At 46.4% G+C, this 72,089-nt stretch overlaps 1 protein-coding gene across 1 annotated transcript; it reads left to right on the top strand.

The window, feature by feature from the left end:
• Positions 1 to 21,072: 21,072 nt before the first annotated feature.
• On the top strand, positions 21,073 to 46,086 carry LOC125426198 (tumor protein D54-like). The gene is given in 3 exon segments (XM_048484454.1): positions 21,073 to 21,118; positions 21,308 to 21,497; positions 45,462 to 46,086. Coding segments are annotated over 3 exon segments (861 nt in total).
• The last annotated feature ends 26,003 nt before the right edge of the window (positions 46,087 to 72,089 follow it).

Genomic DNA, 72,089 nt, shown 5'->3' on the forward strand with positions numbered 1-72,089 from the left:
GGAGGAGGAGGAGTTTGCATTTATACCCTGCTTTTCTCAAATGGCAAGGAGTTTCAAAGCAGCTTACAAACTCCTTCCCTTCTTCTCCCCACAACAGACACTTTGTGAGGTAAGTGGGACTGAGATTCTGAGAGAACTGTAACTGGCCCAAGGTCACCCAGCAGGCTTCATGTGAAGGAGTGGAGAAACAAACCTGGTTCACCAGATTATAGTCTGCCGCTCATTGTGGAGTCGTGGCAAGGACGTAGGTAAGGGGGGGGTTCTTGGGTTCAGACCCCCCCCCCATTCATGTCCGAAGCTCTGCCCACCCATTTGTGGGTGAGTCTCTTACTGATACCACCCAGGTTTTGTGAAGTTTGGTCCAGGGGGTGCAAATCTATGGACTCCCAAAGGAGGTGCCCCATCCCCCATTGCTTCCAATGGGAGCTAATAGGAGATGGGGCTACACATTTGAGGGTCCGTAACTTTGGACCCCCTGAACCAAACTTCACCAAACCTGGGTGGTATCATTAGGAGAGTCTCCTAAAGATACCCTAAAATTTTGGTGCTGCTAGCTTAACAATTGCACCCCTGACATCAGGCACCCCCCCCCCCCAATTTCCCCAGATTCTCCTTTTAAATCCACCCCCTTCGGCATGGATTTAAAGGGAGAATCTGAGGTCCTCAGTTTAGAAGAAGAAGAGTTTGGATTTATATCCTCCCTTTCTCTCCTGTAGGAGACTCAAAGGGGCTTACAATCTCCTTGACCTTCCCCCCTCACAACAAACACCCTGTGAGGTGGGTGGGGCTGAGAGAGCTCCGGAAAGCTGTGACTAGGCCAAGGTCACCCAGCTGGCGTGTGTGGGAGTACACAGGCTAATCTGAATTCCCCAGATAAGCCTCCACAGCTCAAGTGGCAGAGCAGGGAATCAAACCCGGTTTCTCCAGATTAGAATGCACCTGCTCTTAACCACTACGCCACATTGAAAGTGATGCTGTTTCATGGTGGGTGATAGTCCACCCCAAAACAGCATCGCTTTCAATGTTGTTTAACTAGGGACCCCAGATTCTCCTTTTAAGGTGGATTTAAAAGGAGAATTTGGCTCTCTAGTTTAAACACCATTGAAAGTGATGTTGTTTGGGGGTGGATTCCAGCATCACAGCGGCTGCCCGGGGGGGGGGGGGGGGGGGGGGGGGGGGGGGGGGGACGGGACTGGATGGAAAAGATTTTGCACCGGGCTCCATTTTCCCAGAGGGGAGGGCAGAAGGAACCCAGCTGATGGGGGGCAGGGGAGGGCAGCGCGGGGGAGTCTGCCGTCCCCGGCCTTGGAGAGCTGCTTTTATAAGCGCTAGGCCGGGGGTGGGGCTTGGGGAGGCGAGACCATGCCCTAGGGGCAGGTGGGGGTGTGGCCCCACCTTACCCCCCCCCCTAAAAAAGTCTATACCTACGTCCTTGAGTCGTGGGGAAACAAACCTGGTTCTCCAGATAAGAGTCCACCTGCTCTTAACCACTACACCCTGCTGGCTGGTGTTGTTGAGTTACATCTGGCTCATGGTGATTCTATTCATTGGGCATCATAGGCAAGAGACTGGCAGGGGTGGTTTGCCATTGCCTTCCTCTGCATAGCCGCTTCACTCTTCCTTGGCTGTCTGCCATCCATGGCTGACCCTTCTCAGCTTTCAAATTCTGATGCGCCTCGGCTAAGTTGAGCTTACTCAGGCTACTATTGGTGAGAAAAGTGGGGTATAAATGAAGTAAATGAATCTTCTTATAGTAGCAGCTGTGGCGTAGGAGGTTAAGAGCTCGTGTATCTAATCTGGAGGAACCGGGTTTGATTCCCAGCTCTGCCGCTTGAGTTGTGGAGGCTTATCTGGGGAATTCAGATTAGCCTGTTCACTCCCACACACGCCAGCTGGGTGACCTTGGGCTAGTCACAGCTTCTCGGAGCTCTCTCAGCCCCACCCACCTCACAGGGTGTTTGTTGTGAGGGGGGAAGGGCAAGGAGATTGTAAGCCCCTTTGAGTCCCCTGCAGGAGAGAAAGGGGGGATATAAATCCAACTCTTCATCATCATCATCATCATCATCATCATCATCATCATTATTATTATTATTATTATTGTTGTTGTTGTTGTTGTTGTTGTTGTTATTATTATTATTATTATTATACACATAACAACACAGCACAAGTGTCTGGAATTCATCTCTGAATATCGAGTCCTTCCCAAGGACCTAGGATATTAGAGGTATTTGCTTAGAATGTGTGCAGTTCCTAGAAGTGCTGCTTTCTGCAGCATGTGGACTGATGTTCTGTCCAAGTTTAGGCTTTCCAGATGTTTTTCAAGATTTCTTGGGATTCCTCCTAGAGCACCGACTACTAGTGGGATTACTGTTGCTCTTTTTTGCCACAATCGTTCAACTTCAATTTGTAGGTCCTTGTATTTTGTGATCTTTTCCAGCTCTTTGTCCTCTACCCTGCTGTCAACTGGCACAGCAACATCTATGATCCAAACATGTTTTTTCTCTATCACTGTTATGTCTGGGGTGTTGTGTGCCAGGTGTCTGTCTGTATTCTAAAGTCCCAGAGTATTTTTGCTTCTTCATTTTCTGTGGTCTTCTCTGGCTTGTGCTCGTACCAGGTCTTGCTACAGGGCAGGCCGTACTTTTTGCAAAGGTTCCAGTGCACCATTGCTGCTAGCCTATTGTGACGTTCAAGATAGTCAGTTTGGGCTATTTTCTTACAACAGCAGATGATGTGCTCCACAGTTTCATCACCCTCTTTGCAGAGACAGCACTTTGAGTCATTGTAAGACTTTTCGATTTGTGTCTTTATTGCATTTGTCCGTAATGCTTGCTCCTGGGCAGCAAAAATCAGGCCTTCAGTTTCCTTCTTTAGAGTTCCCCTTCTGAGCCACTCCCATGTTTTCTTGCTGTCAACCTTCCCTTCAATGTTCTTAAAGTACTGCCCATGGAGTGGCTTGTTTAGCCACTGCTCCTTTCGTGTTTTAAACTGTTGGACTCTATACTCTTTTGATTCTTATTCTTATTCTTATTATTGATTCTTATTATTTTGATTCTTATTATTTTGATTCTTATTATTGATTTTGATTCTTATTTGATTTTGATTCTTCTTATTCTTATTCTTATTCTTATTCTTATTCTTATTCTTATTATTATTAAAAAGCTCACCACTCAGTGCCCAATTTAAATGTATCCAAGAAACCCAAAAATGTTTGTGGTTGCAGAAGTAATTGCTGTACATTTCTCAGTACCCAAACATCCAGAGCCTGAAAACCACAGGTGGTGGAATGTTTCTTTCAGTGGATTCTCCTCTTCCTTCTTGCATACTGAATAACTCACATCAGTACCGTTTCTTCATAGAGCTATAATATTTATGTTCAGATCTGAAACAATAGAACTATAATATTTATGTTCAGTTCTGAAACAATAGAACTATAATATTTACGTTGAAGTCTGAAAGAAACAAAACACCGCCTATGTTTCGAACCTAAGATGTGAAAAGAACTGCATGAATTTTGATGCATTTAAAAAGAAAATATGTACAGTCAACCATTTCTAACATTGTATTTTGGGTTATTTTTCTACCCCAAGAATGTATGTGTTCTCTATGGCTGATTCTGCAGAGGGCAAATGTGATGGGTGTAGGACGCTATATAACCCTTTTTTTTGGGGGGGGGGGGACTTTGTACAGATCCTGCCCTCAAAACAAGTCCGCTCTGTGTGCTGCAAAGCACAGGAATCCAGGCAGGCAGGCAGACTGGGAGCTAGAGCAAGCACTGGAAGATCCAGCAGGAAGTGCGCTCATTGCACAGAGGCAAAATCAGGCCGAAGGCAGGGTTTATACAGAGAGGCTTGATTGCTGCAGCAGAGACCCTGCAAGGAATTAATCTTCTTCCTTCGACTCTGTAGCTGCTGCTGCTGCTGCTGTCTCCGCCTCCTTTGCACAGCTGGCTCATCACAGGGTTCGTTGGAAGACTGTGCAGGTTCTCTCAGCTGTGTGGAATCAGGTGAGGAAGGGCTGGTAGCTGGCTCTGCTTCCTGAACTTCCTTACAAGCAGCCTGCGCTGGCTGGACAGTGTGGCCAGCTTCTGCTGCTTCCTCGTGAGGAGCCACTTCTGAGTGCCCGGCGTTAGCAGGTTTTTTATCTGAGTCCTCTGAATCCAGGTAACTGCCCACAGGATGGCCATGACATTCTGCTTTATTTCGCCCAACCTGTTTTGTTTTTAAATCACTAAACAAGCAATCCTTTTGAAAAATCCTGAGTTGGAGCTTCTTCTGAGAGAACAACCACGCAGGAGGTGCTTTGTTTGCCCTCCACAGTGAAGGAGAAGCCGCCTGCCATTGCCCGGCTGTTGCAGGGAGGCCCCTTTTCAGGGGTGGGATCCAAACATTTTAGTAACAGGTTCCTATGGTGGTGCGATTCAAACTGTGGCGTAGCGCCAATGGGGCTGGGCAGGGCACGACGGGGGCGTGGCTGGGCATTCCAGGGGTGGGGCATTCCTGGGTGGGGCTGTGGCAAGGACGCAGCCACTGCGCCGGTCCTTGGGTGGGAAACGAATGCATGCAGGCGCAGGCTGCCACGCACGCCGGTGCACCTCCTGCTAGACTGCTTCAAGTTCTGCGCGCTACTGCTGAGAGGAGGGGCGTAAATAAGGCAAAAATCAAGTGGCAAAACCACCAATTAGTAACCCCCTCTCAGCACACACAAATAATTAGTAACCTACTCTCGGGAACCTGTGAGAACCTGCTGGATCCCACCTCTGCCCCTTTTCCTTTGAAAAAAATTGCGAGTTGCATCTGCATAGCTGCACAGGTGCAGCCGGCCATGTCATGGGACAGTCAGCATGGCTATGTGGGGGGGGGGGGGCTTCATCTCTGCATGCCTGTGTAGCTACGCATATGTTGCAGGAGATTTTTAAAAAGAGAAGAGTCTTTGTGCGAAGGCACAACAGGAACCTGGACTGCTTTCATGGGCTTTACTCGCTGCCTGCACAGAATACATGTGAATGGGTAAACCGGAAAATGGGTTCCATTATCATGATTGCAACCAGTTATCCATTTGCTGTCCAGAATGCAAGTGATCACAAAGAATCATCGAGTTGTTAGAAGGGGCTGCTTCTCCACCAAACACTTTAAAAGCCTCTCTGTTCTTTGTGAAAAACATTTGGGTGTTTGTCCCATTATGGTAAACAGACAAGGAGTAAAAAGCACTCCCCAAGTCAAAATCTGGTGTTTTATGCCCCAAGTGCTTACAGAAAAAAAACCGGTAAGTGATGAATGCTTTCATTTGGGGGAGAATCCCCCCCCCCCGATGTTTAGGTGACTATGTCCTTTGCAGTAAAAGTTGAATGGTCATTTATCTATGCATTCTGCTTCCAAAAACTTGGTGTCGTTTTTTTAATTAATTTTTTTTTCAAATCTTTATTGAAAGTTTCCCATACATATATAAAATAATATATCACTTTCACATTCACTCTTACATCAGAGTTATGCAACATACAATAAAGAGGAACTGCAAATTACGTTAATATAACTCAATGTTACTCCTTTGTTTCTAGTTCTCTTCCACCTTTCCCTCCCCAGCTATCCCCCCTTTCCCTTGACTTCCCCTCTCCCCTCTTATCTATATGATAATTCGTCTTTTAAATGACTAATTTCTCTGTTTCCAGTATTATAATCTTACCCTTGCTACCTATTTTAATTTATTATTTACATGTTATACTTTGTATGTATCAGAAACAGTGGTAATTTGCTTAGCTCGCTAAGCCTTCTACTTTAATATTTTACTGGAGTTATTATGATATCATATATTCTAGATTGATACATTGTCCAGGGTTGCCAGATTTCTTCATACTTCTCCGATGGTATATTCTTAACCTGAAAGGAAAGTCTATCCATTATATATAGAGTCTGTACTTTTGCACACTTGGTGTAGTTTTTAAGCCAACGTGGCGTAGTGTTAAAACTGGTGGACTCTAATCTGGAGAACTGGCTTGATTCCCCCACTCCTCTTCATGAGCAATGGACTCTGATCAGCTGAACCAGGTTTGTTTCCCCACTCCTACACATGAAGCCTGCTGGGCGACCTTGAGCCAGTCACTGTTCTCGCAGAACTCTCTGAGTCCCACCCAGTTCTAAAGTTTATTGTTGTGGGGAGAGGAAGGGAATGAGTTTGTAAGTAGCTTTGCAATTTTTCTCTTCAGAAGCACAACCAGGGTAAGGAAAATACCCGAGGTTGTGTTTACTTATATCTTATTAAACCACGTGCAATAGGATGTAATTCCTTGTAGGAACTAGAAATACTAATTATTATTATTTAGAATTTACTTATAACAACATTGTCTTCCCTTTCTATAAAATTGGGTCCTCAAGGTAGTGAGCAATTAAAAAACATTAAAAACCAGCATTAAAAACAATACATTGGTACATACACACATATAAAAATATGGAGGAGGGACATACACCTTCCTTCTTCTCCCCACAACAGACACCTTGTAAGGTAAGTGGGGCTGGGGGAGTTCTGAGAGAACCGTGGCTGGCCCAAGGTCACTCAGCATATGTGGGAGTGGGGAATCAAACCCAGTTCTCCAGATTAGAGTCCCCTGCTCTTAACCACTATACCACGCTGGCACTCTCTCGACTAGCTGGACCAATGACCTGCGTAGGTATAAGGCTGATTCATACGTTCTCCAGTTTTGTAAAAACAGAATTTTTAGTCACATTAGGGTTCTTAGGTCCCCCCTGTCTGTTGGCGGGGGGGGGGGGGCAGGGTTACTAATCTGAATTAGGGAACTCCTCGACATTTGGGGGTGGAGCCTGGGGGAGGACAGGGATCTCTGTGGGGTACAGTGGCATAGAGCCCACCCTCCAAAGCATCCTTTTTCTCCAGAGGAACCGATCTCTGTTGTCTGGAGATGAGCTATAATTCCAAGGGATCTCTAAGTTCCAACTGGCATCCCTAAGTCACATGATTTTACAGCTATCCTTGGTCCCACAGACATATCTCCTTTTCCTCTAGCTAAATTCTCAACATGCTATTTGCCGGAGTTATTGTGATTTCCCGAGTAGCAGCAATTTAGCAGGAGACATTTCCAGTGGTTCCTCATCTGCCCTATGGAGGCTCTCTGGAGGGATCACAGACCTTTTCCAGGGAAGTGATGGACCGCCCATGTGACCTTCTATGTTAATGAAGTGCTGCCTTCAGATGTGAGGCCCTGCAATTATTTCCAGCAATATCATAGCACGAGAGACAGTTGGATGATGCATGTAACTAATGATCAGTTAGATGCCTCCAGTTCGCCAAGTAATTAAAAGCCAATTTAAAAGGGAATGAAATAATAAATAGCCTAGCTGAAGATGAGATTAACTAGGCTGTAATACAAGAAGAACGGGCTAGCAAGTAAAGGTTCAAGTCTCTTGTGGCTGGCAGAAAGTATTTGCCAGGAGAGGGCTGAGGAATTTCCTACCTTTACTCAGCAGTGTTGATGGAGCACCAGCTCCTGATCAGCGCACTATGCCTGAGGGAACATGTGTTGTTCCATCTATGCAGGATAATGCTGCAGAGAAATGTTCTGCTCCTTTAATAGAGGTTTAATGAGATGTGATTTACCAGGTGATGTTATTCACTTCCATTCCACAAGAAGCCTCAACTGTCCACCTACACGCATTATGCGTCTATGAAAAGGACGAGGCATCTTTCTCCATGCCAGATCCAAGTGTCATCCATCCCATAGATTAAATTTCTATACTGCACTGTTAATTTTCCAAATAGTTTTGAGGCAATTTGCAATCTGTTACTCGGTTACTCTGCACAATCTGTAACTAGGGTCTGAGCACTGTTAAGCTTGCCAGCCCCCAACAGGGATGAGGGAATCCCCCACTCTGGGGCCCCTCCCCCTGGTACCAGTCAGCTGGCTAGCAGGGGACTTGCCCAAATAATGATGCTTAATGATGATTTAACTTACCCAAATAATAATGACTGCCTTGCTTGTGATGTGATGATGTCACTTCCAGTGTTTGCCGGAGGTGACATCACACTTGGGTGCTGTGTGGTTTCCGGGCTGTATGGCTGTGTTCTAGCAGCATTCTCTCCTGACGTTTCGCCTGCATCTGTGGCTGGCATCTTCAGAGGATCATCTGAAGATGCCAGCCACAAAACCAGAAAGCGCGTCTGTTCTTTTGAAGCTCCAACCTGTCCCTAACCATGAAAGCCTTCGACAATACATTGACATCACACTGTCACTGATGACACTGATGAAACAGCCCCCTTTTTGTTCCTGGTAAGTTCCCCCACCTTCCTCTGATTGTCAGAGGTACCTGGATAACTTAATTATCATTATTTGGGCTCCAGGGCAAACCTGGAACATGGGTCCACACAATCCCATCCATTACATATTTACAATCTCAAGACTCATTTATGAAACTACACCATGAAACTACACCTCCTGCAGCTCAGCCTTCTTAAATTCTTTTTGTGAGGTATAACATCTATTCTGAAGTTGAGGCCCCAAAGGATCAGCGACTATATTGGTTGAAAAATCACCAACCCTAAATTAAGAAGAGCTTTAACACTGGCCAGATTCAATCTAATGCCTTCTATGCTGCTCTATGGCAGATATCAACAAATTGATAAACAGAGGAGGCTATGTCCATGCAATATGGGTCAGGTGGAGACACTCGATCATACCCTCTTTCATTGTGTAAGGTTTGCAAAAATCAGAATGTCGCAATCTGCACTTATCCCATTTCTGTATAACAATCTAACCGATACTCTTAAGATACCTATGCTTTTGAACAACATGGATCCCACAGTGTGCGAGAATGTAGCAAAATTTCTGCTAACGATAATAGACGTAAGTCTAGATGAATACCAATCAAGCGTCTATGTATTATGACCACATATAGCCAGCAGTAATTTTTCTAGCTTCTGTCAGCATCCGAGGACGTTTAAGTGAGTCAACTTAGCTGAAGGAATGTCCTATAGTTACAGAAGGACCATGTATATATTTTAGTATTTAGTATTTTAGTACCAGTGTCTATAATTGTGAGCAATAATGGGCAAATTTTGTATGCTTATTTTGTATGTTTATTTTATGCCAATAAAGGCTTGTTACTATATTGGTTGAAGGTATTCTTGTGTCTAAGTTTAATTTTAACTCTAATGAACCATGGCGCTGGTTCACACTGATTATAAGGGTACTTTGTCCTTCTTATCCCTCCCTCCCAGAGAAGCACAAATCTTTTTGTCTCTCACACTAAAAGTTCTAGCTTGGTGGCACAAATTGCTCTCTTTTTAGACACGGGCCTTTTCCACACAAATTGTTTACAACGTATCTTGCCACCAAAAGCTACTTCGGTTCTAGAAACATTTTCCTTTCCTTTTCCCTCTGTTGTTTTCCCCAGTAATTTTACTGCAATTTTAAAATCTGTTCTGCTTCCCTTGTACACGTGATCATGTTGAAATGGTCTTTATTTCTCCACCCAACCAAACATCTAACCCCTATCAATGCCCCCACGTAGTTTCACAGCCTCCACTTTAGCCAATTTCTCCCCCCTCATCCTCTGTTTTCAAATGGAATTTTTAATTTTTCTCTCTCTTTGTCATATTGAACTGGTGGGGTAACATTAGGGAAGAAATACATTGGGAAAGAAACTAGCACAGTTTGTCAATTTCATGTAGAACTTGTGACCTTAACATCCAGGCAGAGATACAAACTAGCATGGTCGATTGGATCATCTTTGTCAATTTCACATACTACAGTGTAAAAGTTAGGGCATTCTTTACAAGAAACGTGCCCTCTTACATTTTCCCAACTATTGCAATTCACATTTATTAAAGTTTTGATAAATTCACAAGTTTAGGAAACATTATATTTTACTCTTCATTTTGATCATCTATCATGTTTCCCCAAATATAAGACAGTGTCTTATATTAATTTTTGCTCCCCAAGATGCGCTATGTCTTATTTTTAGGGGATGTCTAATTTTTCTGGTGTTCTGTTCAACTGACATGCTTCCAAACAAAAACTTTGCTACGTCTTACTTTCGGGGGATGCTTTATATTTAGCACTTCAGCAAAACCTCTACTACGCCTTATTTTCAGGGGATGTCTTATTTTCGGGGAAACAGGATAATAGCATATATCTACAATACCTTCTTACTCAGACCCAGTAATCATCTATTTATGAGTTTCTAATTCTACCGTTTACTTCTCTTATCCTAAGTTTATGTAAGTTAATAATATATTCCATTCATTTTGAAATTCCGTAATTGGTCTGTTATGCACCAAAGTGTTAATTTCGCCATTGTTGCCTATATTGTTAGTTTAGTTATCTATTCATTCAAGTCAAGCATTTTGTCCGCTTTCCATTTTGAGGCATGTTCCACTCTGGCAGCAGTCACCATATATTTAAATAGTTCATTGTAACTTTTTGGCATGTTGCTTGGCAGCATATTTAATAACACATTTTTTTCAGGTCTACTACTAATTTGATTTTGAATATCTCCTGCATCTCACTATGAATCATTATCCAATATGTTCTTGCTTTCTTACACGCCCACCGCATGTGATAAAATGCTGCATCTGTATTTTGTCAGCTCCAGCATTTGCTATTATAATCTTTGTTACTGCCATATCTTTTGATATAATATACCGTCTATAAAACATTTGGTACCAGTTTTCTCTTACCATCTAACGTTCCACAAATTTACAGCCCAATCCAGAGCTGTCACATGGGTGGGGATGGCGCCACTCCAGTGCCGCTCTGACCACTCCAAACAGGAAGTCCAAAAAGTAAAAAAAAGAGAAGAAACTCACCTCAACACCCCCATAGGGGACAGTGAAAATATGCTGTGAAAATCACAAGGTATGTCTGAGCCCCTCTCCACCAGTGCAAGGGGCTAAACAGGAAATGGAGCTAACTAAGGTCAGCTCCACCCCAAGGACTGTGTCTCCAAGTCCCCAGCACGTCAGCATAGCTTGGAGAAGTGGGGAAGTGCTGATGGAGAGCTGGGCACCACAGCCTGGCGTTCCAGGGCCCTGCAGTGGCCAGGTGTCCGCAGATTTGCCCTTCTGCTGGGGTAAGTGTCCTGGGGAGGGCATTTCCACCAGCATAAACCCATGATGCCTCTAGAGAGGGATTTGGCCAGTGGTGGGATCCAAAAATTTTAGTAACAGGTTCCCATGGTGGTGGGATTCAAACTGTGGCGTAGCGCCAATGGCGCCGGGCGGGGCACGACAGGGATGTGGCTGGGCATTCCGGGGGCAGGGCATTCCTGGGCGGGGCTGTGGCAAGGATGCAGCCGCTGCGCCGGTCCTTGGGCGGGAAACGAATGCACGCAGGCGCAGGCTCCCACGCATGCCGGTGTACCTCTGTCTAGACTGCTTCAAGTTCTGTGTGCTACTGCTGAGAGGAGGGGCATAACTAAGGTAAAAATCACGTGGCAAAATCACCAATTAGTAACCCCCTCTCGGCACACACAAATAATTAGTAACCTACTCTCAGGAACCTGTGAGAACCTGCTGGATCCCACCTCTGGATTTGGCCCTCCCTCTGGATTGGGCTGCCCTTTTCTTTAGTCCATAACATTTCCCATTGATTTATACTTATATTCTCTCCAAAAGTTTGTGTCCATTTTATCATACAATCTTTCACTTGCTCTGTTTCAGTATCATATTGAAGGAACAGATTGTAATTTTTTTTCCTAAAAGGGGTTTCATATCTCCTGTAATTAATTAGTTTTTTTCCTCCTCCTTTTGTTACTTGTTCTTTAAATTTCAAAATCATTGCATTGTACAGTAGCCCTGAAATATTCTTTTAGGGAAACGGTATTCTGGAAATCATTTGTAATTCTGGCAGAAATCCAGGCCCAGCCTTGAGGTTGGTAACCATTCATGGGACAAGATTGTGCAAAAACCTACGGTAATCTAATTGTCACTATACATCGGGGTGGCCAACCTAGGGTGCTCCAGATGTTCATGGACTATGATTCCCATCAGCCCCTGCCAGCATGGTCAATTGGCTATGTTGGCAGGGGCTGATGGGAATTGTAGTCCATGAAGATCTGACACACTGTAAGTTGGCCACCCCTACTATACAACCTGTTTTGGAAGCATTTTAAGCCAGATGAAGTAACAAACACCATTGTGTTTCCTAGGGAGAAAGGAGCCATGTTGAGAGCCTTTGGGGGCGATATTGCCCCTTTTTGCCCCTTTGCAATTTCAAGGGGCTCATGATAAGGGAACTACAGGATGTAGGGCCAAGTGCTTTACCCGATTCCAGCAGATGCCTACTGGCTACTGCATTGTTCTGACATTCAGACTTTTTACAATCTTCTGTGCTGATGTGATACCACTGAATGAACAACAAATACTGTCAATTTGGGCTGGCATAAGCAGAGATCTAACAGTGGATGGTGGCCATTTTAGCTGGATCATATAGACGCCTGCGAAGGCCAGGATCATAATTCTGTTTCGAAGCATGCTTATTATGAGGTGTAGATAAGTAATGAAACACATTGGGGGTTTGTAGCTGCAAGTGTTACTTCATTCTTACATGTTCTGTTCCCGGGGATCGTTTAGAATTTCTTTGTAAGAGGCGAAAATCAATTTGTTGCACTCATGGTTGTTGTTTTTTTTGTAAACCTCACCCAAGAGCTGGAGTTAAATGATCTGGAAAATACAGTTTGTTCCTTGCCAAGTGTCACAACAATGTCAAGCAGCAGCAGGACTCCTTGCAAATGTTATTAGGACAAACAGGTGTCAAGGCTGCGTGGGCTTGTTTGAGGAGGTGGACACGCTTCTCTTCTGTAGATTGGAGCACCCCTGAAATTTAAAAGTCAAACAGATGCAATTCTGGAGGAAAAATTACATAGGAAAACAAAGGCCCGCCTTCTCAAAATTTCCATCAGGGAACTGGCAGATGTTTCATCCTGAGCAAGGACGTTTCCTTATGTTTGGTCTATCAAGAGCAGTGTAGTTTACTGTGATTGGTCATGCCTCTCCAGGATCTTAGGCTAAAGTCTTTCACTGCTGCCTGGGAGTTTTCACTGTTGTTTTGGGGTACTGAACGTGTATGCAAAGCAGATCTTTGCCCCAGAAACAGTACCTGCTGTTTTGACATTCCCGGCTCATGGAACATTTATTTATTTGTTTGTTTGTTTGTTTGTTTGTATGTTTATGTTTATGTTTATGTTTATGTTTATGTTTATGTTTATGTTTATGTTTATGTTTATGTTTATTATTACTATTACTATTACTATTACTATTACTATTACTATTATTATTAATTTGACTTTTATACCGCCCACCCCCAGAGAGCTCTTTATTTAAATTTATATGTCGCCCTTTCCTTTGTGGGCTCCGGGCGGCCTCCAACATTTAAAATACAGTCAACATGAAATCACGGATATAAATTATAGGGACAAAGGTTCCAACTGGATATTAGAGGAAAAAATTACAGTAAGAGTTGGGCAATAGTGGAATCAGCTGTCTAGGGAGGTGGTGAGCTCCCCGACACTGGCAGTCTTTTGAACAAACAAATGCTGTAGGCTGTAGGCTGAGATGCTGTAGGGTGATCCTGCAATGAGCAGGGGGTTGGACAAGATGGTCTCCATGGCCCCTTCCAACTCTATGATTCTAGAAAAATAACAATTAAAAACACAGATGCCAACTAAAATCAGTTTCTATTAAAATAACCCTGCCATTTTCAACAGTGTATGTGTGTGTGTGTGTGTGGGGGGAGGGTAGTGACTTCCTTGCCCAAACGTGGATAGTTCAGGCTAACTAGCCCAAACTTGTCAGATCTTGGAAGATGAGCCGGGCCAACCTTGGTCACTATTTGGATGGGAAGCCACTGATGAATTCCAGGGTCACTCCTCAGAGACAGACAATGGTAAACTACCTCTGAGTGTCTCTTGCCCTGAAAACCCTGCAGGGTTGCCAAAAGATAGCTGTGACTTGATGGCAAAAAAAAAAGTATGAAAGAGGTTAGTGATATTGCTATCATCAGTGTGCATGACAACTGGCATAACCACCACCACCAGTGATGTCCATCCCATGTTCTGGTTCTCCTCTCTGAGTCAAGAAGTGCTCTAGTATCTTGAGTCACTAGCTGGCAATTCTGAATTCTTTGGAAATGATGTATTTGTAGTTGTCTTCAAGTTGCCAGAGGGGGCGGGGCTCAGCAGTGGTGGGCAGCCCCAACGGGCACCACGGCCACCTGCTGCTGAGCCCCACCCTCCACCTCCCTGCATGGAGGTGGGCTCAGTGGCGAGTGGCTGGGGTGCATGCCATTTTGAACCTGGGGGCACCTGGCACCCCCCCACACATGACAGAAAGGCATGTGCCCGGGGACATGGGTGACCCCATGTCCCTATATGCCATACGACTCTGTGTACAGGTATGTGTGTGTGATAAGTACATTCTAGGGGTATGATATTTTGGATGGCTTTAGCCTTGGGAAGCATTGATGCTGCTAGGAAGTTGGACTATAGCTTTCTGTAGCTATACTGAAGGGGTCTATCAGTTGGAAGTCTTCAAAGGGTGGTTTCCTGAGGCCTCAAGTCTTAATAATGAATTGACTTTCAGGGCCTAGGCAAGTCCAAGCTTACCAGATTTCAAAAGATAAGCAAGGCTGGCCCTGGCTAGTACTTGGATGGGAGACCACCAAGCAAATTCAAGGTGGCTATGCAGAGGCAGACAGTGGCAAACCACCTCTGAACGTCTCTTACCATCATATCTTCGAGACCGCATCACCCCATACGTCCCTCCACGGCCTCTTCGATCAGGAGAGGCCAATCTACTGGTGGTCCCTGGCCCCTCGGCGATACGGCTGGCCTCCACACGGGCCAGAGCATTTACGGCTCTGGCCCCGGCCTGGTGGAACGCTCTCCCTCCAGCTGTCCGGGCCCTGCGGGACCTCGCTGAGTTCCGCAGGGCCTGTAAGACAGAGTTGTTCCGCCGGGCCTTTGGAGGAACCAGCCGTTGAAGGTGCCCCCCCCTTCTTTGGCCCTGACATCTGGGCCAACTGTCATCCCAGACTCGCCATTCCTCCCTTTTGGAGGGGGAGGGAATTTCTAGATTTGGAACGTTGGACGCCACTGCTCCCCCCTTTTGAGGGAGGGGTGGGAGTTATAGTAGTAGACTGCTGAACACCATTTATTTTATTGTAACTGATTATATTTACTAGATATGTTTTACGGTTTCGCTGCTTTTAAATGTTTTAATTGATTATGTTGTTCTTTTGTGTTGTACACCGCCCAGAGCCCTTCGGAGAAGGGGCGGTATAAAAATCCAATAAATAAATAAATAAATAAATAAAAATTACCTTGAAAACCCTACTGGATTGCCATATGTTGGCTAAATAAATGGCTAAATGGTCATACCTTCATGACCGTCTCCCCCCATATGTCCCGGGTAGGCCTCTGCGGTCGGCAGAGGCAAATTTACTGGTGGCCCCGGCCCCTCCATGATGCGGCTGGCCTCTACCCAGGCCAGGGCTTTTACGGCCCTGGCCCCTGTCTGGTGGAACACTCTTCCATCAGAGGTGCGGGCCCTGCGGGATCTTGGTGAATTCTGCAGGGCCTGTAAAACAGTTCTGTTCCACCGGGCCTTTGGTGAGGCCAGCCACGGATTCCCCCTCTAGGATGCCCTTGTGTTGCGTGCCATCATTGGCACGCCTGATATACTATCTAATCAGTACTGTCCCCTCCCGGCCTTGGGATCGGGCGCCATATATTATTGCTGCTGCTGTTTTTTATGGTTATAGACTTGTAAATTGTTTTAAATTTGTTTTAAAATTGTTGTTTTTAGCCTGCTGTGTTTAATGTTATTATGTATTGTTGTTGCAGGCCTGCTGTACGCCGCCTAGTGCCCTTTGGGGATGGGCGGTTTAAAATCTAATAAAAAATTAAAATTAAATTAAATTAAATTAAATAAATGGCTATAGATGGCTAAATAAAAATAGTAAGAAAGGGAACCATGATATTATTTTCATCAGAGTACATGGGAACTAGAAGGGTGCTGAGTGGATATATGCATATATTATGGAAACTCTTCAGTGATATGCATATGCAAATCCTTTTAATTATATGCTTATTTAACCTTCCTCTTGCTGCAACTGATGACTGAGCCATACAAATTGGCTGGAGTAGCAAAATCCTAGCTGCCCTTTTTGAAGCAGGCCAGTTTGAACCCGGCTGCAGAATGATAAATGTAGGCCATAGATTTGGTGGAGAACGCCTCAATTTCAAAAGCTATCTCTGCAAATCAAGGCCAGATTCTTCCTTTGGTGCTCTCAATTCAAGCTGATATTTTGCCTCCTTCAGCCCCAGGTCTGCATCGCTGCTAACAATGGACTCACGAAGCCCTGCAAGGCCCCTCTGGCTTATCCAGGGTAGGTTTTATTTAAAATCTAAACACACAAATCTCTACTCCGCGTCGGCTGCAAAATAACTCCTTTTCCCCCAAAGGAAAGTCCTTCTGTGTACAGCAGTAACATCTCCTGAGCCATATAAACAACTTCATTTAACCAAGCTCCGGTTAAATCAGGGCCTGTCAATGAGAATTGCCTTAGTGGGGAAGCAATGAAGAGCAATATAGCAAATTCCACTTACAGGGACTGGGTGTATTTGAAGTATTGGTAATCAGCTGGTCCAAGTACAAAGTGGGCAGCCCCATCCACAATCCTGGCACGTAGCTGTGGCTGCCCCCGGCTACTGCCCCCCAAGAGACTTCCTGGTGGCGTGGGGAGGTTGACAAGCCCCCCTGGTGCTGAGAAGCCTCAATAGGGCACACCACACTTAAGTGTGGACTGCAGCCCACTGGCATGCCACTGGCAAAGGCCAGGAGGGAGCTGATTAATGTTGGCTCCTCCCTCAGGCCCGCCCCCAGCATGCCCCTGCTATGCCGGTGGTGGTGGAGCGCTGGCTTGGCATTCAGCAGTATGTTCCAGCACCGGGGGTACCAGTGGGATCACCCCTTCACTGGGTAAGTGCCCCGGGGAGGGCCAAGCTGCTCCCTGAACAGAATTCTCCCCCCCTCATCTTAATCTGCATGTTTTGTGTACTATATTTTAAAAGTAAAGTTATCTGCATCCTGATGACAACCCAGCCTATAACTCTGGACTAGCTGGGTGAGGGGGCGCATATAGAAGATAAATAACATTGAATCCTCTCTTATATTTGGACAAAACTCTATGGTAGGAGCCATTTCCAGTGTGCACCAGAAGTGACATCACAACGTTGCTGATGATGGGGAACTAGGCTTCCGTTTCCTGCTAGTGAGTTCCCCTGCAGCTGGATGAACTGTGTCGGGGGGAGGGGCTGCAAAGCAGGAAGTCCTCCCATTCCTGGCAGGAGTCCAGGAAGACCAGGCCCCACCTCTGTTTGCTCCCGAGGTTGCTGCCTGTGATTTTGGAACCCTACTTTGTACCTGTTTTGTATTCTTTGATGAGTCAGGCTGAACACACATCTTTTTTTTAAAACCCAGGCTTTGAATTAGAAGTTCCGTCTTATCAGCTTTTAAATGATTTGCTTCTTTTTCATGAGTCATTTTTATGCTGCTTATGTCCAGCTTCCAAATCATCTTGAGCGGCAGCCCCATTCCTAAAACTACACAGTTTAAGTATTTGCGCTTAAACAGATAACAGTGAGCAGTCTGTTCTACTCCGTGTCATAATTTGTGGCCCTTCTGTGCTCCGTTTATGTCACTTCAGAGAATAAATGCATTTTGAAATCTGTCTTTGTTCCTGCCAGTCTGTGGAATCTTTGCTAATTGTTTTCCATTTCTCCTATCCTCTGTTTAACTGAAATCCCCATTTATTTATTTAAACATTTATATCATATGCCCTTCCATCTTTTATATCATGGCCTTCCATTATAACAAGTCCTCCAGGGTGGTCGACATGGAATATATATTACACCTAACAGGCTAACTTGTTTCTTCTAATGAACTCCATTCCTGAACACGATTCATAATTATTTTGTGGAAAAGGTTTCAGAGACCGAATTTTGAGAGATAATTGGCACCTTTATCCTTCCTTGATGGCATCACTAGCAGCCTCCCCCTCATCTTCACACCAACCTGGTGAAATACATTGGACTGAAAGAGATGACCAGGTCATACATTCAAATTTGTGAGAGGGGTTATACCTTAATTATTTAAATGTAACCGTACTGGTGCTGTGCTCGCAGCAATGTGGTTGGGTGGAACTTCAGATTTCTAGTTTAAGCCATAAATTAACAATCATTGGTATGAATATGATGTGAATCAATAAGCAGTATTTATAAGATGATTAGAATGATGAGATTTTAGATTATGGCACCATTCAGATGCCCTGAAGAAAATTTAGTTGTGGATTTTCTGGGTTGTATGGCCGTGTTCCAGTAGTATTTTCTCCTGACATTTCGCCTGCATCTGTGGCTGGCATCTTCAGGGGACACTGGGGCTCTGGAGCACGAGTAGATCAGCCCCGCTCCCCAGAATGCGGCTGGAACGCCCCCACCATACAAGGCTGAGTGACACCAGTTGATTCCCCATTATCCACTAGGGTAAGTGTCCAGGGGAGGGCATTTCTGCTGGTGTAAGCCCACGCCACCTCCAGAGGGGGATTCAGACCCTCCTCTGGATTGAACTGCCAGTCTATTAACTCCCTTACCCCACACCCTGCAATATAAGGGAACAAAAGTAAAACATCAGGGGACTGACCTCTCCCCCTTTCAACCTGACACCCCAGAGGACTGGTTTGAATGCCTCCCCAATCTTTAGATGTCTCAGGGGGCTGGCCAATCCGAAGAATAACAAGCATTATCCTGTCAACCCCTGTAGACTCTAATTCAATGTCTGATGAACCAGGCCTATTTAGATGACCTGCTCAGAAATAACAAGAGAAGCTTCCAAGCCAAAGGTAACTTTCCAAGGCAATTTGAAAGAAACCTGTAAAAATTCCTGCTTGGCCCCACGGTCATCAGCTGGTCCCATACTGCTTCCCAGGGAGGAATGGGTGGGAAGCTTGAACTGGGAAGGGTCTATCTATTGTTGGGGAAATTAACATGTAATTAAGCATTCAACTGTAGGCTGGAATGAACCAAAGAGAGGCCATTAAATCTCTTTGCTGATTAAGGTGACTTAACAGTAGCCACCTAGTTGCAGTAAGATCCTGTGTGCTTAGCTTGTTCAAACATTAATGAATTACCTGATCAAAGTGTAGTGGAAATTACCAAATTAATGGGAATGTAAGCTTTAACTGTCACTCTCTACATAATTAGAAGGGGCTTCTTTACATAACTGTACACTTGTTGGTATCAGGCTGTATAACACACAGGCAATTGATAACCCATCGACACTCTGTTTTGAGGTCCTTAATCCATTCTTAATTATATCTGGCTGCCTATCTGCCTGCCTATCTGCCTATTTGCCTGCCTATCTGCCTATCTGCCTATCTATCTAACTGCCTATCTGCCTATCTATCTGCCTATCTGCCTATCTGTCTGTCTGTCTGTCCGTCCGTCCGTCCGCCCGCCCGCCCGCCTGCCCGCCCGCCCATCCATCTACACGTCTGTCCGTCCGTCTGCCCGCCCATCCGTCCGCCTGCCCATCCATCCACCCACCCGCCCGCCCATCTGTCCGCCAGCCCGCCCGCCCGCCCGTCTGTCCGCCCGTCCGCCCGTCCGCCTGCCTATCCGCCCACCTGCCCGCCTGGGAGACACGCAGGGGGACGATCCAGACAGGAAGGGTGTCCGGACACGCAGGGGGCATCCGGACATGATGGGTGTCTAGACACGTGGGGTGGCTGTCCGGACATGCAGGGGGCATCCAGACAGGAAGGGTGTCCGGACACCCTTCCTGTCTGGATCATCCCCCTGCGTGTCTGGACGCCTCCCTGCGTGTCTGGACGCCTCCCGCCCGCCCATCTGTCCGCCAGCCCGCCCGCCCGCCCGCCCGTCTGTCCGCCCGTCCGCCCGCCCGCCTATCCGCCCACCTGCCCGCCTGTCCGCCCGCCCACCCGCCTGTCCACCCGCCCGTCTGGGGAGGCGTCCAGACACGCAGGGGGACGATCCAGACAGGAAGGGTGTCCGGACACGCAGGGGGCATCCAGACAGGAAGGGTGTCCGGACACGCAGGGGGCGTTGGGACATGAAGGGTGTCTAGACACGCAGGGTGGCCGTCCGAACATTCAGGGGGCGTCCAGAAACACTGGGTGACTGTCCGGAAGCGCAGGGAGCGTCCGGACACGCAGGGAGTTCTCCGGACATGCAGGGGGGCCATCCAGACAGGAAGGGTGTCCAGACACACAAGGGGGCCGTCCGGACATGCAGGGGGAGTCCGGACACGCAGGGAGTTGTCCAGACACGCAGGTGGGTGTCTGGACACGCAGGGGGGTGTCTGGACATGGAGGGTGGCCGTCCGGAAATGCAGAGGGCGTCTGGACACGCAGGGGGACCGTCCAGACACGCAGGGGGCGTCTGGACACGCAGGGAGTTGTCCAGACACACAGTGTGGCCGTCCGGACATGCAGGAGGGTGTCCGTATACGCAGGGTGGCCGTCCGGACACGCAAGGAGGTGTGCGGACACGCAGGAGGGCGTCCGGAAACGCAGGGGGTGTCCGGACACGATGGGGGCGTCCGGACACGCAGGTGTGCCGTCCGGACATGCAGTGGGGGGTCCGGACACGCAGGGAGTTGTCCGGACACACAGGTGGGCGTTCGGACACGCAGTGGGCGTCCACACATGCAGGGTGGCCGTCTGCACAGGCAGGGGGCGTCCGGACATGCAGGGGGCATCCGGACATGCAGGGGCGCCGTCTGGACAGGAAGGGTGTCCGGACACGCTGGGGGCGTCCGGAAATGAAGGATGTCTAGACATGCAGGGTGGCCATCCGGACACGCAGGGGGCGTCCGGAATCGCATGGGGGCCGTCCAGACAGGAGGATGTCCGGACATGGAGGGTGTCCTGACACGCAGGGTGGCCGTCCAGATAGGCAGGGGGCATCCAGACACGCAGGGGCGTCCTCACATGCAGGGGCGCCATCCGGACTGGAAGGGTGTCTGGACACGCAGGATGGTCGTCTGGACATGGACGGTGACCGGACACTCAGGGAGGTGTCCGGACACACAGGGGGTCCGTCCGGACACACAGGAGGGTGTCAGGACATGGAGGGTGTCCGGACACACAGGGTTGCCGTCCGGACATGCAGGAGGGTGTCCGGACATGGAGGGTGACCGGACACGCAGGGAGGCGTCCGGACACACAGGGGGCTGTCCAGACACGCAGGGGGCATCCAGACAGGAAGGGTGTCCGGACACACAGTGGGGCCGTTCGTCCGCCCGCCCGCCAGCCCGTCCGCCTGCCGGCCGTCTGTCAGCCCGTCCGCCCGCCTGCCCATCCGTCTGCACGTCCGTCCGCCCGCCTGCCCATCCGTCCACCCGCCCGCCCATCTGTCCGCCAGCCAGCCAGCCAGCCCGCCCGCCCGGCCGCCCGTCCGCCAGCCCGCCCGCCCGTAGGTCCGCCCGCCTGTCCGCCCGCCCGCCCGTCTGGGGAGGCGTCCGGACATGCAGGGGGGCCGTCCGGACACGAAGGGTGGCTGTCCGGACACGCAGGGGGCGTCTGGACACGCAGGGGCGCCATCCGGACTGGAAGGGTGTCTGGACATGCAGGGGCCGTCCGGACATGAAGGGTGTCTTAACGTGAAGGGTGGCTGTCCAGACATGCAGAGGGCGTCCAGACACGCAGGGAGTTGTCCAGACACGCAGGGGAACCGTCCAGACATGCAGGGGGCGTCCGGACACGCAGGGAGTTCTCCGGACACGCAGGGGGGCCGTCCGGACAGGAAGGGGGGCAAATGCTTCCAGCTATTGACTGTATCATTCACCCATTCTGCCAGATAAAATGAGTTCATATGCTCACAGATCTTGTTATTTAAGAGGAAAGAACAGCTCATTCTTCATATGTCTGTATTCCATCTAGCGATGTGCAGAAACCATCACTAGTATGTTGAAATGTGCTCTTCCACAATTATCTCTAATGCAACAAATCCAGCCTCCTCCCTATCGCAAGGATCCCACCTTTCAAACACAGCTTTCAAAGAGTTCTGCTCGTACCAGCTGCACTAAATCTTTTCGCTTCTACACACCAAGGATTAAGCTTTTAGCTGTCATGCAACATTAAAATAAGAAGGCATCTACAAGGCTGACATAGATTTGACAAAAAATTAATGATTTGTATATCACTTTAATGCTTCCAATCTGCATTTCATGTATGCTAATTAGACCGTAATGGGGCTGTTTGGAGAAGAGAACTGTCATCGCGCCGCTGTGCAGGTTTCTGGAAGGGGAGATAGAGCCGCCTTCTCCCAGTTGGCTCTTTGCTTGTTTGCGGTAACCTGGCAGATCTGTGAGTCTGTGTGCCCCTCCTCCCCTCTTTACACAATGGTTTTGAGGATGGGGGGCTTCAATCTATCAGGGTTATAATGGCATATCTCAAACAACTAGTGCCTGAGCTCCACAATACCGTCCTAGTGGGGAGAGAGAGTACAGTAGCTACATCTAAATGATTGATTCGTGGACTTTTTAAGCTGTCGTAGTATATCTCACACAGCAGCTGTCAGCTTCTCAGATACATGAAGTTGTATTTATGCAGCGCATTACGGGGTGGGGGGGGGGAAGAACTCTAACTCTTTTATTTATGGACAAGGGAGGCTGTAAAACTTGGAAAACAACGAGGATGAAGCGTTCAAACCGGGGTATATTTTATTGTCTTATTGAAAAGCCTAGTCTATCTGGCTGCTGCAGGAAAATATAACATCTGTGCCTTAAGGGCTGGCCTTCCCCACAGGAATGAGGATGCGTGTTAAGACAAAGCCATGCTCAGAACAGAGAGAGCGAACAGGAAGTGGTTTGTCTAACCATAACATTGTAGGGCACTTCCTCTTTAGCAAACTTTAGAGCATAGGCGTCAAACTCGCGGCCCTCCAGATGTTATGGACTACAGCTTCCATCATCCCCTGCCAGCATGATGCTGGCAGGGGATGTCGAGGAACTCATAGTCCGCCTTTATCATCTGGAAGAAGAACGCTTAATTATTCCACCTTGCTTTACAGAAACAAAAGCAGGCCAAATCTCAGAAGTAGTGTGCACAAAGTGTGCACTCTTACAACGAACTGTGGGTCTGAGTTTACAAATCATGGCTTGGTCACACTGTGGTTAGTTCTGATGTAATTCTGTAATTTGCCTTGGCCTGATCTAGATGTGCGGCTACCAGCTTTCAGGTGGTGACTGAAGTAAGGAAATCTGGTAGGGCTAGTGACTGTAGCAGCCTTATCTTAGTAATATCAGGCTTATGCAGAGGAAGACAGTTTTATGTAAATTTGGTTTGTGTTTTCTCCCCAAATAAACATTAATATTTGTTCTAATTAAGACTTAAGTTTTTGCTCCCAGGAGAACAACTTGGTGAGGGCTACAGTACTTGGGGTCCTACCCAGTGGTGGGATCCAAAAATTTTAGTAACAGGTTCCCATGGTGGTTGGATTCAAACAGTGGTGTAGTGCCAGTGGGGCTGGGCGGGGCATTCTGGGGGCGTGGCCAGGCATTCCGGGGGCAGGGCATTCCTGGGCAGGGCTGTGGCAAGGATGCAGCCGCTGCGCCAGTCCTTGGGTGAGAAGCGAATGCATGCAGGCGCAGGCTGCCACGCCGCGCCCGGTGCACCTCCTGCTAGACTGCTTCAGAAGTTCTGTATTGCTACTGCTGAGAGGAGGGGCGTAACTAAAGGGCCGAAAATCCGCGTGGCAAAATCGCAGTGAAGTAACCCCCTCTCGGCACACACAAATAATTAGTAATTTACTCTTGGGAACCTGTGAGAACCTGCTGGATCCCACCTCTGGTCCTACCAGGTTGATCTTCAAACAGATCTGCACTGGCTACCCATCTGTTTTTGGGCACAGTTCCAAGGACTTATTCTGACCTTTGAGGCCCTAAATGACTACGGGCCATGGAACCTGAAGTACTATTTCCTCCCATATTGTCCAGCCCACCAGTTAAGATCTGCCTCTCCAGCTCTGCTCTCCGTGGCACACTTTCAGAAGTGGAACAGGTGGTGACTAGAGACAGGACATGTCTGTGGTGGTTCCTCCTTAGGGCTGCCAACCTCCAGGTAGGTCCTGGAGATCACTCAGAATTAAAACTGATCTCCCTACAGTGATTGGTTCTCCTGGAGAAAATGGCTGCTTTCAAAGGTGTATTCTATGGCGTTATACCCCACTGAAGTATACCCTCCCCAAGTTATGTCTTCCTCAGGCTCTACCCTCAAAATCTCCAAGTATTTCCCAACCTGGAGCTGGCAACTCTGCCTGGAGAGTTAAACCAGGCCAGCCAGGTTAGTACTTGCTTGAGGGACCACCAAGGGTTTCCAGGGTTGCTACACTGAGGCAGCTAATGGCAAACCACCTCTGTTTGTCTCTTGCCTTGAAAACCCTACAGAATCTCCAGACTTGACAGCTCTTTCCACCCCAGTCTGCCTTGAGTCTCAAAAAGGAAAAGGAAAAACATTCTAAAGGAAGTAAAATAAATAACCAAGCAAATGTACCTGTCAGTCTGTACCACACTGGGGTTTTAAACCAGGTTTTGTTGCTGGTTTGTTAACCCCAGTCTGTACGACTTGTGGTTTGCTCTGATGGCTGAACTTAAAAATTATAATGTATTGAGTAGCGCCACCCCTTTGTAGTCATCTGGCCATAGATGAAACAATATGGTTAAAATATCCCTTCTGCTAGAAGGCAAGGAGTGGACAAGTTTCATAAGCGGCATTTTGGAATTTAAATCAGCTAGACTAAGCAGAATCTTGATTGCATTACGTGTGTGTGTGTGTGTGTGTGTGTGTGTGTGTATGTAAAGTGATGTCAACTCGCAAAGGTTTTCAAGATAAGAGATGAACATGTTAGCCATTGCCTGCCTCTGCATAGCAACGCTGGTATTTCTTGGTGGTCTCCCATCCAAATTCTAACCATGGTTGACTCTGCTTATCTTCTGAGCCTTGAGGAGCTCAGGCTATCCTTAGCAGACCAGGTGCTCAGGAGCAGCAGCAGAAGCAGCAGCAGCAGCAGCAGCAGCAGCAGCAGCAGGCCATTGCTTTCACATCCTGCACGCGAGCTCCCAAAGGTACCTGGTGGGCCACTGCGAGTAGCAGAGTGCTGGACTAGATGGACTCTGCCTTCCTCCAGCCTAAGGAGATTTCCACCAATGCAGGTGGCTCTTCTGTTGGCAAAAGAGCCGCTTCAGTGGGTGGAAGTTTCCTTAAGCTCGAGGAAGGTTCTTCTGTTCCCCAAGCAAACTAAATTCCGGTGTCTTGCACTTGACCAGAACAGAGTGTAAGACCCACAGACAAATAAGCAACAGTTCAAAAAAGTGTAATAGTACTGAAAGTTTAAGACTCTGACTCCTCCCATGAAGTCTAACGAAATAAAGAATACTTGCAATGCTGGAAACGATTGGAGATGGTTTGAAGAACTTGCAGTCACCAACTTTTCCTTAACTGCTTCTAAGGGAGTCTGCTCTGCTTGCTTCTTCTTCTGAGTTTTCCCGGTGTCCTCTAACTGGACTCTGTTTCTTTGCAATTCTGTTGGAACTTGCTGAGTTCTATGGATCTCTAACACCTTAATCATCTGAGATATTGCTGTCTCCAGCCTTCCCCAGACACCTGAAAAACGAAATAGACTGTAAAACAGAAACTGCTAACTAATAAGAATGCTATAGTGCTTTTACCTCTAGAGCAGTGGTGGCGAACCTATGGCACGGGTGCCAGAGGTGGCACTCAGAGCCCCCTCTGTGGGCACGCACAAACAGAGTCACACCCCCCCACACACACATCTAGGTTGGCCTGGGCCTCTGGGCTCGATTATTAGCATTAAACCTAAGACCTAATTTTGGGGAAGCAGTATAGGTAACCCTGTTAAGCGCTGTTAAACCCCACTGATTTTCATGCGAAGAAGAAAAGTGCGATCCTTTACCTGGGAGTAAGCTCGGTTGCTGGCAATAGAGCTTGCTTCTGAGTAAACCCTCCTAGGGTCGTGATTCACCCATCGGAAGAGTTGCATGGTTGCTTCAAAGCAAAGCCACTGACTACCAGCAAGCTTACTCCCGAGTAAGGCATGCCTCAGAGCCAACCCTTTTTTCTAAACTAAACCTCAGCATTCAGGTTAAATTGTTGTGTTGGCACTTTGCGATAAGTAAATGGGTTTTAGGTTGCAATTTGGGCACTCGGTCTCGAAAAGGTTCACCATCACTGCTCTAGAGGGTTTCTTAAAGGGACAGGGTCTAACTGAGGTTCTCTCTCACAAAATACTGTACATAAAGCAACTAAACCCATTCTAACTAAGGGTGCAACTGAGGCTTAAATAAGGAAAACAGTGAAAGTGTCTCTAGGGCAGGGGTCTGCAACCTGCGGCTCTCCAGATGTTCATGGACTATAAATCCCATCAGCCCCTGCCAGCACGGTCAATTGCCCATGCTGGCTGGGGCTGATGGGAATTGTAGTCCATGAACATCTGGAGAGCCACAGGTTACAGATCCCTGCTCTAGGGGCATGACAAAGGTTCCTTGGAGAATGGTTGCATCAATCCCACTCTCTCAACTCGATCCAGCTGCTATGAGGCTAAAACGTGGCTCGGAGATTCTTGCAGGAAGGATGAGTTTGCAAATGCAACTAATTAAAAAAATCCTGGCACATAGCTCGGAAATCTCTGTCTGAAATTTGTTTTCAGGACCCGAATTCCAGGTTCATCTGTGACTTTCCTTTTGAGTGTAATATTAATGCTTGCCTCAAGCAAGCACACAGTTCTTTTTCTCCCCGTCTACATTTAAATGTGTTCGGGCCCACCTTGAGCAATTACCTTCAGCAGGGCTGCAGTGACAGGGAACGCCGTAGGCTCTGCTTTCCTTGCTTGCATAGATTAGTATCCCAAGAGGTCGTCATGGGTTTTGAAAGTGCGTTTCGAAATATAATTTGTATGAGTGATAGTGACAAATGTCTTTGAGTAGTTTGCCTTTGTGCCCTCAGAGACACAATACTGATCTCTTCTGTTGGAATTTATGATGGAAGCAATCTAGACTTGACATTATGCCTGTAAACATCACGTCCGCTGATGCCCAGACAAATATGCCAGCAATATGTTTTTATCCCATTGTTCCTCCACGGAGCTCAGCATGTCATAGTTGGCTCTCCCCCTCCTCTAGTTTATCATCACAACAATCCTGTGAGGTAGTTAGGCTGACAGGCAGTGATTGGCCCAAGGCAAACTGAGTGAGCATAATGGTTGTGTGGGGATAAGAGGCCAAGTGTTGTTGGCCGTAGTCCAACTTTGTACCACACTAGAGTTGCCAGTTCTGGGTTGAGAATTATCTGGAGCAGGGGTCTGCAACCTGCGGCTCTCCAGATGTTCATGGACTACAATTCCCATGGACTACAATTCCCATGTTCATGGACTACAATTCCCATTGTAGTCCATGAACATCTGGAGAGCCGCAGGTTGCAGACCCCTGATCTGGAGATCTCAGTGATGGATTTAGAGTTGCCAGAAGTGGATTGGGAAATACCTGGGTATTTTGGGTTGGAGCCTGGGAGGGTGGGGTTTGGGAAGGGGAGGGAATCAACAAGGTATAATGCCACAGAGTCCACGTTCCAAAACAGCCATTTTCTACAAGGAAACTGATTTTGGCTATCTGGAGTTAATTATATTTGTGGGAGATGTCCAGGGGGTCCCTGGAGGCTGGCAACACTAAGTATAATGCCATAGAGTCCCGTTTCCTGGAGATCAGTTGTAATCCCAGGTAATTGTCAGCCCCCTCATGGAGGCTGACAACCCTAAACCACATCAGATTTCAAATATTTTCAAACAACAATATTCTGTTTAAAACCTTAATTTTTTACACAGTGGCATGTGTCTAACTACCCAAGGACTTGTAAGATGTAGGAGAAAAGGCTTCTCTCCCTAGCTTTACCCAATGAGCATCTGAAGTGTTATTCTTATGGGTTAGGGGGCCAAATAGGTAAACGGAACCAGTAGAACTCATCAGCTTCTCTTCCCCAAGAATACATGCTGTTCTGTTGAAGGAACCATGTCAAAACAAAAGGGAGGTGCAACAGAAGACATAGACCAGTGATGGTGAACCTTTTCAAGACCGAGTGCCAGGGGCGGAGCAAGGGGAAACTGAACCCGGGGTATGCGTGCGTGCAACCTGAGCCCCTGCCATGCACCTGTCCGCCCCACCCTGCCCTGGAATGCCCCCGGAATGCCCTGAAACACTGCCACCATGCCCCCAGAATGTCTTTGCCACGCCCCCGCAGGGTGCGCACCTAGTGGATCACGCACCCCTCACCCCCTTAGCGCTATGCCACTGCCGAGTGTCCAAACTGGGGCGATGGCACACGTGCCCACAAAGAGGGCTCTGAGTTCCACCTCTGGCACACATGCCATAGGTTCGCCACCACTAACATAGACATAAGCCACTTTGCGCCTGCCAACGTACAGTACCCGCTTATTAGATTGTAAAGATACGAGTGGCATCTAGGCTTAATGAGACTGTTAAGACATGAAAATCATCCAAAGATGATGTTTTACGATGGTTACTTATATAACATTTATGTGGAGTAAACTAGCAGCAAAGTCCATTGTAGGGGAGATGCAAATGGGTCCTAGCAAAGGGTGGAGGAGGAAGCATTCCCTGGGCTGCTCTGCTGGCCTGGGCACCCTGTTGGGGTGGGGTGGGGGTGGGTGGGAAGACTTCTCGTGGACTGCAAAGCACCGCTGGCTGGGATGGGCTGCTGGGGCTTGCTGTTAGGTTGGGGGAAGTGTGTGGGAGAGGGGGTGGAATGTTGCCCACCAATGGGTGAGCAGGACTCACGCACTCGCCGATTTCTGGAGGGTTTGTCATTGCGACATTCCATTGCTTAGCCCTTTATTGGTTAGGATGAGAGTATGGTAGCACCTTGAGTGTCCAGTAAAGGCGTTTTGAGTTATTCAGTACTAGCTTACTGTAAGCTGACAGGTGCAATGTGCAAGTGGTTTATGTCTAAGTCTCCAGGTGGGCCCTGAAGATCGCCCAGAATGACAGCTGACCTCCAAACTACAGATATCAGTTCCCCCAGAGGAAATCACTGCTTTGGAGGGTGTAATCTATGGCACTAGATCCTGCCAAGATCTCTCCCCTCCCAAATTCCTAGCTTCACCAGCTTGCATCCACAACATCTGCAGGAATTTCTCAGCAGACAGTTGGGAAGCCTAGCTGCTTGATTGGATGAATGCTTCCAACCATAACTATTGTCTTCAATAAGACTCAGAATCTAGTGTCCCCAGACGTTTTACAGAACACCATGCCAGACTGCCAGAGCCAAATGGCAATGCCAGTGGCAGAAGAGGACCATTTTGCCTGGTCCTCAAGCTCCAATAAAACCTCTAAAATTCAACTGTCAACCTCCAGGTAGTGGCTGGAGATCTCCCGCTATTATAGTTGATTTCCAGGTGACAGAGCTCCAGCTCACCTGGAGAAAATGGCTTGTTTGGAAAGTGGCCTCTATGGCATTATACCCTTCCCAAACCATTCCCTCCTTGGGCTCCACCCCTAAATCTCTAGATTAGGGCTGGTGAAAATTTTATATATATATATAAAAAAGCAGGGGCTGATGGGAATTGTAGTGTGTGTGTGTGTGTGTGTGTATATATATATATTATTATATATACACACACACACACACATCATTATTCGGTTGTAAAATTACGCAGGGAAATGAATATGGATATATATATATATATATATATATATATATATATATATATATAGATATATATATATATATATATATATATATATATATATCCATATTTATTTCCCTGTGTAATTTTTAAAAATTTGTATTACATCTTGTATTTGTATTTGTACATTTGTATTACATCTTAGGGGACTCAAAAAAGTGGCCCAGGCCTCTTGGGTCATCCCAGACCACCTGTGTGCTGTTGACTCAGTAGTTCTCTTGACTCCTGAATTCTTGTGACCTGTTCTACTGTGATCATCGTACGGGTGCGTACGTTTGTGGTTGCCCTTAAATCCTGTGGCTCTGGGCCCTGTTTACAGTTGCTATTGAAGACCAGCACGGCAAGTTAGACTAAGTGTCTCCAAACTTGCTGAGCCCATGGGTGCTTTTGGAATTTTGACTGCAAAATGGCTCTCACGTGGGCTGGGTCCAGACACAAAATTCTGATAATTTCCCAGTCAAGTATTCTCCTCTGATGAAGGCAGCTTATTCCTGCAGTGGGAAAGATGAATAGCCGTTTGGACTGCTGTCAATCAGCTCCCGGTTTCATGAGGCATAGGAAAGCTTTAGCAGGAGATGCTTTGGAGGAAAGCATGGAGAAGGGAACACACTGGGAGGTGTCATGGTGTCCATGGGCACTATGGTCGAATCCCCACTACCGTCTTAGCCCGGTTTCACAACACAAACTAACCAGGTTTGAGGAAAGACCTCCCCATTGCTTGCGTGGCAGATTCTGCTTCTGGCGCTCGTTCTCCCTGTTAATCCGCGTTCCGTCAGGACCTGGTTGCAAGTGGCACAGACCCCATTAACACGGTTCAGAGCTGATCCAAGGGGAGGGACGAGGGTTGAAACCTTGACTCATTTCCCTCCCTGGAGTGTGACGTGGAATTCAAGCAACCAATCAGCGCTGCGATGCATGTGCAGCTTTCCTTGGTTTCATTTCCGCTTTTGCGATCGGCCAGCAGAAGGGGACGCAAACGTTAAACAGTCAAACGTGTACATTTGAATCATTAATGGTTTACACAGGTAACGATTAACTGTTTGCACAGTTCAACAGTTCAACGTTAAACTTTTGCACGCTGGCTTTTTTGATCACATCCCTACAATGTATGTTTCCGCAGTGGGAAAAGGTCCCGCCCCATCAAGGCACGCCAGCCAATCAGGGGAGACCTGCGAAGCGAGCTCGCCTGGTAGTGGGGATTGCTAAGAGTTCTGCAACCGGGTGTGTCTGCTGTGTGTTCGCTGCGGTGGGGAGGGAGAAACTCCGATGAAGAGGACATGGTTTCACAACGAACAGGTTTGGAACTGCGTGCAAATTTCAAATGGGGATTCGACCTATGTTGGGGATAACTGATCTGTTCTAGATTATGTGGCTTAAGTGAAAGAAGTGAGAGTGTACCAAGCTCTTTGGAGAGTTACAGGGGAAAGTGTGCCTATTTCTAAACAAATTGTTCATGAGCATATTTAACTTCTATTGTTCTGCAGTGGTGGTTGTAAAGGCATTACGCGGCCTGGGACCCTCGTACCTTCGGGACCGCATTACCCCATATGTCCCTACTCGGTCTCTGCGTTCAGCAGAGGCCAATTTACTGGTGGTTCCCGGCCCCTCAATGATGCGGCTGGCCTCCACATGGGCCAGGACCTTTACAGCCCTGGCCCCAGCCTGGTGGAACACCCTTCCTCCAGCTGTCTGGGCCCTGCGGGATCTTGGCGAATTCCGCAGGGCCTGTAAGGCTGTGTTGTTCCACCGGGCCTTTTGGGTGACCAGTCGCTGATGTGGTGCCCCCTTTCTGCTCTTTCTGCTCTTCGCTCTGTTTTACATCAAGGTAGCCCCCATATTGAGGGGCCCGCCATTCCTCCTTTTTGGGGAAGGTTTTAAATGTAGGTTTTTTGACGCCTCTCATTTGACTGTTTTAACTGCTGTTTATATGGAGTTTTAATAAGTTTTTATGGTTTATTAATTGGATGGAGCTTAGTTTATTTGTTTCCTATGTTTTGTATGATTTGCTCCTTTATTTAGTATTGTGTGAATTTTATGTTGTACACCGCCCAGAGCCCTTTGCGGATGGGGCGTTATAGAAATTTAAGAAATAAATAAAAAATAAATTTAAAAAAGGAGCCCTCATTTTCACCACTACTGTATTAATAATTCTATGGTGGCATAAAAAGTAAAGTACCACTTATACAAGCATGTTCTTGATTATCTATATAAGCTAATTGCAAACTCCTAGCTCCTGTGCAAACAGTTAAGTGTGCACCATGGGGCCAGGGGCGAAGGCTTGGGGGAGGGTTCTGCATTCCTGGAGGAACATCCAGTCCTGCAGGAAACCTGACTTTCCTCCCGTGATCCCTTTTAGTGCAATTCTATAAAAATGAGTTATTAGCATCTGCACATCAGTTCAAGTTACCTCGCAGACCAATACGCTTGTTCACAAGAGCCTGGTTGCTATTTCTGATGCCATAGCAACCTCTTCAGATGCTGAAGCATTGATGTTAACTTGACAACTGTGGAGACTGGAAAAGATGGTGAGTGGGAGTAAATACTGGGCAGGAGGGTCCTAGTCTGAAGGGATGGGAAGGATGCAAGGGGGAACAAGATAGGGATGAAGAATGGAGAAGTTAAGAAGATAAGCTGGATATAGGGTAAATTTGACCCTTGTAGAGGAGGAGGAGGAGGAGGAAAAGGAGGAGGAGTTTGGATGTATACCCCACCTTTCTCTCCTGTAAGGAGACTCAAACCGACTTACAAACCCCTTTCCCTTCCTCTCCCCACAACAGGCATCATGTGAGACAGGTGGGGCTGAGAGAGTTCTGAATGAACTGTGAGTAGCCCAAGGTCACCTAGCAGGAATATAGAAGTGGAGAAACAAATCTGGTCCATCAGATAAGAGTCCACCACTCATGTGGAGTAGCAGGGCATCAAACCCGGTTCTCCAGTTGAGAGTCCACCTGCTCTTGGCCACTACAGGCTCTACAGGAGCCTGAACTATCCCTAGAAGCTCAAATTACTAAACTGAGGTTTTTGTACTTTGGTCCTCACATTATGTGAAGACAAGTGACCCTGAAAAGGTCAATAAGGCTAGGAGAAGTTGAAGGCAGCAGGAAAAGACCCAACATGCGATGGATTGACTCAAGCACGAAAGTCACAGTCCTTACTTTCTTACAATCTTGATCCTCTTTGATCTGAGATTGCAAATGCTTTAACAGTCCAGGTGCTCGGGAGCAACATCCGCAGAAGGCCATTGCTTTCACATCCTGCAGGTGAGCTCCCAAAGGCACCTGGTGGGCCACTGCGAGTAGCAGAGAGCTGGACTAGATGGACTTTGGTCTGATCCAGCTGGCTTGTTCTTATGTTCTTATGTTCTTATGTTCTTATGTTCTTACTTTGCAAGACCAGAGCAAAGCTGTTAACAATAAATGATAGAACATTTTGGAGGTTTATAGTTCACAGGGTCGCCATGAGTTGTATGTGACTTGATGACACTTACACACAGAGAAGGTTGTGGAGTGGTATCATATAGCCCGATCTCGCCAGATCTGGGAATCTAAATTGGATCTGTGCTTAGACAGAAGACTTCGCAGAGGAAGGCAACGGTAAACCACCTCTGCTGAATCATTTGCCTTGAAAACCAGTTGTGGTCGCCATAAGTCAGCTGCAACTTGATGGCTCTTTACAGACACAGAGAAGGAGGAAGGAGGAAAGGAGGAAAAGGAACTGGGATAACCACCAAGTAGAATCACCAACTGGGATAACCACCAAGTAGAATCTTTGACCTCTGCTCAGGGCCTTTCAGGGTATCTTCTGGGCCATTGTGAGAAACAGGATGCTGGACCAGATGATGGACCACTGGGCTCACGTAGGATGTTTCTGGCTTCATTCTACACTTACTTCCATTGAACCTCATTTATGCTTGTGTTGTCTGTCCAACCATTTCAGAGTGGTCCTCTTAGAGGACTTTGGATGGACGGAGGCCCGCCTTAGGGTAATTTTGTAAATGGCCAGTATCCTCCTTTTTTGAGGAAAGAAATGCTCCCTCCATTTTCATAGCTGCTGAATTATATGTTATAGAGGCCCGTGATGGTAAAGTAGCATTCTTTGCCGACACTACTTCTTCTTTCATCAGTACTGCCCTGTTTCGAAAAAATCTTTTGGACAGATGGGTGATTTCTCCTCTAATTTGGAGGAATGGCTTCCCAGGAGCAAATAATGGGTGCTGTAGCAAATCCACTCTGACAGGTGACAAGCACAGAGAATGGGCCTCCCTCTGCCCTCCATAATAGGATGTGGTGAAATGAAAAAGCCAACGGATAGAGAAGCATTTTCAGTCGCAAGGAAAGGTGCAACACGCATGTAGCCAAATGGACTCCTGGCATATGGCAAATAAACCTCAACATCAACAACTGGAGCTAATCCAAGTTGCACACATAGGAGACACACAAGGTAGCTTTCTTTGCAGTCCTTTGACCTAAAATCAAATGGTTGATCAAAGCCTCAGGGATAGGATAAAAAAAATGAAATGAGTATCAAAGGAATCAGGGAAGAGCTGGTATCAGGATTCTGGCTTCATGCCTGTAGTTAATACGGTATTCAGCATGGGATACTTATCCCCCTCCCTACCCTTCAAACCCAATAGATTGACGATCCTGGATTTTTGCATTGGTGTGATTGATCATTCCCCTGAGCAACCTGGAATTTATTTTCATACATTTATTTCTTGCTTGATCATGCATATGTGCAACCCAACACTCGTCGGAGCAGCAGGTAAATTACGCTGCGACAAATCCAGGGACTGATCTTCTATTTCCAAAAGCTGATAATTCTGTCTCCACTTTACCTACAATGCTGTCTGGGTGGGAAGCTGAGATAGTGATGGATACTGGCTCAGATGGATTGAAAACACAGTTGAACAGATTTATGGATAATAGTTGTGACATTAACTATTAGCCATAAGCACTGAATGGGGCCTCTGGATCCACAGGTAGAAGGTCTGATTGTCAACTGCTGGGAAGCTGTCAGTTTGTCAGGACTATTGCCAGTGCGTCCTGCTCATGGGCTTCTTTATGACACACTAGCAGGATACCTGTGCTTTGCTACGCATACTTCATCACAGCCTCTCTATGAATTTCGGGGTGACATTCAGCATACTTCTTTACAGCCTGTTTGTGAACTTTGGGGTGACATGCAGCATATTTCCTCACAGCCTGTCTGTGGACTGACAGGTTGGCTTTCGCATATTTTTCAGCAGCTTCCTGTAGTTGTCTTTTTCTAACGCAATGTGTAAATCGCTTTCTGCATTTAATTCCTCTTCTCCCTTTAGTGGTTTCAGCAGAAGGAACAAGAGTTCGTGATCGCGTTGAGGAGGAGCAGTGTTAGAATGCAGTTGGTGCACGCAATTAGATCAATTAATACGTAGCACTTGTTGTTTGGTGGGCATTGGCAAGCAGAACTTCGTCGATGCAACAAATGGAGTTAGAGCTTCAAAGTGCCCTTCATTAAAATGTCGCCATGAAACCAAAGCTATATATACTCAAACACAAAATACCACTCCCTGACTGACTGACTGACTCATCAAAAGAACTCAAAAACCATCGAAAATACCATGTTGAAGGACATGAAACTCGCGATGTTTAACTGTCACCCTTAGAATGTTCGTGCAGATGACCAGTAAAGAGTTGAACAGTAAATATCTAATAAGTCGATTGGAAGTGAATATTTTGGAAAATCCTTTCTTAGCGAGCACCTGAAGCACATAACAAACCGGTGTGCCAAATTTCAACTTTGTAGTTTCGGTGGTTTTTGAGTTCTTTTGATGAGTCAGTCAGTCAGTCAGTTCTTTTGAGTTCTTCTGATGAGTCGGTCAGTCAATCAGTGGTATTTCGTGTTTATATATATAGATGACTGGCCACCATTAGAAACAGGACACTAGACTACAAGGACCTTGATCTGATTCAGCATGATAACTCTTGGGTTTTTATTACAATATAGTCCCTCAGCTGAAGAAGATTTAATAGCCTGATCCCGTCAGAAGCTAAGAAGTGTCAACATTTGGATAGGAGATCACCAAAGAAGACTGAGGCTACGCTTCAAAGGTGGCAGACCACCTCTGCTCATCTTGAGGTGGAACTTCATGTTCACCATGAGTCAGCTGTAACTCGATAAAACACTTCATCTTAGTCTTTCAGTTACATACAAAGGATGAAATGTCTTTGAACTGTGAAAGCAAGACAATTGGCCTTCTCTGCTAGCTGTCCTGTCTTGTTGATTACTTTGGACATTTTCATGCCCCCGCTGCTGTACTGAATGAAGTCCTGGCTGGTGAGCAGCAGAGAAGGGTTTGGGTTAATGGAATCTTTGGCCTGTCACTTGCAAGCTGGGAAGGGCAAAAGAGAGAAAGGAAATGTGGAACGTACCTTCTTGGTGCCAAGCTTCTCTCTTGAGTGCACGCTCTCATGGAACCACTGAAGCAAGATCTGAACAAAGGCCTCACTAATGAAGCAGGGGCTGGGGGAGGGGGGGGGAGACCAGGATTAAGTCAGCCGGCCTTTGGGACTAGTTTAATTTCATTAATTTGAGAGGAGCTGCATCATCTGAGGCAGTAATTGGTGTGCTGAGCATGTCCCTGTGTTCTTGCGTGAGAGGGAATGATAACGATGCTCTTCCAGAGTTCATGCTTCCTGGTCTCGTGTTGCTTTTCAAGATGACTAATAAAGTGCATTATTTATAAAGTGTAGGGGCGAATCTAGGCAAACTGGAGCCCGGGGACAAAATCTGAGTTTGGTGCCCCCCCCACCCCCACCCCAGGTATGGACGACCACCCTCCCCCACAACGACCAAACAATGATTTTTTGCACCAGCTCACAAAACACCTCCCACCACCAGCAAAACATACACGGCTTTCTCCGCACCAACTCTCTTTCCTAATTGTGTCCTCACACCAACCCTATGAGGTAGGTTGTTAGCCTCAGAAGAGCTCCAAGCCAGTGCAAATGGGAATTAACTTTTAAGCATGTAAATCTCTCACAAGTCACTCCCCATCTGAAGGTTTACCAAGGAAACTTCAGCATCATCTCTCACAAATCACCTCCTACCCCCAGCAAAACAGGCATGGCTCTCTCCCCACCACTTTCCTAATTGTGTCCTCACACCAACCCTGTGAGGTAGGCTGCTAGCCTGAGAAACAGCTCCAAGCCAGTGCAAGGGGAATTAACTTTTAAGCATGTAAATCTCTCACAAGTCACCCCCCACCTGAAGGTTTACCAAGCAAACGTCAGCATCATCTTCAGTTCTGCTGCTGCTGCTGGGCTCCCTGCTCAGCTGGCCTTTTCCTGTGCCTGCCGGCGCCCTGCTGCCAGGGAGAAGGCTTCTGAGAAATGCCACACTTAATTTAAGGCGAATAAGGCATGCTGGGTTAGAGGGAGGGGAGGCGGAGCTCCCCAGTCCTGCTCCTGGGAGCCCAGTGGGACTTCTCCCCCGCCCCCTGGACACTCCAGGCCACCGTACAGAGTGGGCGGGGCTACGACAGGCACTGGGAGCAGTCCGCTGCTTCAGTGCCTGCTTTCTAGGGCTTGCTCAATCCCTTGCTCTGTAGGAGGATGTTTTGGCGCCCCCCACGTGACCTCAATCGATGCGCCCGGGGACAAGGGGTACCCCATGTCCCTAGGCAGGAACGCCAGTGATAAAGTGGCATTCTGGGAGAATGCTGGGACCACACCCATACACCATACTGTGCAGTCTCAGCAGTTTTGAGATAGTATATTAATGGAAGGCAACCACTTAAAATTATTATAATTATCCATATATATTTGCTACAACTGTACTACAATACATCAGAAAAAACCACTGGATTTGGACCTAAATTGGCATGGTATAAGTATATATAATGAATATAACTATACATTTTCTGGATCTTACATTATTGCTCCTAAAGTATCATCATACTTAATTTTAGAATAGCTTTGTCCAGGGTTAATGTTTTGAGGGAGGTTTGACGGTGGGACTTGAGAAGGAGAAGCATCAATCACTGTAGTGATAGGGTCATCAGGCCCCCCTTGGCTGGTGGGGTCAGATGGGATGACAGGGACCTCAATGGAGTACAATGCCACAGAACACATTCTTTCAAAAGCAACTATGTTCTCCAGGTGAACTGATTTCTATTGTCAGGAGATAAGTTATAAATTCCAGAGGATCCCCAGGTCTCACCTGGAAGCTGGCATTCCTATGTAGTGATGTGACTTCTAGGTGAAGATCAGGAAGTGATGTGTCCATGTAGAAAGATGTTCTAGGAATTTTCCCAATCTCAATGTAATACCATAGAGATTGGGGGAATTCCTAGGGTAGGGGTCTTTAACCTTTTTGAGCCTGTGGGTACCTTTGGAATTCTGACACAGTGTGGTGGGCGTAACCAAGAAATGGCTACCACAGGAGTCGGTCCAGGGGCGGAGCAAGGGAAAATTGCACATGTCACACTGCCGCCCATGCCCCGGAATGCTCCCGGAATGCCTTGTAATGCCCCCGCCATGGCCCGGCCATGCCTTCTTCGCAGCTCCATGAGGGGCATCATGCCCCCCCCATCCCGTGGGTGCTACGCCACTGAGTCGGTCACAACCATAAAATGATTGGGAAGTTACTTATAACTCTAATAGTAATTCTTCAGCATCTCAGATAGAAGCTGAAGACTTCTTCTATAGGCCTTTTAAAAATGAACATTAAAACAGTTCCTTATATACACACAGCTTAACTTGAATCACATAGTGGCAATTCATGTGCTGTGGTGGCAGCTCCTACTGAAACAATTTTTTTTACATTTGCACAGTCATTCAGATCTCTGGTGGCCAATCAGAAGCCTTGTTGGGCAGAAGTCCCACCTAGCACTGCCAGTTTTCTAAAAACATTTGGCAGGAACCAGGAAAGGTGCCATGGAGACACCCATCCTATAGCATCCTGCTCAACCCTGTGATAATCCGGGTGAAGACCTGGAAGTGACATCACTGCATTATATGACTCAGTCTCTGCCCTCATTTTTGCTACTGCTGCTGTGTCGAGTGGCAGTCGGGGACAAGAGTGAGGGGGCAGCAGGTCACTCACCCTAAAGGGCAAGCTGGCCACCCGAGGGTGAAATAAAACAGGACTTAGAGTCATACCTTCAAGACTAACACAGTGTATTCATGCATACATTTTTGGAAGTCACAGCTGGAGTAAGATTTTGTTTGTCTTTAAGGTACCGCTGGACTCCTGTTTTATTTTGCTTCCACAGACTAACATGGTGACCCCCCTAGAAATATTTGGGGGAGATGCAGGTGGGTATGGGGAATAGCCACTAACATTGCATCCGCTGAGACTGTCTCATCTTTCATGTATAAACAGAGCCTTGTAAAAAGAGCCCATGCGCCTCTGAACAGTAAGCAAGTGGGCTCGTCTATGGCCACATGCTCATGGGTCTTTAACTGCACATTCAGAACCTAAGCGCATGTAAGCAATTCCTGTTCATGTGTAGTAGTAACAAGCCTTTATTGGCATAAAATAAACATACAAAATAAGCATACAAAATTTGCCCACTATTGCTCACAGTTATAGACACTGGTACTAAAATATATACATGGTCCTTTTGTAACTATAGGACATTCCTTCAGCTAAGTTGACTCACTTAAACGTCATGGGATACTGACAGAAGCTAAAAAAATTACTGCTGGCTATATGTGGTCATAATACATAGACATTGATTGGTATTCATCTAGACTTACGTCTATTATCTTTAGCAGAAATTTTGCTACGTTCTCGCACACTGTGGGATCCATGTTGTTCAAAAGCATAGGTATCTTAAGAGCATCTGTTAGATTGTTATACAGAAATGGGATAAGTGCAGATTGTGACATTCTGATTTTTGCGAAACCTTACACTGAAAATGAAGAGAGGGGGTATGATCGAGTGTCTCCACCTGACCCATATTGCATGGACATAGCCTCCTCTGTTTATCAATTTGTTGATATCTGCCATAGAGCAGCATAGAAGGCATTAGATTGAATCTGGCCAGTGTTAAGGCTCTTCTTAATTTAGGGTTGGTGATCCAATGTAAATAATTGGCCACGTGTCCTTGTTCTATTGGAATAAGCAGGGTCAGGGGGGGAACACGTTTTCCTCGCAGCCGTTATCATATCCCGATACTCTTGTTCTATTCATGTGTAGAGTATTATTGAAAACGTGGACCTACGTAACCATGGCCTTCAAATCCCTTTGCCTTTTCAAAGGCTTCCGTCTCTATATTTCTAAGCTGCTGTTTTTAAAAAAATCTGTCTTTGATCGCCAATAAATAAATAAACAAACATGTTAAAAATGCCTTAATATGCCCTAAAGAGTAAAGAAACCCTTTGATTATATAAACCCCATCCGGAATGCTGTTTTCTTTGCTTCAAATTGTTCACAAAGCCGCTTGTAACCATAACGCCCAAACGTTCCAAATGGTGCCTGTGAGCTTAAAATGTTTTCTTCTTGCCATGAAATATTTAAGACCACTTTGTGGATGTCGGGGCGTGAAGGGAAAAGATATTGCATTTGCTTTTTTTTTTTTTAAAGGAAGAGGGTAAAGCAACCTTGAGCATCCCGATCCTTATAGCACTCCACCAGCGCTCAGCTCACGGAAATGAGTATGACTCGTGTCTGTGGAGTCATTCGAGGCATGTATCCCAAAATTTTCTCTTACAAATATTTTCATCACCAGCTAGAATTATGCAGCAGCCTTCAAATAGGATCAGGTTCACTCACAGCACAGCTGACAGATACATAGAAGGTTTGATGAAAATAGATTCATTTGAAAATATAATTTCTCTGTTGGCTGCTGTGTTCTTGAGCCTCACCCCCCCCCCCCGGACCACGGGGAGAGGTTACAGAACAGCTTATGCCCCATCCCCCACCCACCCACCCCTCTTTCTCTCTCAAATTACTTGTGAAGTAGTAGGGCAGCTAATACGTTATATATTCAAATGAAAGGTTTTCAAAAACAGAGTTCAGCAGAAACTGCAAATTCAAATCACAAGGGTGATGGGCTTAGCATTGACCTTTATCTCATCTGTCTATCAGAAATTTTTAAGAGGAATGAAAAAAAATGCAAAATTGTCTCCTTTGCCCCAAATGGAACACAAACCTGCAGTTGCTGTACAGGTGAGGAAGGTCTAGATGTGGGGAGATCTCCAGATGTGGGGAAAGATGCAGAGTTGTATTTTAAAATGGGAGCGAGAGAAATAGTTAGGGCTGCCACCCCTCTTACTGTGGAGCATAGGTGTCAAACTCGCGGCCCTCCAGATGTTATGGACTACAGTTCCCATCATCCCCTGCCAGCATCATGCTGGAAGGGGATGATGGGAACTGTAGTCCATGACATCTGGAGGGCCACGAGTTTGACACCTGTGCTGTGGAGGGTGACGCACTGCTGGCAAAAACACCAGTGTCATGAATTCGGTGACATTACTCTTAGGAAAAACCTGGGAATGACCTCACTTCCAGATTTTCTGGTGATTCCTATAATGACATGATATCACTTCCTGTTTTTCCTGGAAGTGACATCATGCCATGCATGACACCAGCACCTCCCATGTCCCTGCCCCCAAGCTCTGGTGGTGGCCATTACAGTCCATTGGTAGCAGGGAGGACAGAGTGAGAAATACCTTGTCGTTGCAGTATCACAAAGCTGTGTTTTCCTTCCTGTCTCAAGGCACAAACTTGGCCATGACCAGATGCATGAGCCACAGAGCACTGGCGAAAGAACTCTTGGCCCGTGGCTCATGAACTTTGACCTTGAATGGGTTGGACTCACTATCAGCCCATGTTATAGTGGGTTACCGTCTGTTTGTTTTATGTAAACAGTGTTTTAAAGTTGTATTTCATTAATAAACAGCTTTGGGCCTTTTCAAGGAGAAAAGCGGCAAGTAAATACTGGTATACTAAGAAAGAAAAAGGTGTGTTGCTTGGCAAATTTGGCATCACAATCTAATTCATGTTAGTCAGAAGTAACCTCCCCTGATTTCAATGCAACTTGCTCCAGCATAAGTATATACCAGAATGCTGCCTTGCAGGGCTTTCCTCAGTATTGCTCCATCTTTCCACTATTTGCTGAAGTGGATTGAACTAGAAGGGGGTGATTCTGTTTAGGAAGGCAGTGCTGAGAAAACTGAAATGTCTTTCTTGGTTAATTGGAAGGGGTTGGCCAACAGTCAGAAATGAGCACTTGTCCTGCAGATCAATCCGCCGTTCCAAAGTTTGTTACGTCCATGCTTTGGGTTACTGAAATAAGTTTTGGACAGACATAGACCACAAAAAAAGTATTCTTTCTTAATGTTATGATTAAGCTGCATTCCAGAGCCAACTTTCTTGTCCCTTAATATCAAACCTTTTCTGGCCACTGCTTTGGCCATCAGACACAAATTTCAAAAATAACATTTCTAAACTTTAAATGTTAGGGAAACCTTAAAGGGATAAACACATATACTTATAGGCAAAACTTTCCTAAACCTAACAAGAACAAAACCTTAAACTTAACTGGAGAACCTATTCAAACTAAAATCCTAAACAGTAAGAACATCATAAACTCAAACCTAAAGGGGCTTTTATTACATCCTAGAATGGCATAAACAAGAGGGAAACCATATATTATTGACACAAACATACATGAGCGTTCTCTGTGAGCTTTATGGAGGTTTCTGAACCACACAAGTCTCCGCGTCCGGGCATGGAGCCAGTGTAGCCAGGCAACCTGACTCAGGAAAATATTTTGCTTATTTTCCTGGCGGTAGCAGTAGTCTGTGCATGTGCCCCTTCCACACACTGACGGAACATGCAGAGTGCTGATTGGACACAAGCACTTGGCCCCACCCCCTGCCTCTGCATGATTTCTGGCTCCTGAGAATGGCACCGACAGGCAGAGGCCATGTCCTTGGGCATGCTTCCTACTCACGATTAGCAAAATTCAGAAATCAGTGCTCCTGATTGTGGGGAGGGAGTGTATTGCAGACAATGCTTCCCAGGGCTACTATAGGCTGGGAAATTCCTAGAGATTTGGGTGGAGGTTCCTAGAGATTTGGGGCTGGAGGAATCTCAGTGGGGTACTGCTGGGGGGCACCCTCCCAAAGTAGATATTTATTTCCAAGGGATCTCTGTTGTCAGGAAGTCTATTGTAATTCTGGGAGAGCTCCAGGCCACACCTGGAGGTCGGTGCTATGATCATTGAGGTAAAACAACCCCTGGGGGGATTTGTTTTCACCACAGAGAACGAGTCGCTAGGTGACAATGAGAAGTTGACCTCTCCCAGTTTGTTCACAGTACCTTACTCAAAGAGGGTTTATTCACTGCTGCCCCCACTAGGCCACAAAATACATTGCAGGCAACCTGAGGTGGCCAATCCGACTCTCTCTAAAAAACAACAACCAAAGTCTTTACTTTTTCACAACCAAGGTGTAGTTAGGAGGTAAGGGTGTGTGTTTGGCATTTAAAGGGCTCTAAAAAGCGGGTCCCAAATCATGCTGAATTTTTCCGGCTTACTCTGGGCTGCTTTGACCCCCACTGTCACTTTAAAAAAAGATTGATGGAATTCCCTCTCCTTCCTCCCCTCTTCTTCGTTATCTCCCTCACTTACCTAGTAGCTGTCACTGCCTCTGGCTTCCATTTAGGACTGAAAGGTCTAGTAGTCACAGAGCTGCATGCAGGATATGAGTGGGTGATAAGTGGGAGAGGGAGGTAAAATTCAGATTTGGGTCTAATTGACCCAATTTTTTTCACAGGAATCTTGGATATTCATGATGTGGAGGTTTGGGACTATCTGGGCTTCCCCCCAAATTCAGGTCCACTAGATCTGCATCTGAATTTTACTGATATTTTTTTTTGCACAGCCCTAGTAGGAGGAGATATTCTCAACAGGCAAGGCCTGCTTCTTTCTTATATTTTGATAATTGTGAGCCAAGACCTGAGGATTTTTCATGGTTGCGGAGATCAAACGACTGCAAGTTCAGAAAAGAGATTTCTTGTAATCTTCAAAAATAAAGTATACAACTGATGCACAAGAACAGCACTACAGCATCAGAGCAAAAAAAACCCAAAACAGATCGGTGTAAATACATATCTTCTTTTCCTAGACCTACAGCTTATCTCCTTAATGTTAAAGAGATAGGCCAAAATGACTTAAGGTTTGTTGTTCAGACTCTTGATACTTTTTGATCTACTTTCTCCATTTGGCTGATTATATCTCTTTAGGATTTCTATTTGAAACCTATATCAGTATCCTCGTGTCTCTTGCATGACTGTTTTCTAAGAATGGCATCCCCCAAAGGTCCTTTTCCCACAGGGACAGTTTCTTCTACCCACTTCTGTGCCTGAACTACTTCCCCTGAGATTCACCTGGTAGAAAAAAAAAGTCAATACTTGTGTGCATATAGTAGCTGCAAGATTGCCCAAGGCTGGTCACAGGTGAGAGACTTTCCTGTTGAATTTGGACGCTGGTGGGGGATGGGGCAGAGGTGGGATCCAGCAGGTTCTCACAGGTTCCTGAGAGTAGGTTACTAATTATTTGTGTGTGCCGAGAGGGGGTTAGTAATTGGTGATTTTGCCACGTGATTTTTGACTTAGTTACGCCCCTCCTCTCAGCAGTAGCGCGTGTAACCTCTATCTGTGGGTTCTGTGGGGCAGAACTTGGAATGAGTTTGAAACACCAAATTTTAAAAACAAAATGGTTTACTTAACATTACTTAACATCAAATATCAACATTTAACATCACACTTCAAGGTACTGTTCAGGTTGCATTTTCAAGTCCTTATATTTACAGTCTACTGATACTGCCAAGTCCAATTCTTCTTTGCAAGTGGGTTGGCTCCTGAAGACTCCAAGGACTTCATGAACAGGATTCAACATGATGAAGGTTTCCAGGAGAACTCTCACCCATTACAAACATAAAAAACCCTTAACAAGGTGTTAAGGGCTTATACAAATCAAGGTCCGAGTCTGGTAGCCTTGTCTCCTCCAAAGAGCTCTGCAGCCTTCTGCTGCTTTGAGTCTCCACCCCTTTCTGGCTCAACCCATTCTGAGCATGGGGGTTACACGCACAGAACTTGAAGCAGTCTAGCAGGAGGTGCACCGGCGTGCGTGGCAGCCTGCGCCTGCGTGCATTCGTTTCCCACCCAAGAACCGGCGAAGTGGCTGCATCCTTGCCACAGCCCCACCCAACAATGCCCCGCCCCTGGAATGCCCTGCCACGCCCCCGTCATGCCCCGCCCAGCCCCATTGGTGTTACGCCACAGTTTGAACCCCACCACCATGGGAACCGGTTACTTAAATTTTTGGATCCCACCACTGGGATGGGGGTTAAGGTTGCCAGATCTATGTTGGGAAGCTCCTAGAGATTTGGAGTTGGAGCCTGGGGAGGACAGGGACCTCACGGGGTACAGAGTCCATCTTCCACAGCTCCCATTTTCTCCAGGGGAACCGACCTCTGTAGTCTGGAGCTGAGCTGTAATTCTGGGGAATCCCCCGGTCCTACCTGGAGGCTGGCATCTCCAGGTGGAACTAACATGTTTGTATCCTCTCTTCCGCTTTGCAAGTTCAGTTGGTTCCAGGGCCTTATTTGTAGATAGAGTTGCTGGGGGCACTCGCCCTAGCTGCTTTTGCCATATGGGTGGAGGCTGAAGACGATGGCGACAGACGGGAGGCGTCAGTGGGGAAACAGGAGGGCACAGCCCAGATATCAACCTTAACTCTCCCAACAAAGGTCTCCTGTCAGATACGGTGACGGACGTCCCTGTGGATAACACTGGTGCTTCCGCAGCTCCTCCAAGGCCTCCTTCCTACAATGGCCTCACTGAAACCGAAGAAGAGGAATTAAGAGCAGACTTGGTCAAGGTGGAAGAAGAAATTGGCACCCTACGCCAGGTCCTGGCTGCTAAAGAAAGACACTGCGGAGAGCTGAAGAGAAAGCTGGGCTTGACCCCCTTGGACGGGTTGAAGCAAAACGTCTCGAAGAGCTGGTAAGACATCCAAGGCTCTAACGCAAACGTTTCGGCCAGCAGCACACTGGAGGACTGGAATGAGAAATTAACCCAATCAGAAGCTTGCAAGAAGACGCAGGAAACGCTGTCGCAGGCGGGCCAGAAGACCTCCGCTGCCCTTTCCAACATGGATAGAGTTGCTATACCATCTTCTGTGGTGGGAGGTGTCCTGCCAGCAGCCCTTGTTGCCCACTGGAAAACACACCTGGGTCATGGGCACCATGATGTCATTTCTGGAGAATCTCTAGGCATTGCCAAAAGCTCTTGAGTAAAACCTCTTTTTTTACCACAGAGTTGCCAGCAATTCCTAGAGTTGCCCCATGTCACATCAACTATTCCAACACACACAAGACTTGGCCATGTTTTCTCCCACCCACCCTGAACCTCCTGCCACTGGCCAGACATGACTGAGTGAATGGTACTCTACAACTTGTCCCCCACCCCTCACCCCATTTGACAATGCAACCGAGTAGCATTTCACAGCTCCTTTTTTGTCATTATCAGCTGCACGCAGCAATCTTGAGCATTATATAATATGGAGCTGGTGGCGGTATAGAGAGATCGTTTCATGAATGATAAACTAGGCAGACTCTCTTTCCTTCATGATCCTATTTTTATCTGTATCATCATCACATTACATATTATTCAAAACTGGTTTTCAACAGCACTAGATGAAAATAGATTTTTCTTGTGTGTATATATATATATATCTGTGTGTGCACAAAATGTGCATAATTTCTGCCACTTGAAATGATAAAGCACTGGTAGTTGATCTTCATAAAACAATAATGGTTACTGATACAGCGATTTCTTGTTGAAGCCTGAGATGTCTTTGTAGCTACTCCAGAGAAAGTTGAGAAATACTACTTTTGTGTTTAGAAAAGGGAGGAAGAGAGTTGAAGGATTTTTTGTGCAGGTTGACGGCATGGAGAAATGTGCTCATAGAATATGGTTTCTGATTCAGAAGTCAGCAGTTGCCCCAAGATCACCAGATAGCTTTCCCGCATGCAGTAGATCAGATATCTGACTCATGATGGCAAAAATTCTCTTATGCCCAAAGGGATACATGTATGTCTGCAAATTTTCCCTGTATACCATTGGGATTTCTTGTAGTGTAGTATCTCTAGCTCCCTGGCTCTTGGAAGGTGTGTCAAAATACTACTCTGTTTCCCCGAATATAAGACATCCCCTGAAAATAAGACGTAGTAGAGGTTTTGCTGAAGTGCGAAATATAAGGCATCCCCTGAAAGTAAGACGTAGCAAAGTTTTTGTTTGGAAGCATGCCCGACGAACAGGACACAGAAAAATAAGACATTCCCTGAAAATAAGACATAGTGCATCTTTGGGAGCAAAAATTAATATAAGGCACTGTCTTATTTTCGGGGAAACACGGTGCATGTGACAAGGGATAGTGTCTACAAAAGACTTGAGGGTAAAGCACATAAATCCCAGGTTAAGGATAGAGACAGGGTATACAGGTGTCTCTATGCTAATAGTAGAAGCATTCGACCAAAAATGGGGGAGCTAGAGTACAGAGTTTTGAAGGAGGACTTTGATATAGTGGGCATTACAGAGACATGGTGGAATGAGGAGAACCAGTGGGATGCTGTTATACCAGGCTACAGGCTCGATAGGAAGGATAGGACAGGGCGCATTAGCAGGGGTGGAGTTGCCCCTTTGACATCAAAGAGAGCATAGTATCACATAAAATAGACAATGCAAGGGGAGCTGGTTCCCCTACAGAATCACTGTGGATATCAATACCAGGTGTGAAAGGACAGTTTAATATTAGGAATATATTATCGCCCCCCTGACCAAAGTGCACAAAGAGGATTCTGAGATGGAAAAAAAGAAATTAGAGAGGCCAACAAAAAACAAAATGTAGTGGTAATGGGTGATTTTAACTATCCCCATATAAAATCCTACGAGGAAAAAAATGCATGTTCAGGTCGCATAGTAAGGAGAGAGCATTCCTGGATATGCCTAAATGAGCTGTGGCTTAAGAGCAGATAGGTTGTGGAACCAACCAGGGGAGAGGTGATCCTAGATCTAATTCTATGTGGGACCCAGGATGCAATTGGTGCAGGGAAGTCAGTGTTGTTGATGCCGATAGGGAACAGCGACCACAATGCCAAGTCAGATTCAGTATCTCAGCATCTGAACAAGTGGCAACTACTAATGTAGTTACATTCGGCCTTCAGAAAGGGAAATTTCTCAAAGATGAAGGGGGGATAGTGCGCAGGGAAGCTGAAAGGGAAAATCAAGAGAGTCAAAACTGTCCAGGATGCTTGGAGGTTATTTAAAAAACACAGTAATAAAAGCTCAGCTGGAATGTAAGTTCCACAGGTTAGAAGTAAAAAAGAGGCAGCACCCAGTCCAAAAGAAAGCCACCATGGTTAACAAAAGAGAGGTTGAGGAAATTATCAGAAAAAAGAAAGAAATGTCTTTTTGTGAAGAAATGGAAGTCCAGTTTGACTGATGAAGAATATGAGAGGGAACACAAATGGTGGCAAAAGAGAAGCAAGTTAACAGCTGTAAGGGGAGGCAAAAAAGTGATTATGAGGAACGCATGGCTATGGTGAACATCAAGACCAGCAACAAACAAAGTTCTCTTCAAGTACATCAAAAGCAGGAAGCCAGCAAGGGAAGCAGTGGAGGGTCCCGTTAGATGACATAGGAACAAAGGGTGTGCTAAAAGATGGCAGGGAGATTGCAGAGAAGCTGAATGAGTTCCTTTGCATCTGTCTTTACACCCAAGGAGGAGGTGAGGAAACATTCCTGCACTCTGAACCAAGCTTCTTAGGAGGTGAATCTGAGGAACTGAGTGAAGATAGTGGTAAGACAAGGAAGAAGTTCTGGCAGCCATTGATAAATCTAAATGTTAACCAAATCCCCTGGCCCAGATTGCATTCACCCGAAGAGTTCTTAAAGAGCTCAAGCATGAAATTGCTGATCTTCTCACTTTAATATGCAACTTATCCCTGAAACCAGGCTCCATCCCTGAAGACTGGAAGATGGCCAATGTCACACCAATCTTTAAGAAAGGATCTAGGGGGGACCCGGGAAATTACAGGCCAGTCAGTTTGACATCTGTTCCTGGTAAAAATTAGTAGAATCTATCATTAAAGATAAAATTATAAAACATGTAGAAAAGCAAGACCTGCTGAGAAAAGAGAGTCAGCATGGCTTTTGCAGAGGCAAACTTCTGTCTTACAAACTTATTTCAGAGTTCTTTGAGGGTGTAAACAGGCATGTGGACAGGGGCGAACCTGCGGACATTGGTTCTACTTTGGATTTCCAAAAGGCTTTTGACAAAAGTTCCTCACCTGAGACCGTTGAGAAAACTCCAGCAATGAAGGAATAAGAGGGGAAGTCCTCCTATGGATTTCAAAAAACTGGTCGGTAAACAGGAAACAAAGAGCGGGTGTAAATGGGAAGTTCTAACAATGGAGAGATGTCGGGAGAGTGTCCCCTAAGGATCCGCTTTTGGGACCAGTGCTCTTTAACTCATTCATAAATGACCTGGAAGTAGGGGTGGGTAGCGTGGTGGCCAAGTTTGCAGATGATACCAAATTATGTAGGAAGTGGTGAGAAACCAATAAAGGATTGCGAAGAGCTCGCAAGCGTGACCTGATAAATTAGATGATGGCTTCAGGAAATGGCAATGCAGTTCAATGTAGCAAATGTAAAGCTAGATGCACATATGAAAGGGCAAAAAATCCAAACTTCACATAATATCGCTTTCTACAGGGGTCAGTGCTATCAGTCACAGACCAGGAAAGGGATTTAGGCGTCTTAGTTGATAGTTCCATGGGAATGTCAACTCAATGCATGGTAGCTGTGAAAAAGGCAAACTCTATGCTGGGGATCATTAGAAAAGGAATTGATAATAAAACTGCAAAGATTGTCATGCCCTTATATAAAGCAGTGGTGCGACCGCACTTGGAGTACTGTGTCCAGTTCTGGTCACGCATCTCAAAAAAAGGATATTGAGGAGATAGAAAAAGTGCAGAGAAGGGCAACAAGGCGATGATTGAGGGACTGGAGCACCTTCCCCTATGAGGAGAGGCTGCAGCGCTTGGGACTCTTTTAGTTTGGAGAGGAGTATGGCTGAGGGGGGATAAGGATTGAAGTCTACAAAATTATGCATGGGGTAGAAAATGCTGGACAGAGAGACATTTTTCTCTCTTTCTCACAATACTAGAACCAGGGGGGGGACATTCATTGAAAATGCTGGGGAAGAATTAGGACTAATAAAAGGAAACACTTTCATGCAACGTGTGATTGGTGTTTGGAATATGCTGCCACAGGAGGTGGTGATGGCCACTAACCTGGATAGCTTTAAAAGGGGCTTGGACAGATTTATGGAGGAGAAGTTGATTGATGGCTACCAATCTTGATCCTCTTTGATCTGAGATTGCAAATGCCTTAACAGACCAGGTGATCGGGAGCAACAGCCGCAGAAGGCCATTGCTTTCACCTCCTGCATGTGAGCTCCCAAAGGCACCTGGTGGGCCACTGCGAGTAGCAGAGAGCTGGACTAGATGGACTTTGGTCTGATCCAGCTGGCTTGTTCTTATGTTCTTATGTTCTTATCAGCTATGCCACCCTCCCATTTCCCATTCAGATGGCTCTTGCGGTCAATCACCTGTTTAGGATCACAACCATGGCTTTTAGGAACATTCACTGTTGTATGATTTGTTCCTCTTCTGGGTAATAGCAGCGGTTGTTGAGCCCCGCCATCCCCCCTCCCCTCGAAAGGGAACAAGAGCATCATCTATCACCTTCATATAAACAAGTGAATGAGAAGGGATTCTCATGTGTTTTTTTTCCTTATTGGGTGTGTATTAGATTTTTTTTAAGTGATAATTTATGCTAATGTTAAAGATACTAGTTTAATTACTGCCTTCAGTTTCTGCTTCACCAGGTTTCAAGAGGAAACATATTTCAATAGGAAACAAACAGTGCCAAACCAATTGTGATGAAAATTCAGGCAGATAGGAGGAAAGGGGCCTGGTGCATAGGTATTTAAAATTCCCACAGGATGTGCACAAATCGAGGTTTAGCTACAGCAGAAAACCATTTGGGAATGCTCTCCAGAAAGTATAGTGAGAGTGCTGATTTGACTAGAAGTGCATCTGCAGCCACCAGACGCACTTTCAATCCACTTTTAATGCACTTTGCAGTTGGATTTTACTGTGCGGAATAGCCCTTTGCAGCTGGATTTTGCTGTGCGGAATAGCACTTTGCAGCTGGATTTTGCTGTGCGGAATAGCACTTTGCAGCTGGATTTTGCTGTGCGGAATAGCACTTTGCAGCTGGATTTTGCTGTGCGGAATAGCACTTTGCAGCTGGATTTTGCTGTACGGAATAGCACTTTGCAGCTGGATTTTACTGTGCGGAATAGCAAACAATTGTGAAAGTGGATTGAAAGTGCATTACTCTGCATGGGCGGAAGGGGTCGAGGTGATGTCACTTCCACGTGTGTCATGTGCTGTCCCACCAGCTAAGGTCATCACTTTTGGTGCCCCCCCCCCAATTCAGGACATCCTCTTACCTACAGTCTGTGTGTGCTCTTTTTCAGTAGAATGGTCTGCCAGACACAGTATAGAAGGCTCCCATGCTCACCCTCCCATAAAAAGGTGCAAAGTGGAATTACCTGAATGCACCTTTGGCAGAAGTAAAGAACAGGTGCCTCTGATTGACAGCTGAGGATGATGTACCCTGCTGGAGTAGCAGTTCACTTGCTGTAAGTCATTTTACGCTTTTTAGCTGCATTTTAACTGGGTATGTTTGCATTATGCAAGTTGCCTTGGGTACCATGAAAAGGGGGCATATAAATATTTAATTTTAGAAATATCACTGGTGTGGGGTCTTGTATACATTGCAATGCAACAATCTCTTTCCCCCCTCTGATGTTTGTGTGTGATGGTTTAGTCTCGTGAAGCAGAGTCCTTGCTGGTTGGTTCTGTTTGTGAGCTAGAATTGAAGTCTGTGTGGCTCCCTTGTCTTAAAGGGAGTTGCTCTCACCCCTGAGAAACAGTGTGGTATAGTGGTTAAAAGCAGTGAACTCTGATCTGGAGAACTGGGTTTGATTCCCCACTCTTCCACATGAGCAGCAGAGTCTTATCTGGTGAACTGGATTTGTTTTCCCCACTCCTACAGTTGAAGCCTGCTGGGTGACCATGGGCTAGTCATTGTTCTTCAGAACTCTCTCAGCCTCTTCTTCATCTTCTCGCGAATACATGGATGTTGTTTTGAATGCACTTATATCTGTTTTGTGAACCTAAGGGCAGGAACCAGAGTGCCTGCACCGTTTTTGGCCTGCAAGCATACGGAAGCATCACAATGACACCAATCTCAGTCTGTTGAGGCCAGTTTACTCCTCCCAGGATCTTCAGGATCAGTGGGCACAAAGGGAAAGCTTGGCAGATGTGGAGCTACCAGGGGGTGGTGTGTGTGTGTGCATTGCACCAGGCACGTGACTGGGGGGGCAGAAAATCCCCCCTGCCCCCCCCCACACTTACTTTAGTGAGACAGTGCAGGCTGGAGAAGTGGCCTGTTCCCTTCAGGCTGAAAATGGCCTGGTAGGAACTACACTTCCCAGGATACCTTGCAAGTCCCAAGGTCTCCTGGGAAGCGTAGTTCCCACTAGGCCATTTTCAGTCTGAAGGGAACAGACCGTTTTTCCAGGCTGAACTAAAGGTAAGGGGGGGAGGGTGTCGTGAAGTGGGAGGGGTGCGGGAAACACAGAGTGTGCACTGGGCACAGTATGGCCCAGCTATGCCTCTGGAGCTTGGGCACCCACAGGCTGAGTGCCATGGAGTGGTTTTGTGCCCTCCAGGAGAAGGGCAAGTTTGCCCAGGATTGCATACGACTATAATGTGCATTAACACGATCTCACCTGCTGACATGTAAAGAAGATTGAATGATGGTTTATTTCAAGGCATGAGTTGGAACGCACTGTTTAAGGTAGCTAAAGACTCCCACCCACCACAGTTTATCTTGCCAGGATCTGGTAACGGAAATGAGATGCAGAGATGGGGGGATGGATTCCTGCGCAGCAACAATGTAGATTCAGGCCCATCTCATCATTATGGTCCGATTCACTATAAGGCCGTGGTGGCGAACCTTTGGCACTCCAGATGTTATGGACTACAATTCCCATCAGCCCCTGCCAGCATGGCCAATTGTAGGGGCTGATGGGAATTGTAGTCCATAGCATCTAGATTGCCAAAGGTTCGCCACCACTGCTATAAGGCATCTTCCGGAGTATTTGTGTGTTTGTGTTGTGGATATCCAAATACAGCTAGGGTGGTTCCTGAAAAAATATGCTTATTCATTAGAACGCGAACATTTTGCTGGTTAATTAGCATTCAGCCTTACAGCTGAGATATAGGTTTACTGCCTCTATCCCTGATTCTTCCTAAAATGCAAGACATCCAAAAAAAATGGCCAATACCCTGACATTATTATGGGAAGCCTGGTGATGGAAAGCTAGTAATGGCAGTAGAATATCTCTGCTGTCTTCTCGGCGAAGGGGAAGGCGGAGAAGGCTGGGGTTGGAATGCATGCTCTCAGAAGAGAAGTGCCAGATGTATTATTAGAGAAACAACCTGTGCCTCTAATTCACTGTGTACTCTTGGTGTCAGCCAGCTCCCCAAAAGAATGATCACCTTGTCAGCAGAGCAAAGATAAATGAGGCCATTCAGGAGATCGCATGCATGTTTATGGAGGGAATTGGGGAATAAAGAACTATGAAGGGGAGAGATGGATTAGGGAAAAAAAATGTAGATGGGCAATATTACTTCCTTGGCAGGCTCATTTTTGCCATCAAATAAATGCACAGTTGGCGGGTATGTTTATCAGGGTACCCAGCTATGCCATCTGCATGGCTCTGAGTTAAAATGCCCATTTGGTAAAGGGCATAGGAGAGGAAAGAGGCGGCAGGGGCTCGGCAAAGGGAACGTTTCCTTTTCCAACCCTTGCTCCCACTCTTATAACTGGAGATAATGCTTTCTTTCTTCAACATCTCAATTTACTGGCTTCATCAAAAAAAATAATGCTGTGCCATCGTGGGGTGCGTTGAGAGTGCTTTGCAGATGTGCCAAGTGGTCAAAGGTCTAGAATAAAAAATGATGTCGAAACAATAATTAATTAGCTGACTGTCTTTAGAATATTTGCTTTGGGAGCGCCGTCGTAAATTCAGACACTCATTCCAGACTGACAAGAGCTGACGGGGGGAGGGGGGGGGGGAAGAAGGATCACAAGGAAGGAGGGAAGTAATCCTTGAAAGAGACCGGATTTTGTTTACATTTGGAAAGTGATCAGACTTTCCTCGCCAATGCATTTGGATTCAGCCAGGATTTTTTCCCCGGTAAACAACGTCAAGCTGTTGTTGATCACTAAATGACGGGCTGTTCCATCCAGAGCAAATGCAGTTTGCTGCATGCAAAATAAATGTCCAGGATATGTTTGCTGCAACCTCTCCAAGACAGTGGAACCAAACTGCTTACACTCAGCTTGTACTAGTTTCCAGACTGCTGTTTCAGCTCTCATGTAATGGATGGTTTTTGATACCTGTTGACATGAGAATGTTTTTAAAAGTGGGTTATTAAATCTGAATATTATCTAGGAGGAGCACACCTGAACAACCCGCTGCATACTTATCCTTATAACTAATGATGTCAGCTGATCAACTCAGGCCCGCACATGCAGAATAATGTACTTTCAGTCCACTTTCACAACTGTTTGCAAGTGAATTTTGATCTTCCCCACAGTAAAATCCGGCTGCAAAGTGCATTGAAAGTGGATTGTAGGTGCATTATTCTACATGTGCGGAAGGGGCCTCAGTGAACACATTAAAAGCAGAGGTGGGATCCAGCAGGTTCTCACAGGTTCCCGAGAGTAGGTTACTAATTATTTGTGTGTGCTGAGAGGGGGTTACTAATTGGTGATTTGGCCACGTGCTTTTTGCCTTAGTTACGCCCCTCCTCTCAGCAGTAGCGCGCAGAACTTGAAGCAGTCTAGCAGGAGGTGCCCCGGCGTGCGTGGCAGCCTGCGCCTGCGTGCATTCGCTTCCCACCCAAGGACCGGTGCAGTGGCTGCGTCCTTGCTACAGCCCCGCCCAGGAATGCCCCGCCCCAGAATGCCCGGCCACACCCCCGTCGTGTCCCGCCCAGCCCCATTGGCGCTATGCCACAGTTTGAATCCCACCACCATAGGAACCTGTTACTAAAATTTTTGGGTCCCACCACTGCATAAAAGGTTATAATCTAAGGTGGCTCACTCCAGCTTTGGGTATTCCTGGAGATTGGTGTCCCTTCCTTCCCCAAACCCTCCCCTTCTCAAACTCCACCCTAACTGCCCAGGTATTTTCCCACCCAGATTTGGCAGTCCTACTGGGACCTAGCACTCACAGCTGATCTGAGGAACTGAGGCCCCTTCCGCACACGCAGAATAATGTGTTTTCAAATCACTTTCACAACTGTTTGCAAGTGCATTTTGCTATTCCACACAGTTTCAAAGAGCACTGAAAGCAGTTTGAAAGTGCATTATTCTGCATGTGCGGAATGAGCCCGAGTTTGGAAAAGAATGAGGCATGCCCAGTTTGAACTAACATGCTACTAAGTTCTTGGGTTGGCAGGAGATTTAGAGAAACAATCAGGCTTCAGCCTTTTCTGCACAAGCCTTTTCAAATGTTTTGAGGCAGAAGATAGAACACTTCCTCCATGGAGTTCCACATTGTTTTTGCCCCCAAATGTTTTATTTTCAACTTTAAAACATTTTAAACGAATCCCCTTTAAAAACAATTCTCCGGTTGAAATGTTTTGAAAATGTCTTCAGTCACCGTGCGATCGATTGACTACCTTTGCCCACATTTTTCTGCTTCCCTGAACTGCTTCCCTGAGCAGCAGTGGCGTAAGAGGTTAAGAGCTCGTGTATCTAATCTGGAGGAACCGGGTTTGATTCCCAGCTCTGCCGCCTGAGCTGTGGAGGCTTATCTGGGGAATTCAGATTAGCCTGTACACTCCAACACACGCCAGCTGGGTGACCTTGGGCTAGTCACAGCTTCTCGAAGCTCTCTCAGCCCCACGCACCTCACAGGGTGTTTGTTGTGAAGGGGGAAGGGCAAGGAGATTGTAAGCCCCTTTGAGTCTCCTGCAGGAGAGAAAGGGGGGATATAAATCCAAACTCCTCCTCCTCCTCCTCCTCGCCGCCATTTTCTGAGTTCACTCAATTCCCCCTCAGCTGTTCGTTTGCAGCATTTCTCTTTTTGTTCTTTTATTTTTAGGAGCCAGTCTTCGAAGCACTGAGTATACAAGGAGTACAGAATGCAGCACAAGGCTGTCAATCACTGAAGCATCAATTCAACACAGAACTCCCAAAAAAGGGAAACGCTGTGTAATGGAGGCCAGGAATCATTTTGAGGGGGTGAGTGCAGACTTACATGGTGGCAAAGGGCGGGGACCGAAAATGTTTTTGAAATGTTTTAGGGCAGTGATGGCGAACCTTTTTGAGACCGAGTGCCCAAACTGCAACCCAAAACCTACTTATTTTTCGCAAAGTGCCAACATGGCAATTTAACCTGAATACTGAGGTTTTAGTTTAGGAAAAATGGTTGGCTTTGAGGCGTGCATTACTTGGGAGTAAGCTTGGTGGTAGAAGGTGGCTTTGCTTTGAATCACGACCCTAGGAGGGTTTACTCAGAAGCAAGCCCCATTGCCAGCAACCAAGCTTACTCCCAGGTAAAGGATCACACTTTAGTTCTTTGCATGAAAATCAGTGGGGTTTAACAAGCGCTTAACAGGGTTACCTATACTGCTTCCCCAAAACTAGGTCTTAGGTTTAATGCTGATAATCGAGCCCAGCGGCCCAGGCCAGCCTAGATGTGTGTGTGTGGGAGGTGATTCCCCCCCCCCCCCACATGATGAACTCTGTGCATGCCCACAGAGAGGGCTCTGAGTGCCACCTCTGGCACTCGTGCCATAGGTTCGCCACCACTGTTTTAGGGCATTTGGGCAGAAAGAGCCTTCTTCTGGTGCAAGATGCTGAACATTACATCTTGAGTAGTGTATCAGTAGACTTCTAGTGGAAAGCATAGTTTCCCTGAGACAAAACATGCTTATTTTCTCAACCAAAGCTGGTAGTAAAATATTCTGCTCCGCTGTGCATTTTCCCTCCTGCACGAGCATTCCATTTTGGTGTTCTAAAGAGAGAGCTATTGCAGCAGCAAACCTCTGGGGACTGAGCTCTAATAGATTCACAAGGCTGGCTTGTTTCAATGGGATTTCATTGTATTACACGGAGGATTTTTTCTCTCTCCTAAGGATGTGATTCTTCCAGGCCTTATCCTCTTGCTGTGATATGACCACTTTTGACACTGTGCTGCATGGCATGGGATTAGTCTGCCGGCATTGTACAAAGTGACTTAGACATGTTGTCTTTCTTATTAGCATGTGGTATTGCAGATCATTTTACAGAGGCAGCAGCTGCAATCATTACTCCTACAGTTATGTCATAATTTGGTATGCTAAAATGCTGCTGGCAGAGAGAGGGGGAAAAAGATCACTCTTCTTATCAACGCGTTGGATTCTCCTAACCCTGAAGCTACTCAGTCTCTTCCACTGTGCACCTAAACAAACATAGATAAGGAGCAACTCCCAAGCGTTGGTTAGGAAATGCATGCCCTGTATGGTGGCGCTCTTGCAGTTTTGTTATTGTTGATCATGGTGTAGGCCACCGTCTGAAATGTTATGCGGTGCGCTCCATAAGTCCTGCTTCAAGCAATCCCTGCCGAGTGACTGCTTGAGATGGGCACCAATGCACGGCAAGAGCCTGCTTCGCTCCCTGCCCTCTGGGGCATGTGAGATGTCCGCCATCCCTTCCTGAGTTGTTTGTTTATTTATTTTATTTGTTCAAGCTCTGGACTGCCATTCCCCAAAGGGCTCGGGGCGGCTTGCAGCAAATAATTAAAACATCCAATAAAATCCAAAAGCCAATTCCAGTAAAACCCTGGCACCCTTAAAAATCTGAAGGATAAATACATAGTGCCATATATTAGTCAATCATGCCCGGGATGGAAAAAGAGAGGCGGGAAGGGAAAAGGAAGACAAGCGAGATGGAAATCATGGCTGTCCTTGACTGTATGCCTAGTGTGGGGGTATCCAACTCTGGCGTTTTAGATGTTCATGGACAATTGGCCACGTCAGCAGGGGCTGATGGGAATTGTAGTCCACGAACATCTAAAACGCCAGAGTTGGACACCCCTGGCCTAGTGTAAGAAGAAGAGAAGAGAAGAGTTTTGGATTTATATCCGCCCTTTCTCTCCTGTAAGGAGACTCAAAGGGGCTGACAATCTCCTTGCCCTTCCCCCCTCACAACAAACACCTGTGAGGTGGGTGGGGCTGAGAGAGCTCCGAGAAGCTGTGACTAGCCCAAGGTCACCCAGCTGGCGTGTGTGGGAGTGTACAGGCTAATCTTAATTCCCCAGATAAGCCTCCACAGCTCCGGCAACAGAGCTGGGAATCAAACCCGGTTCCTCCAGATTAGATACACGAGCTCTTAACCTCCTATGCCACTGCTGCTCCTGTCTTACATTTTCTGTGAAATTGGAATAGATCTCACAGTTAGGATTCCCTGTCCCTGTCCCCCACCTTTGCAGACCGGGGTGTGTGTGTGTTGGAGAACAGCATTGATTGATGCCTGGACATCACTTCCTGTTTTGAAACAGGAAGTGATGCCGTGACACTCTAGGAATGTTCAAATCTCTATGGTAAAAGCCTCCTATGAAGTAAGATGTTGCTGAGTTCTCGTGCTCCAGTAAGATGAAGGAAAGCCAGTATTGGCTGTTGCTTAGAAAAGGAGTTGCTTTGCAGTTGAAAAAAAATGGACTTCAGATGCCCGTTTGTGGGCACCAAATTGGAGATGCTGTAGGAGCTTGGCTGGGTCTTGGCAGATGGCAGTACAGACTTGGGAGGGGATGTATCCACCTAACGTGGGGGAGATTATAGCTTGGATGATATCTGGTCTCTCTGAAGATCTCTTGTGGCAATGATTCTGCAGGGCTTAGATGTAGATGTGGCGTTCCTATGCAAACAGATGTTGTCCTCCATCATTTAATGTGAAAATGTACAGAAGTGCAAGTAATCTGGGGTCTGACCTGGTTCTAAATGGGCAGGTGAGCAACAATGCAAATTAATGAGAGTCCATTTTTTCAGGTTGAGCTATGTCTATTCAAAAGTCAAGGTTTCCACGTAGCGTGAAACCATGCTTCGAATAAGTTGACCATACTGGTTGTGGTGGGTTTTCCGTTTCAGAGCCGTATTCAGGTGGATCTTGTGTCTTGACAGTTAGCTTGAGCTTTCTCCAGGGTTGGCATCTTCAGAGGTGCATCACAGAGGGAAGCCTGTTACACACTGTGTCCAGCGAGAATGTTTAGTGGGGTATATATTGTCCATGTCCCCAGGTGGGGAACCAATCAGTAAGTGTTTGTGTATGCCCTTTTCCATCCGGGGCCATGGACAATATATACATCACTAAACGCTCCCTTCTCACTGGACACAGTGTGTAACAGACTTCCCTCTGTGATATACCTCTGAAGATGCCAACCACAGATCCAGGCGAAACGTTAGGAGTAAGATCCACCAGACCATGGCCACACAGCCCGGAAAACCCACCACAACCAGTTGAATCCAGCCGTGAAAGCCTTCGACAATAAGTTGACCATGGTTAATTAATTGTTTGCATGCAGGATGCTGTCCTAATAATGGTTAGCTGGAGTCTATCAAAGTAGGACCTGAAGCCAGGTAGTGAAAGTGGTTTATTACAAAGGTTAATCTTCACGAGGGCTTCACATTTTATGGGAACCACGTGTCCTGCCTAACTTCTGACGTGCCTCCTGACAATGCACCATGATTGCCCTGTCTAAAGATATGCCTGGCAAAAATGGCATGAAAACAAAGCTGTTCTTGCCTGCTGCGGGATTTCATTTGCAAGTCCTTTCGCCTCTTAGTCTAACAACAGATTGATCTCTCCTCTGACACCCACCACAACCAGTTGGGCAGGGAGGTTGCTTTAGTAACCCCTTCTCGGCACTCAGAAAAAATTAGTAACCACTTCTAGAGAAGTGGTGAGAACTGGTTGGATCCCACCTCTGCTTCCATGCACTCCTAAGGACAAACAACCACACTAAGAGATCCCTGGCTTTCTTAAGCTCCTCTGCTCTTGCAACAGTGGTGTCCAGAAACACAGTCTTCATGTTTATTCTGTAGGAGAGGGTGGTTGGAGGGAATACCTCCACCTAAGTCTCCTTCCAACCTGACCAGGTTAGCATTAACAGCTACTGCTCTTTGCTGCTTGCTTTCTCTGTTCAGGAAAGTGGATTCGCTCATGCAAATCATCTGCGTATTTGTGGTCTGAAAGGACACTGCTGTGGAATGAGTGGGTTCTCCCGTGACTCTTCCACAGCATCGGTAACGGGAACCTCCAATGATTTTGTACATATATAATTTGCCTGCCAACATACAACTCTGCAGTCCTGCAGAACCTCACAAATGCTAGTCTGAAAAGATTAAAAAAACTTGCAAGGGAAAAGTAACTTTCTGAGGACATGGGTCTGTAATTAATAATGCCCCATCAAGTCATAAAGGACTCAGGGCAACCCCATCCATGTTCAAGGCAAGAGATGAGCAGAGATGGTTCATTAGTGCCTTCCTCTGAGCTGTCATCCCGTCTTCCTTGATGGTCTCCCATCCAAATGCTAACCATGACCAACCCTGCTTAGCTTCCAAATTCGATGAGTAGAGGCTAAGTTGGGCTAATGTTAGGTCTCGAACCTTGAAGCAATAAATGGACTCTGGATTGTTGATCAGCAGCTTCTTTTGATAGGCATCGAAGCATCCAGCTGGAAAAAGTCAATTCTGGGGAACCTGGCTTTTGCTACCCATTTTATTCCAATGTTAATCCCCCCTCCCATTTTCCCAAAGAATGTGAGAAAGAGTTAGTTTAGAGCTAAGGGGCCCCAAGGTTGATGATAGGTAGAGATAGAGCCACCTGGCATCCTGCCCCCACAGGACAACGGAAACAATCCCGTTTCCCATGAGACCAAGGTGTCAGGGAAAAGCCTAGTTATCTACTCAGCATGTGAAGCCATAAAGCAAAGATCAAGGAAATAATGTCCCAGGACGGCAGTGATAACATATAGCAGGCTGGTTACATGTATCTTGTAGCAATTACATTGAGTTAGGAATGTATCTCAATCAACTAAATACAATTGAGCTAGGAATGCATCTCAATCAACTAGATACAATCCCCCTGACAGCTATTCAGGCAGTTTTGTGCTTTTATATAGACTTAAATAAGGACTCTAACATTAGACTGAAACCGTATCTAACCCAGGAGGGGAACTGAACAGACGGAAATAAGAATTACATTCATGACAGAATTAATTTGCACTTTTATTGCTCAGTGTTAGTGGTTGGGGACAGAATACTCCAGGTGGGAGAGTTCCAGACATTTGTCAAATTGAAGCAGGGATAGACTTTGTGTAAACTGTTGAAACATGATGTCCCTCAATGTACATATTTAGTGCAATGCACTCAGTGTATTTATTGTATATCATCTTAAAGGGCACAACTCCCCCTCACCTCTTGAGGAAGAAGAAAGCACAATTTTTTTGCATAGGCCCAAATTTCAAAATCAGAGCAAAGTGGTGCAGCCAGTGGTGGCGAACCTTTGGCACTCCAGATGTTATGGACTACAATTCCCATCAGCCCCTGCCAGCATGGCCAATTGGCCATGCTCTCCAATTGGCCATGCTCTCTCCCGGTCCGCCACCTCCTCTGGAAACCTCATTAAGATAGAGGACCACAATTACAATTGGCCATGCTGGCAGGGGCTGATGGGAATTGTAGTCCATAACATCTGGAGTGCCAAAGGTTCGCCACCACGGGCAGAGACACTGTGTCCTTTTTTGTTTTGTTCTCTTCCTTTTTAAACTCATCATCACTAATGTCCCTTTTCTTCTTTTTTAACACTTCACTAATGTCCCTTTTCTTCTTCTTTTTTAACTTATCAGTAATGTCCTTTTCCTTCTTTTTAAACTTTTCAGTAATGCCCTTTTCATCTTTTTTCTTCCATTTTTTAAGACCAATTCAGTAATGTCCTTTCTCTTCTTTTTAAGCCTGGAGACATTGTGTTGGTTAGTTTGCGGCGGTGGCTGCGTGACATCTCGGCATCAGGAATAAATATTGCTAATTCCTCACCACCACCGCCACCACCCACCCCTCTGGAGCAGTTGGGGGGGGTTGGCTTCAGAGATCTGATGGGAAGCAAAGGACGGATGAACAGAAGTTGGCATTTTCCTGCAGCTTCTGTTTGTTTGCTGTCATGAAAGGGTAGATGAGGGGGACGAGGGGAATCCAGGCTGTTAACCTGCGCAGCTGACATTTTTATTGGCTTTTAATTAAATGTCCTCCCTCCCCCGGCCAACCGCATCAAAACATGCATACATCCCCTCTCCTCTCTCCTGCTCTCCCCCGGTCCGCCACCTCCTCTGGAAACCTCATTAAGATAGAGGACCACAATTACACTTGGAATCCAGGGTCACCTCTCTGAGTTCCACTCCGTTGCCTGATCTGCTTTGTATGGGCAAAGGGCAGCGCAGAGTAATGCAATATGCATCACATTCTCTTCTGATTCTCTGGACAAAGGGCAGAGGGATGAGAAATTCAATGGGGATCTTTCTCTCGGCAGCCGGTAGCCAGAGGAGAAACGCGGCCATTTATTCTGTATAAAGGGCAGGCGGCTCTGGTGGAGAATTAAGGTGGGGAGCCTCTTGCTGGTGTGGCGCTGGCGGCTTTTGATGCCGGTAATAATTAAGATTTAATGACAAAGCCGAGGACTGGGATGGAGGTGAAAGGGGAATACCTTATGAATGGCTACACTCCTTCCTGTTAGGAAGTTCCAGTGGACTGCACTGTGAAATTATTAGCCAACCAGGTGCTTTTGTATGCAGTACCTGTTCTTTAGGCCCATCAAATAGCTGAAATAATCCCACTCTGCAGGATGTTTTGATTCCAATCGCTTGCAGACCTGTGAATTCTGCATCAAAATTCTGTGAAATTCGATAATGCGTTGCGCCCCTGTAGGGTCCATTCTGTCTGCTCTGATTGGCCATTACAGCCATGATTCTTTTTGAAAAGCTGACTCCCTTGTTCCTGAGATTCTCAGATCTGAACTTCCAGCTGAATTCCATTTTCATTGCATGTTGGAGAATCTCGCATTTGGAGTACATTTATTACGCTCCCTGGAGCTGCAGCAGTTTTTAGCCGTAGCAGCCGTGCATCTGATGCTTATGCTCCGGATGCCTTCTCAGTTATGTCTAAGAATTTACCCTCACCATTCCTACAAGGACAAGAGCAAGACAGGCTGTTGGGCAACCTGGCATGCTCCTCACAGGCCGCACGGATGCAGTGGAATGCTTTTGCTTGTGTGCCTATCCCACACTGTTACTCAGTTTGTCCCAGGAGCAGGGACTGGTGGCGGAATAATACGCTTACAGAATGGAGTGATGAACCATGGCTGTACGTTTTCCCACATGACACGCCAAATCTTCACCAAAATTGTGGAAGCCTTACAGGGACACCTGCAGCAGCGGAGGGCAAACATGCACGAACCAATTGCAGCGGACAAGCATGTAGCAATTGCCTCGTGGGATCTGGCAACTGTGAACAAATGTGAACAAGGGGGCGCAGGAGCGGTTTGGCATTGGACCAGTGCAGCAATAATGCAGAGGTGCAGAATTGCTAGATGGTTTACATCCATTGGTCAATTCAAACTTTTTAAAAAGTTTCCCTATGCATTCGTGTTATTTCACTGATTTGACCATGGTTGCCCATGGGGCTGGGAACTTCTGGCCGCGGCAGGAAGTCGACTGTATGGTCTGCAACATCATGCGAAGGGAGCATGCAGAGCAATTGATGGGGAGCATCCATATGGATGCATCTCAAGGCGGCGTGGGGGCAACGAGACACCACCACTCCCTGGAGCAATGCCACTCCAAATTCAGTGTCTAAAGGTCAGCTTTGCGGAACCTTTTGAGACCTGGAAGGATATTCCTCAGGAATTAGCTCACCCCGCCCCAACTTTGACCAGCTGCTTCGCCTGTGTGAGGCTGCAGGATGCCCAAGATGTGAGGACAAACACCATGAAGGTAATTCCCTGCCCACCCTTTCAGTCACCCTTTCAGTAAGGTGACCAGATGGTCACCTTTGTGAACTAACGCATGGGCTGGTCGTGGTGTGAACATAGCGCTGCAGCCACAGGAGTGCACTGGCTCTTTGGGCGCTGTCAAGCTCACTCTGTGACAGGGCTGGAAATGGGAGTGCCCCAGAAGGCTGTGCTCCTGCGGCTGCGTGCGCGGGAGGCTGCTGCACTGCCTTGCGCCCCAGAAGGCAGTGCGGCAGTCTTCCAAAAATCGGGACAATTGAAATAACCCGCGGGACGTGGGACAAATTGTTTGAAGGCGGGACTGTCCCGCCAAAAGCGGGACATCTGGTCAGCCTACCTTTCAATCACTTTCAGTCACTTCCAGTCACATCTTATGATGTGCTGTTATTGGTTTGAGTGAACATCTACTTATCTCGTTTCCAAACATGCCTTATCAAACACACTTGTTCCAAGATCATAAATGGACTTGCCTCTCTCCCATCTTCCCATCTACAAATAGCACTACAGTCCTAGGGTCTGACTGCAGAAACCTTCTCCGGTTTGCAAGTAATAAGTGTTTATTAAGTGTTATAGCCCCAGGCCTTAACGACATCACATAAAACCATATTAAGCCTTGTTTGCAAACCGGCTCTAAACTTGGCTTTGCTCCCTGCTTCCCAGTGTTATGCTGTTGCACTTTCCTTTCAAGAAGTAACTCCCCCTCTGAAAACCCAGTCTTCTGGAAGTCCAGGTGTCATCACAGCGCCCCAGCTCCTGCTAATTAAGGTCCTTGTAGTAGTTATTTCCAGATCCCCCAACATCTGCTGGGCCTTTTCCAGTTTCTGGCATTGCCCACATTTCTCCTCTTGTTCTGAGTGAATAGGAAAGGAAAGAGTGTTACTGTACAGTTTGAGAACTCTTTCACAGACTGGGAACATTTCATCCAGAGGTGGGATCCAACCCGTTCTCACCACTTCTCTAGAAGTGGTTACTAATTTTTTCTGAGTGCCGAGAAGGGGTTACTAAAGCAACCTCCCTGCCCAATAGGGACTGGAGGTGCGTGTGTGCGGCGGCCCCACTGTTTGAATCCCACCACATTGGAACCTGTTATTAAAATTTTTGGATCCCACCACTGATTTCATCCATAACATGTTATGCACATCTGCATGCTCCCCCCCAAAAACACCTGGGTTTGTTCACGTAAGTGCCTTTGAACCACCAAACTGTCACACAGGCCGATTGCGCACTGGTGCTCTGGTGTGCAGTGGGACCAGAAGCGTGTTGAGACAAAAAAATCTTGTCCTGACACATTTCCTCTTTGCAGTGCGCTGAGAGGAGAGGCACATTGGGGCAAGATTTCTTGTCCCAAAGTGTTTCCTCTTGCCCTGCATGTGCTTCTCACTTTCTGCGGGTCAAGGAAAAGGACCTCCTGGTGCGACTTTTTGCTCCAAAGGAGGGCGAGGGCGGGGAACGGCCTGCAGTGGGTAATCAGCTACACTTGACAAGCAAAGGAGCTAAGTCAGTGATGGCGAACCTTTTTGAGACTGAGTGCCCAAATTGCAACCCAAACCCCACTTATTTATCGCAAAGTGCCAACCCGGCAATTTAACCTGAATGCTGAGGTTTTAGTTTAGAAAAAACTGGTTGGCTCCCCCTTCCTCCGCCCCACCCGCTCGAGAAGGAGCCAGCCTGCTGTAGCCTCCAGCAAGTCCTGCGCGCACCGCTCTGTGCCTCTCTAGCATCTCTGCCTCCTCTGCACCCCCCTCCTTGGGCAGCAGCCACCCAGAGCACAGGCACCAGGACCGCCAGCCAAGTCCTCCCTACTCATCACGGTGCGTGCACATCGTGTTCAGTGGCCCAGGCCAGCCTAGATGTGTGTGTGTGGGGGGTGTGTGTGTGTGATTTTTTACCCCGTACATGATGAACTCTGTGTGTGCGTGCCCACAGAGAGGGCTCCGAGTGCCACCTCTGGCACCTGTGCCATAGGTTCGCCATCACTGAGCTAAGTGGAACAAACTCAGAACTGTCCCAGTCTGTACCCAAGAGCGTCACTCCGTGACCCTCTGACATTATTTAATGGGGTTTGCATGCTTCCCGACAAGCTGTTCCTCTTAAACAGAACACATCTATTCACAGTGGTAGAAAACCAAAGAAAACTTTTTTTTTTTTTTTACAAAAATCCCATTTAATTCAGTTAAGAAGAATGATATGCGTGGAGGATTGCAACTTGCATATGCCAACTTGCATCCTCCCTCTTCCTGCCGCCTCCTGCTGTGTCCCTGATATTCACTCCGGGGAGTTGATGGCCACTCGCAGAATGGAAAGGAGCCTTCGGATGCAAGCCAACGTATTTACAATTTTGAAAATGATCCTAGGGGGAAAAAAAAGGCTGTATGGTATATAGTTATTTTTAATATCCAAGTGAACTAAAGTTCATTTTGTTCTGAGAGTTTTGTTTTTTTTGGGGGGGGGGAGAGAAGTTTTCAACACTCTTTGCGATAAATGGTAATATACTGGAAGGATTCAAAATTGTCCTCTTAGAAACCCTTTTCAGTGGCCAACTGGGATGGAATCAATTCCGTGTGAGGGCAGTGGGATCATAGAACCTGGCCTAACTTCAACTCATAAGCCTTAATTGGAAAGTACAGTAGAAATTATGGCTCTGAGAGATCTCTCCCCAAGGCTGGAAACTAGGTAAAATGGAGAACAGACCTGCTCTTAGGGAACACTGGAGGACAGCTGTGCTCTTAGGGAACAGTGAAGCACAGTCTTGTCCACAGGGAATAATGGAGGACAACCTGGCTCTTCGGCAATGCCAGGTTTACCTATAGTTTGCAGGATGGTTCTTACACCTAGATGCTGTTGGATTACAATTTCATTTCCAGCCCCGCCAGCATGGTCAATTGGCCATGCTGGCAAGGGCTGATGGGAATTGTAGTCCGCAACATCTGGAGTGCCAAAGGTTCGCCACCACTGACCTATAGGCTTGGCAGGCCGAAGCCTAGGGCCTGAAAATCTAGGGGGCCTCCAGCCAAAGTGTATAACTTTTTTGACACTGTCATAGGCCTTTCTTTACACATGTATGCCATAATGCAACTGTGAAGTCTCTAAACAACCCTTTAGTAATTTTCCCTAAGGGCCATTCACACACACTGATACTAATTAATTACCACCACCACTACTACTAGTAGTATCAGTATTATTATGAAATGATACAAGGAAAATTACATCAGTAGTAGTAGTAGTAGTAGTAGTAGTAGTAGTAGTAGTAGTAGTAGTAGTAGTTAGTTATTTTATTAAATTTATAGAGTGCCCTTCCCCAAAGGGCTCTGGGCGGTGAACAACCACAGTAAACAAAGCATTAAAACACAATAAAACCAGCACAGTACCCCAATAATTAAAACGGGAACCATATAAATATAATATCAGATGGTGTCAGGACTCCCCCCCCCCCCCCCCCCTCTACTTTTGTTTCCAATGGGAGGCCAGGATGAAATGGTGGTAGATGTACTTAGCCAGCTGGGCTGGAAATGCTCATGGAACAAGTCCGCCTACAGGCTCCCAACGGAAACTCTGCAAGTCCTACTGGGCCCTGATCTCACTTGGGAGCCTATTCCACCAGGTGGGGGCCACGGCCATAAAGGCACTGGCCCATGTAGAGGTCAGCCTGATTGCCTTTGGGCCAGGGATCACCAATAGGTCCTCCTCCAAGGAGTGGAGGGGCCTAACGGGGTGATATGGGGAGAGGCGATCCCTCAGGTAAGCAGGTCCAAGGTCGTGAATAGCTTTGAAGGTCAAAACCAACACTTTAAACATGACCTGGTACTCGATCGGCCAGTTGTAGAAGTAGAAGTAGAATTGTAGAAGTAAAAGTAATAATTTGTTTAAAATACACTTCCATCTTCCTCTAGTCATGAGGGTAAGGGATTGGGGGGGGGGGGCTCACAAGAGGAACAGCCCAGGGCCTCTCTTCATCTAAATTCAGCACTGCTCTTAGGGAATAGTGGAGGATAGCCTTGCCCACAGGGAATAATGGAGGACAGCCTTGCTCTTAGGACTGGTTCCAGATTTGGGAGGGGGATGGGCAGAGAGTGCCCAGGTCTCCCCCCTCTCAAGGTTTCCACCACTGTAACTCCTGTCCTTTTGCCTTCTGTCCCACCTACCAACCCACATGCCCATGCGTCCTTTCCTCACCCCTTCATGAGCACTCTCACCACCTATGCTCACAAATGCCTGCATCACCCACATGCCTGTTCCGAGATGATGTTGGGCAGAGCATATGGCTGGGAGCATGGATGGTGGAGTACAGTGGAACCTCGGTTTTCATTGCCTCGGTTTTCACTGGCTCTGCTTTCACGATTTGCCTCGGTTTCCATCGAATTTGCAGTCAGGTGCAGGGCTTGTGGAGAAAATCACTGACAAAGCTGTTGCAGGCCGTGTCTGCAACTTGTTTAATGACAATGTCCAATTGGCCATGCTGGCAGGGGCTGATGGGAATTGTAGTCCATAACATCTGGAGTGCCAAAGGTTCGCCACCACGGCCCTAGGCTCTGCCAGCTGCCGCACCTTAGGGTATGTTGGCGTTAGCCTTGCTGGAAACCCAAAATAGCTAATCTCCTGTGTAATGGGGAGACGTGTCTCCTGGACTGGTATCCCATTAACTGTATGTGTGTCATCAAATCAAGTACGTAGGGTGGGAGGGGAGCTTGCCTCTGCGATCCTGATTTTCCGACTGATATTCATTCTTCCCCAATTGTCATCTAAGCACAAGTGATCCGGAGCAATAAAATGAAAGACACAGAAAAAGACAAAAATCTGGAGTAAATGAAATTGACACTTGTTTTGTTCTTATGGTGTTTTGACAATCCATCATATCTCCGGGATCCATTATGCCCATTTCTTCCTTGACTGATAAATATTCTTCTTTAAAATTTACTTGAGTGATGCAGTGACATCTTGAATTTGTCACATAAAAGAAGATTCATCCGTTTATTTTTCCACAAGTGAGATTTTTTTTTTAAAAAAGAAAATAATGTAACTTTATGTGACCATGTATGGCATCAATTCCTGGCACCCCACTTATCATATTTTGATTGTCTCCAAAGGAACAACAACACATTTTAACTCTTTGCAAAAAAAAGGAACTAGCTTCTTGTTGTTATGGCAACGAAAGTTCTAAAAATAATGTAAAGAAAAGACCACCTTTAATATCGCAAGAAGTTGTTATGGTAACTTGAATTTTTAAAGTAACTAGGCCAAACTACACTTTTATTTGCAGCTTTGCATAAACAAATTCTGATTAAAATATCAGGTTTAATTTAATCAGTTAATTAATGTCACTAAATGTCATTTATCTTATAACTCATTCATATTCTGTGTAATGTTACTCAGCTTGCTGAGTTCTAGCTATTTTGCCTTAGCCCAGCGTTTTGGAAAAGAATGGTATCTTTATTTGGGACAACCCCCTGTCCCCAATGGTGGAAACAGCATGGTTGAAATTTTGATGCAGCAGAGACACTACTGTGTGAAAGATTTGTGAAACGGTGGTGCCCGAAAGCTCTCTCAAGTCACAGTGGCTTAAGGCAACCCTGTAAGTGTTAGATTTAGTTTAGAATTATGGATCTGCCCAGTAGTGTGTGTGAGTGCCATTTATAGAAACTTCTCAAGAGATAAATGTAAAAGGTAAAACTTACATTTATTCAAGCATCTCCAGTTCACAGCTTTGTTCCAGGAAAAAAGGTAGATAGAAAGAAACCTTAATCTAAGAATTACTTTCCCTATGACAAGTGGGCACTCTAATGCACCGTCACCAGAGGTGGGATCCAGCAGGTTCTCACCAGTTCCCGAGAGTGGGTTACTAATTATTTGTGTGTGCCGAGAGGGGGTTACTAGTTGGGTCCGCTTTTCCATCTCCATGCCCTCAAGCCCCCGAGAGGCAGCTACCTGTCTTCGAACGTGAAGGTTCCATATAGCAATTTAATTAATAATGTAACTCCTGAACTGGTTATCCCTTTCAGGTACCGTAATTCATTGATTCTCAGCCTGTGACCTTTGTATCTCACCAGTCTCTATCAAAGAACCTGAGTGTTTCACCATTGCTGTGTTCAGATTTGTGAGTTGGGGCATTTTCTATAATGTGAGGATGATTTAGAAATGACCTGGTGCAAAAAAATGTTTGGGGGGTCGTGGGTGGCTGTGCCATGGGGGGCATCCAACTGCTTTTGCCCAGGGCCTAGGGTTTCCAGGTACTGCCCCCCTGTTGAGGTGGGGAGGCTGGTGAGGTAACCTGTTACTAAAATTTTTGGATCCCACCACTGACTGTCACGCGTGTGGAGGTGAGAGACTGCTTCAGTGGGAAAGCCCCACTAAGGCAGGTAGCCATTAACCAAGGGCCAGGACGGGCACTAGGGTCAGAAGAGAGACCAGCATGGGGAAGAAAGGAAGTTAGTGGGCTGCCCCCCGGGCCCAGACAAGGGAGGGCAAAACAAGAGAGGCAACACAGTTAGGAGTGGGAGATACACAACACCCCCAGTGTCCAGGCATGCAGAAGTCGTTCAATTGAAAGGCAAGATGTGAACAGAGGTGGTTTACCATTGCCTGCCTCTGTGTGGAACCCCTGATTTCCGGGTGGTCTCCCATCCAAGTACCAACCTGGACTAACCCTACTTAGCTTCTGGGATCTGATGAGATCAGGCTAGTCTGGACCATCCAGGTCAGGACATTTGGGAAATAGTTCCTTGAACAACATCTCTGTAATTTAATCTTAGTTAGATCTCACCTGAGAGAGAAAATTGTTCTAATTGCATCTAAAATGACTTCTGCTTCCGCTTACAATTTGACACAATACTTTGCTCCTTAAGTTATTCGGTCCTTACAAGTTCGTGTGTTTCCTGTTAAGAACCCTCCTTAGATAGTTGGAATTCCCTGCGTGAAAGTTGAACAAAGTGATCAACCTGCTCTGTTGCAGTCCTGACTTTGAAGAAGAATTTTAAGTCACGTCTGGATTCCCCCGTGGCCCTTACAACAATTCACAGTTTCCACGGCCCCTGGGAAAGTTCTTCAGATTCAGTTCCTTCTGATAAACAGTCCAATGGGAGGTGTGGGGGAGAGGGAACTGACTCAAGCTTGATCATAAAACCTGAGCTAATAGGATTTGGCCACCATTGCTAATTTTTAGCTTTAGCTTTTCAGTTTTGATTCACCGACTTCTGCTCTGGCATTTATGCAACAAAGCTATCTTCAATTAAATTAAATTCATCCTTTAATGGAATGTAGCTATCTTCTAGTACTCTATGAAACTTTGCCACAAACAGTTTAAAGATAGATATTAGTGCCCCTTGTTTGAAACTTGACCAAAACAGAATAAGAGACTTGGAGAAGTTAGCAAGGCTACCTCGAAGCAATTACAACAGTCCCATGGGAAAATCCTGCAGTTACTTTGAATAGTTCTACTACTTTATAACTCAACAGTTACCAAAATGAAATCATGGAATACTGAAAATCCTTTGAATGGTGTTATCTATGTAGTGTTTCCCTTGACTGAATGCCTACTTGGGAATTGTATATGTACAACTGGAATACTTCTCTCTGTGCTGTACAATGATACAAACATGTTGACCAGTAAATAATAATAATTGGGTGCTGTGAAGTCACAGTGGCCCCCAAACCATGGGGTTTTTCAGGTGAGAAATGGGCAGAGGTTTGCCAAATATATAAACATAAAATATATAAACAAAAAAATATATAAACATAAAAACATAAAATATATAGATATAAACAAAGCTACCATTTATAAAGTATGTTTAAGGACCCTTGTGGCACAGAGGGGTACAGCCCTCTGCCTAGACTTGTTATTGCTTAGAGCAGAGATGGCAAACCTTTTTGAGGCCGAGTGCCCAAATTGCAACCCCAAACCCACTTATTTATCGCAAAGTGCCAACCTGGCAATTTAACCCAAATAGTTTAGTTTAGTTTAGAAAAAACGGTTGGCTCTGAGGCATGCGTTACTCAGGAGTAAGCTTGGTGGTAGTCGGTGGCTTTGCTTTGAAGCAACCATGCCAC

The sequence above is a fragment of the Sphaerodactylus townsendi genome, linkage group LG02 (genome assembly GCF_021028975.2).
Source record: "Sphaerodactylus townsendi isolate TG3544 linkage group LG02, MPM_Stown_v2.3, whole genome shotgun sequence".
In the NCBI taxonomy this organism is placed as follows: Eukaryota; Metazoa; Chordata; class Lepidosauria; order Squamata; family Sphaerodactylidae; genus Sphaerodactylus; species Sphaerodactylus townsendi.